General features: G+C 51.6%; 1 protein-coding gene across 1 annotated transcript; it reads left to right on the top strand.

The window, feature by feature from the left end:
* The first annotated feature begins 25,237 nt into the window (after window positions 1-25,237).
* Window positions 25,238-41,499, top strand: ETV3 (ETS variant transcription factor 3). Its single transcript, XM_075906939.1, has 5 exons — window positions 25,238-25,395; window positions 27,908-27,970; window positions 29,606-29,843; window positions 33,382-33,497; window positions 36,670-41,499. Exons 2-5 carry the CDS (start codon window positions 27,925-27,927, stop codon window positions 37,860-37,862), a joined length of 1,593 nt encoding a protein of 530 aa, XP_075763054.1. The 5' UTR covers window positions 25,238-25,395; window positions 27,908-27,924; the 3' UTR covers window positions 37,863-41,499.
* The last annotated feature ends 22,392 nt before the right edge of the window (window positions 41,500-63,891 follow it).

Below are 63,891 nucleotides of genomic sequence, written 5' to 3'. Positions count from 1 at the left end.
TGCACTTGACCCTCCGTAATCCAGCAATTTTGGGCAATCAGCCATGCCAGATTATGGTGGGTTCTGGCCCATGGGGGGTGGGGGTGGTCCTGTAAACTCTTTGATTTGGTGGACTGCATTTTTATTTCTCACATGACATGGACAGCAATACAGACGGGGTCTGGGAGGGAGGGTGCAGGAGTACCCTGGGGCTGGGGGCTGCAGGGGCTGGGAAGGAGGCAGGGCGTGCGCAGTGGGGGTGGGGTGCAGGGCCTAGGAGGGAGGTCGGGAAATTGCAGGCGCGCACTGGGGCTGGGGGGTGCAGGGAGTGGGAGGGAAGCAGGGAGATTGCAGGAGCACGCTGGGGGTGGGGGGTTCAGAGCCTGGGAGGGCAGGGAGATTGCAGGAGCACGCTGGGGGTGGGGGGTTCAGGGCCTGGGAGGGCAGAGAGATTGCAGGAGCATGCTGGGGGTGAGGGGTTCAGAGCCTGGGAGGGCAGGGAGATTGCAGGAGCATGCTGGGGGTGGGGGGTTCAGGGCCTGGGAGGGCAGGGAGATTGCAGGAGCATGCTGGGGGTGGGGGGTTCAGGGCCTGGGAGGGCAGAGAGATAGCAGGAGCATGCTGGGGGTGGGGGGTTCAGGGCCTGGGAGGGCAGGGAGATTTCAGGAGCATGCTGGAAGGTGGGGGGTTCAGAGCCTGGGAGGGCAGAGAGATTGCAGGAGCACGCTGGGGGTGGAGGGTTCAGGGCCTGGGAGGGCAGAGAGATTGCAGGAGCATGCTGGGGGTGGGGGGGTACAGGGCCTGGGAGGGCAGGGAGATTGCAGGAGCATGCTGGAAGGTGGGGGGTTCAGAGCCTGGGAGGGCAGAGAGATTGCAGGAGCACGCTGGGGGTGGGGGGTTCAGGGCCTGGGAGGGCAGAGAGATTGCAGGAGCATGCTGGGGGTGGGGGGTTCAGGGCCTGGGAGGGCAGGGAGATTGCAGGAGCATGCTGGAAGGTGGGGGGTTCAGAGCCTGGGAGGGCAGAGAGATTGCAGGAGCACGCTGGGGGTGGGGGGTTCAGGGCCTGGGAGGGCAGAGAGATTGCAGGAGCATGCTGGGGGTGGGGGGTTCAGGGCCTGGGAGGGCAGGGAGATTGCAGGAGCATGCTGGAAGGTGGGGGGTTCAGAGCCTGGGAGGGCAGAGAGATTGCAGGAGCACGCTGGGGGTGGGGGGTTCAGGGCCTGGGAGGGCAGAGAGATTGCAGGAGCATGCTGGGGGTGGGGGGTTCAGGGCCTGGGAGGGCAGGGAGATTGCAGGAGCATGCTGGAAGGTGGGGGGTTCAGAGCCTGGGAGGGAGATTACAACATCGCAGTAGGGGTGGGGGTGCAGGGTCTGGAAGGGAGATTGCAGGAGCGCACTGGGGTGGAGGGCATGGCAGGGAGGGAGCGTGTGTGAGGAGGATGCAGATGCGGGGTCTGGACACAAGGGGGATGGTGGTGGGGTGCTTACTTGGCACCCCTCTCCAGGGGCACATGTGGCTCTGCTCCCCCCACTGCTCCCAGCACCGCCCCCCACCTCTGGGAGCAGCGGGAAAAGCCTCCGGAGAAGCGCTGCACTACCGCTCCCCCTGCTGGAGGGGAAGGGGAATGGCAGCCGCAGAGCCACTCCCTCCTCCCAGATGAGAGACACCTGGATGAGGGAGGTTCAGGTTTAGGCCCCCAGTTCACCTCCTGTGTGATGGGGAAAGCACCATCCTTCCGGTGCCTTGTCTGCCGGCAGCGAGCTCTATGGGAGAGGAGCTGGGACTCCCCACAGGGAAGAATTTAGGAATATCTGTCCCCTAGTCGCTGCGTGTGTGGACAGCCCTGGGACCGTGTCCCTCTGCAGCCCCCTAACCATTCGCCTGGGACTTGACAGACCCACGTTCACTGCTGCTGACTCCTGAATGACCTCGGCCCAGCTCCCCAAAGATGCTGAGGTGCCTAACTTCCTTTGCTGCTGATGGGTACGGTGCCTCAGTTTCCCTTTGTCATCGAAAAAGGGAGCAAGAGCAACACTCCCCAACCTCACAGAGGTGCCGTGGGGATAACTACATTAAAGATGTGGCAGTGCCCAGCTGTGAGGGAGACCACACAGGAGCCCGAGCTATACAGACCCGTGCATGGGGAATTTAATTGCTTCGTTAGGACAGCCTGGTGCCTGGCCTCCTGGGCAGGACGATCCAGAGCAGAGCAACAGCCCCGCATGTGAGCAGAGCCAGGAGAGGGCTGTTTTCACAACAGGACCCTGGTTTTCTGGGCCTTCTGCAAACAAGGCCCCTGATGGGGATGTGGTCGCAGGTTGGATGTTCTGACGGGCTACACAGCTGGTGCAGGGGCCGGTAGCTTGGCAGGCTGCTTCTTACCGAGCTCAGACTCTCTTGCTGGTGGGCTTAGGACTGTCTCCGACACGGCGGACTGGGCCGCCTTCACCCGGCGATTCGAGACGGAGGCGGCTGGACACAGACCGGCTGCTGCTCTGCAGCCTCCGGCTTGTTCAGCAGAGCCTGGATGATCCTCTGCCCCGCCCCCGCAGACACCCCCCAGGCCCTGTTCTGTATCCCATCTGCCACTGAGCCTTCGCTGGCTCGCCAGACACTACACCAGCCCTGACTGGGGGTGGGACTGGTTAACCAGTGAACCGTAAGTATCCCCCTTAATGGGTGACGCTTACTGGTTAGTTAACCAGTGGGGACTGAGGCAGCAGGGAGCTGCCCCAGTCCCGTGGGGCTTGTTGCAGGCGGTGGAGGGTCCAGCCTGGCCATAGAAGCCCCTGCCTGCCCCCATTTAAATGGTTAATAATTAACTAATTAAAGGGGCTTTTACATCCTCAGCCCAGATGGGAGGCACGTCCCCGCTCAGAGAGGGGCGTGGGGCTGCCGTCGGGCTGCGTGCCGCCCTGCATGGGGAGGCAGAGATGGTTCCATCCTGCCAGCTGGAAGGATCAGGCCCCCGCCCGGCCCAGGCCAGGGCTCCAGCATGAAAGCAGCAGCCGACACGCCCCAGCATCCCTGAGGGCAGCAGGAGCCAAGGGACAAAACTCAACGTCCATCCGTCACGCCCACCCCGGAGCACACTCGGGCCCAGCTGCTTCTCTTGGGGCGTGTCCAGCCCTTGCAAAGTCACAGCGGCACAGCCGGGCGCAGCCTGTCCCAGCCCTCTGGCTGTTGGGCCCCCGTTTCTGGGTAACTCCCCCTGGGAGCACCCAAGGACCCCCCTGTTGCTGTTCCCGATGCCTGGAGACCCGCGTCTGGCTCCCTCCCGAGCGGGGGTTTTCAGGCTGCACAGCTGGGTGGCTCTCACCGATCTCCCCGCTCGGCGGCACTGGCCTGGGGCAGGGCGCTCCCCCCACAAGGGCTGGGAGCAGCACGTCGGCTGCAGGTACAAGCCCCCGCACTGCTCCTGCCTGGCCAGCGCCTTTATTGCCAAGGGGCAGCATCCCAAGGCAGACAGATGTGAGCAGAACAACCCAGGCTCAGGTCAGATGCCTCCCAGCCCAGCCCCGGCCCTTGAAAGTCCACAGCTGGGTGCTCCCCGGGGTGGGCACAAGTTCGTCAGCCTCAGCTCCGGAAGCAGAACAGAGACCAGGCCGAGCTGCGTTGTCCTCCTGCCACGTGGACCCCGATCTCGGGCCCCGGCCACGTGATTGCAGCAGGCAAGGGGCTGCTCCGCAGGGCGCAGCTTCCGACGGCTGGTGGGGGGTTGCAGAACCAGCATGGGGGGAATTCAGAGGAACCGCTCCCTTGGGATGCCCCAGGAAAGCCACTTCCTGTCCCAAAAGGCCCCGAGAGGCTGGCAGAATTTCAGCAGAGCCTAGGGAACGGCAAGATCTCACATCGGCCAGAGCGCTCCCCTGGAGAGTGGCACGGACTCGCAGGCCTCCTGCTCCTCGGCTCCGTACAGCCCCCTTCAGCGTGACAGCCTCCCCGTGGGGCTAGACAGACGATGGCAATTGGTAAGCTCTCGTGTGGGCAGCCAGGGTCCTACAAGAACGAACAAAAACCGTGTTTGTTGTGCTGTTTCTGTTGACTAATTAACACAACTGGAAGTGGCTCTTCATTCCCGGAAGGCCCTTAGGAGCCGTCTGCGTGTCCCTGAGACCACTAGCGAGAGAGATCAATGGGGAGGGAATTCCACAAAGTCCTTTATCCCCTAGCCAGCAACCCAAGAAATAAAACCACTTTTGTCTTCTAGGAACAATGACCTTGTGTCTAAGGGGATCCGTGTGCAATGGGAAATCCCTTCAACCATAGATCTTTCCTCAGAGTTTGCTCAGTCCTCACTCACTCCAACGGCTATTGCAGTCAGAGGGAGTTTTCCCTATGTAAAAATTCTGGAGATTATCCAGAAATTCCAGTTTCGCCCAGCATTGAAATGCAGCCACTTCTGGGGTGGGGCGCGGCATCTGTGTAACACCCCACAGCAACACAAGTCAGAGATCATTTGCTCAGCTCTGAAATGCAGCCACCTCTGGGGTGGGTGGGTGGCAGCTGTGTAACATCACACAGCAACACAATTCAGACACCATTAGCTCAGCTCTGAAATGCAGCCACCTCTGGGGTGGGTGGGTGGCTGCTGTGTAACCTCACACAGCAACACAAGTCAGAGACCATTTACTCACCTCTGAAATGCAGCCACCTCTGGAGTGGGTGAGTGGGTGGCAGCTATGTAACATCACACAGCAACACAATTCAGACACCATTCACTCAGCTCTGAAATGCAGCCACCTCTGGGGTGGGTGGGTGGCAGCTGTGTAACATCACACAGCAACACAATTCAGACACCATTAGCTCAGCTCTGAAATGCAGCCACCTCTGGGGTGGGTGGGTGGCTGCTGTGTAACCTCACACAGCAACACAAGTCAGAGACCATTTACTCACCTCTGAAATGCAGCCACCTCTGGAGTGGGTGAGTGGGTGGCAGCTATGTAACATCACACAGCAACACAATTCAGACACCATTCACTCAGCTCTGAAATGCAGCCACCTCTGGGGTGGGTGGGTGGCAGCTGTGTAACATCACACAGCAACACAATTCAGACACCATTAGCTCAGCTCTGAAATGCAGCCACCTCTGGGGTGGGTGGGTGGCTGCTGTGTAACCTCACACAGCAACACAAGTCAGAGACCATTTACTCACCTCTGAAATGCAGCCACCTCTGGAGTGGGTGAGTGGGTGGCAGCTATGTAACATCACACAGCAACACAATTCAGACACCATTCACTCAGCTCTGAAATGCAGCCACCTCTGGGGTGGGTGGGTGGCAGCTGTGTAACATCACACAGCAACACAATTCAGACACCATTAGCTCAGCTCTGAAATGCAGCCACCTCTGGGGTGGGTGGGTGGCTGCTGTGTAACCTCACACAGCAACACAAGTCAGAGACCATTTACTCACCTCTGAAATGCAGCCACCTCTGGAGTGGGTGAGTGGGTGGCAGCTATGTAACATCACACAGCAACACAATTCAGACACCATTCACTCAGCTCTGAAATGCAGCCACCTCTGGGGTGGGTGGGTGGCAGCTGTTTAACAGCCCTGGAGCAAAACTGCTCAGTAGTTTAGGAGAGGAAGTAAAGAAGAAACCCCTAACTTTGAAATGCCAGGGAGAGTCTGGGCGGCAGAAGGGAGTTACTCAAATACAGCAGCACAGATACAGTAAATAACAGACGGGAGACAGGCAGGAGAACGATTCCCTTCCTGGTGTGCGTCATGGAAGCACATTTAGCACTTGCCGCTGTCTCTGTAGGGAACCAGCAGCTGGCGACTTGGCTATCACCTCGCAGCAGATCAGGACGCTGTTACCGAACCAGTCACTCCCCCGCAAACAAGGCGGATGATGCAGGGTCACAGCCCGTCAGTGCAGTGGCCACGGATGTTTGAAACAAAACTTACAAGCCACGCAAGAAGGCCTGAGAGCCAGCACGGAGCTGCTGCTTGCCCAGGTGACCCTGAGACCAGGAGGATACGTGTCACCCTGAGGTGGCCCGGAGTCAGTGTGACACAAATCCACAACCCGTTCACTGATTAAATCCAGCGTGGATTTTTTCATCAGTGCTTTTCCGGAAATACTATGCTGCTCCCGTTCGGGCAAAAGGGCCAGTGTAGTCAGCACAGTACTGTTTTCCGCAAAAAAGCCCCGATTGCGAAAAAGTGCTTTTGCGGAAAAGCATCCTGCCAATCTAGATGCGCTTTTCCGAAAATGCTTTTAACAGAAAACTTTTCCGTTAAAAGCATTAGCGGAAAATCATGCCAGTCTAGACGTAGCCCTCTATCATATCCCCCTGTGACAGGGCATTTGCTCTGCACTCGCCCTTTAAGAGTAAAACCCCAGCCCTGAGCAAGGGCTGCGAGCAAAGCCCCACCTGAGGCAGGTCTGGCTAATGAGGGCCCAGCTGGGGACTATATAAAGAAGGACTCCTAGCGGGGGAACTGACTGCTGCTCTGGAGAGCGAGCAAGCAAGCAAGCAAGCAAGCAAGCAAGCAAGCAAGCAAGCAAGCAAGCAAGCAAGCAAGCAGTAGTAGGGACCTGCTAGCTAGGGAAGCAGGTGGATTTCTGGAGGTAGAGCAGAGCTGCAGAAGGCAGGCAGAGCTGGGGAAGCTCTGGCCCAGCAGGCTGCAAGGTCTGAGGCTACTAGTGCTGTAAAGAGGCAGCCGTGGTGGGCAGGGGCAGTAGGTCCACACCCCTTTGCTGGAGATGAGTGGCCATAACGGACTGCAGTTTGCCTCCGAGACAGGGGCTAGATGAGACTGGCAGGGGGTCACTGAGGAAAAGTGGGAACAGGGTGCTCTGGAGAAGGGAGGGCCCTGGAGTGCGAGCAGGATAAACACCAATCCCTGGAAGGGGGGCTCAGACACCGGAGTGGGCACTGCCGCAGGGCAGCGTCCTGGAGAGGAGGCCATGGTGAAGGAGAAAGAGGGGGAGCAGTGTTTCTTCAACTTCAATCTTCTAGTTATGTCACATAAAGGGCAAGGCTGGGACAGGCCATAAATCCCTCACCTTTGCTTTGGCAGATGCTCGGCAGGGCGGGAGAGATGCTCTTCTGGTCCGCAGGGTTGCTGGCCGTGCAGGTGAAGTTAGAGTCCGGGGGGTTGGGCTGCAGGGACAGCTGGAGGCTCCTGCCATCAGGGCTGAGCTGGTACCGATCCAGATTGCCCAAGTCTCGCAGGGGGCTCCCTCTGATCCAGGAGACATTAACCCTTTCCTGGCCAGGCACTCCAGGGTGACGTTGCACCCAGCTGCCGTGCTGGAGAGCGAGTGGCTCCTTATCTCCGGCACCGGCACGGGCTGTGGGTTGAAATCACAAAGAAATCCCTTATCCCAGACCCCAGCAAGGCCGGGCGGGAAGAGCCCTTGAGAGGGCGTCTAGTCCAGATGCTGCGCTGAGGCAGGGCCAAGTCAGCCCAGCTGCAAGCCCCACCAGCCCTCCACTGAGACCCCCTCCAGCAGGGGAGGCGGCCTCCAGGCTTCCTCTGCCTGCCCCGTATGGCCCTGCCCCATGCGCTGCCTTGCACGGGTGCTACTGGCCACCCATGAGCCCCACCCTGGAGTGAGTGACAGCCTGCAGCACCGCCCCGCTGCTGCATCCCGCCTACCCCATAGAACGTGTCTGGGGCCTGCTCCAGGCTGGCCTGGCCAACGTCCCCTCCACTGCGGGGACCGGAATCCGCTGCAGATCCAGCTAGAGTTGCCAGATACTTTCACAAAAAATCACGAACATGGTGGGGGGGAAAAAGTTGGTTGAGCAAAAAAAAAAAAGACCAAAATTGTTGAGCAAAAAAAAGTCATTGTGCCTTTAAATCCTCACACTTCCTCCTCCCCCACCAGACGTAGCAGGGGAAGAATGTCCCCACGGCCTTCTTGTCTGATATTTTCTTGTTTTTTTACCAGACTGGTGAAAAAATAACGGCCTGTCCGGGCGAAAACCAAACACCTGGCAACCCTAGATCCAGCTCCCCGTCATTCCAGGGGCAGGAGCCCTGCAGGTTCGCAATGGGCCAAGGGGAGGTGGAGTCTGGCCAGCCCCAAAGCGAGGCTGAGGAGTCAGTGGAGATGGGAGGGGAGCCAGCACTTTGGGGTGTCCCCAACTGAGGCTACATCTACTCTGCAGTGCTATTTCCGGATCCCAAAATGGCTATTCCTTGTCTTCTGAGTGCGCCTGTTATTTCAAAATATAACGGACTCGCTTTTCCAACATCCCTGTAAACGAGGAGTCAGGGACGTTTTGGAATAGCAGGTTATTTTGAAATAAGTACTGTGTAGACAGCACCAAATTTTGAAATCCGCAATTTCGAAATGAACTTGAAATACGCGGTGCAATTTGCGTAGCTCAGGTTGCGTAGCTTGTGTCGAGCTCCGTGTGCAGTGTAGATGCTCTCTTACTGGCCTCATTGTCCCTGTGGGGTGTGGGGAGCCCAGCAAGGGGGCCCCTGAGTGCTGGGGGTTGGGTTAGGACAGAGAGGAAGGGTGATTGTAGCTAAGGCAGCTAATTGAGGTCAGATCCATAACCCAGATCTACCCCCTGCCAAGGCCAGGCCGGGCTGCTCACAGGTCCTGCCCCACAGCACAGGAGAGGCGCAGATGAGCGGGGCATAGCTCAGAGTGGATGGAGGATGAGGGAGGATCACAGAGCAATGACAGATACAGAGAGAGAGATGAAGAGTCCAGCCCACGCGCATGGACACAGAGGATACGTCTAGACTGGCTTGATTTTCCGCAAATGCTTTTAACAGAAAAGTTTTCCGTTAAAAGCATTTGCGGAAAAGAGCGTCTAGATTGGCACGGACGCTTTTCCACAAAAGCACTTTTTGCAGAAAAGCGTCCGTGCCAATCTAGACGCGGTTTTGCGCAAGAAAGCCCCGATCGCTATTTTCGCCATCGGGGCTTTTTTGCGCAAAACAGTTTTGAGCTGTCTACACTGGCCCTCTTGCTCAAAAACATTCCCGGAAAAGGGCTTTTGCCCGAACAATAACGTTGAAGCATTTGCGCAAGAAGCACTGATTTCGGACAGTAGAACGTCAGCGCTTTTGCGCAAAATCAAGCGGCCAGTGTAGACAGCTGGCAAGTTTTTGCGCAAAAGCATCTGCTTTTGCGGAAAAACTTGCCAGTCTAGACACAACCAGGCTGGGTCTAGACTGCATCCCTTTTCTGTAAAAGGGATGCAAATTAGACACATCGCAATTGCAAATGAAGCAGGGATTTAAATCCCCCCCACTTCATTTGCATAAACATGGCATAAGGAATAAGGGATCTTTCGGAAAAGGCTTTATTTTCCGAAAGCTCCCCGTCTAGACTGGCGCTTTTTTCCAGAAAAGCTCCGAGCCGGAAAAAAGCAGCAGCTATGTTTATGCAAATGAAGCAGGGGGGATTTAAATCCCCGCTTCATTTGCAATTGCGATGTGTTTAATTTGCATCCCTTTTACGGAAAAGGGATGCAGTCTAGACACAGCCCCAGAGACTTTAAAGCCAGAAAGGACCACCGTGATTAGCTTGGGAGGGTGTGGGGAGCTCCTGCCCACCTCAGGCCCAAAGCCTCCTCTGCCCACTCCTGTGACAGACCCCTCACCTCTGCATGAGTCACTGAGAGATAAGGAGCCAGATGATAGCTGGGTACCGAGACTTTTCTTTTCTCCTTTTCCTGGCTGCACGAAGGTTTTATGGCCAGTAATTGTCTCACAGCACAATTGCAGCTGATAAACAGGGTTCAATATATTTTATGGATACGGATGAGCTTATTTGCATTAGAAGAACACAGCAAGAGCACGGAGGAATCTGATCCTGGAATCTGAACTCCCCCTAAGCCTGAGAGACTCCACCGGAGACACTGGATTCATCTTTCTCTCGCCGATTTGGGTTCTAGTAGAAAAGGGGCCTGGTTCCCGTCCTGATTCAGATGCAGCAAAAGGCCACAAGGAACAGCCAGTCCCATGCGATTTGGGCCCAAGATAGCTAAAATCTCTCTGAGGGTATGTCTACACCACAGAGCTTTTTCCGAAACCGGCAGTTTTTCCGAAAAAAAACTTCAATTACATCCACATTGCAATCGTGTTCTTTTGAAAAGAATCGTGTTCTTGTGAGCAAGACACGAGAAGTCATTCTTCCGCTCTGCTCTGTGCTGATTAGGCCTCAGTTGGAGTATTGTGTCCAGATCTGGGCACCGCATTTCACGAAAGATGTGGAGAAATTGGAGAGGGTCCAGAGAAGAGCAACAAAAATTATTAAAGGTCTAGAGAACATGAGCTATGAAGGAAGGCTGAAAGAATTTGGTGTGTTTAGTTTAGAAAAGAAGATTGAGGGGGGGCATGATAGCCGTTTTCAGGTATCTAAAAGGGTGTCATAAGGAGGAAGGAGAAAATTTGTTTGTCTTGGCCTCTGAGGATAGAACAAGAAGCAAAGGGATTAAACTGCAGCAAGGGAGGTTTAGGTTGGATATTAGGAAAAAGTTCCTGACTGTCAGGGTGGTCAAACACTGGAATAAATTGCCTAGGGAGGTTGTGGAATCTCTATCTCTGGAGATATTTAAGAGTAGGTTAGATAAATGTCTATCAGGGATGGTCTAGACAGTATTTGGTCCTGCCATGAGGGCAGGGGGCTGGACTCGATGACCTCTCGAGGTCCCTTCCAGTCCTAGTATTCTATGATTCTATGAAAAAAAAAATCAAAAGAACAGAGGGATTTTTCTGAGATTGGTAAACCTCTTTCCATGAGGAAGAAGTTTTTTCCCCGAAAGAGCTCTTTTGCAAAAAGGCATGTGTGGACCGGGAAGAGGGAGTTTTTTGGAAGAAAAGGAAATAGCTCAGGTGCCCTGGTGGCCATTCTGCCCATAGTAATTACAGCTTACATGTGAGAGAGCATCCATTCAGAGTGGACGCTATCTTTTGAAAAAGCAGATTGCTTTTTTGATGCGCTTTGGCAGTGTGGACGCTCTCTTTCGGAAGAAGATTTTTCGGAAGATCTCTTCTGGAAAAGCTTCTTCCGAAAGAAGCCTGCAGTCTAGACCTCGCCTGGGTGTTTTATCTCAGCCCCGCCCTTGCCCCGTCTGCGCTCCTCATCAGCCAAGGCTGAGGCCATAGCGGGAGGCAGCTGCAGAGTCCCAGGAGTAAGGCTGACCGTCGGGGCTCTGTGGCCTGTAGCAGAGCCCCCAGACTCAGTGGCTGGGACCCCAGATAGCAGCTGGGCCCCTGGTGACCAAGACCCCAAGACTGACAACAGAGCCTGCAGGGCCAGCCGCTGGGGACCCCCTGGAGCTGATGGCCAGGGTATCCGGTGGCAGCCGTGCCCCAGGCAAGGGTTGGTGCCTGGAAACTCTGGTGTGGGGTGTAAAATCCTGCTGTCCGGGCCAATGTATCTGGCTAGATTTCCTGCATGTTGCACTGAAATGTGGTGAGACTGGCCCACCAGGGCCCTGCCATGACGCAGCACCTGTGGTGCCGAGAAGACAGGTCTGAGAAGCGAGGGCTACGAAGAGGGGATTGTAGTGCGGCTGCTACACGTGAGAGACTCGGTGGTTACATTCAGCCCTATTACACAGATGCTAGAGGTGCTGGTCCCTCCGCGCTGAGGGGAACTTCCCTAAACGCACAAAACGAGCGTGTCAGCCGCACCCTAGTGTGTCTGGTCATTTGGATACAGCTTCGATTTGTCATCACTTACTATAGACCGTGAGGAGAAGGGCCCGATCTTCCACAATTGCTGGTTCTGTCTTAATCCGGGCCTCATAAACTCCACTGTGGCCCAGCTCCAGGGCCCTGATCCTCGGCAAGGTCTTGTTCTCCATTTCTAGCCTCTGCTGAAATCTGTCGCTGGGACTGAGTCGCACAAATATCCTCCCATTGAATTCAGCCAGCTGAATCTTCTCCCCTTTCTCAGCATGAAAGCTCCATTTGATGCTTTTCAACTTTCTCCTGGGGGATGGGTCCACAGCCAGCAGGACGGATCCTCCCAGAATCCCATTCACCCGGCGGCGGGGAGTCAGTTCTTGGCTAGTTCTGATGCCTAAGAAAATGCAAAAACAAACCACTCAAAACAATCCAAACCAAACAACTCTCTCCTACACAGGCAGTGATACTTGATCAGACCGGCGCTGCCTAGGAACAGCTAGAGCTGCCCCTTGCTTTTGTAAGGCTTCGGACCAAGCGCAGGGCTGATGCGGCGCGTGGAGAACAAGAACGGCGGAGTTAACAGGGTATCACATCCCGTCTCCAGGTATTGGTTATGGAGAAAGCACAGACAGTTAGTGGGCGGTGAGAATGTTTCATTCACACCCACCCACATCATTTCACATGCTGCTTAAATGTAACTTACCCCTCTCTGTGTGTTCCCACCGTGTTTGATAACCAGGAATAGTTTGTTCTCTGCTACAGAACCTGTTTCTTATCCACCAGCACAGGTTTTCTCCATCGCAGCCGTCCCATGAATGGCAGGTAACCAACAAAATACCCACGTTTTTCTCTTGTCATTTCTAGTGTCATTTTGTCTCCCTTGTAATTTGATATCGAGGGTTATTCTATTGCATTAAATTCACCTTATCTTACCCTAGCGTGAATGGCCCCCCTGGTCTCCTTAATTAACTACTGCAGTTCCAATAGGGAACAGGCTCCTTCTTCACTGACTTCCTGCCCTGAACTGCTGTTGCGTTGCTGTGCGCTGTTGATCAGCTGCCCGGCTCCACCTCAGAGGTGGTCGCATTCCAGGGGTGGGTTATTCATCCAGCAGCACCTAGTACCCCAGCTGAGATCAGGGTCCTGTTGCACTAGGTGCTGTATATAGTGGGAGACAATCCCTGCCCTGAAGAATGGAGAGTGGGGGGCCGGAGTCCCCACCACGGCACCTCCTGCTGGTCATTCAGGGTATGTCTACACTCGCTCGTTAATTCGAGCTAAGTAGGCAAATGAGGCGACCGGAGTTGCAATTGAAGCCCAGGATTTAAATATCCCGGGCTTTATTTGCATGTTCCTGTCCGGTCACCATTTTGAAATTTCACTAGCCCAAACTCACTGCCGCGCGGCTACATGAGGACTCATGGAATGAGGAGTAACAGTTCATTCAAACTAAGGACTTAGTTTGAATTAACGTTTCGGGTTAGTGAAATTTCAAAATAGCGACCGGACGGGAACATGCAAATAAAGCCCGGGCTTCATTTGCATCTCCGGTCGCCTCATTTGCCTACCTAGCTCGAAATAACGAGCTAGTGTAGACATGTCCTCAGGTATTAGCCTCACTCAATGCTGGGGTGCCTCCTTCTGGCCACTTTCTCACCTGCTGTTACCTATTACTGGTTCTGCCACTTTGCTAGGATCCACATCCCTCCCAGACTAGGGCATCCTCCCCTCTGGGTACTGCCCTATCTCAGTGCCCTCGCCCTCTGGGAGCCTTTCCTTCAGGGGACACCCAACCCCCTATAGCAGGCCTGGGCAAAAGAGGACAACGTGGGCTGTATCTGGCCCACCAGGCCACCTGATCAGGCCTGTAGATGGAGCAGGGAGTCTCATGCAGCTGCTCTGTTGGCCCCACCCTCTCCAGAACGCCTCTCAGAAACATGGCTGCCCGGCTGTTTGTGGTTCACAACTGTGTGTGTGTGTGTGGGGGGGGGGGTATTCATGCGCTGTCCCCTCCCCAGCACAATCCCATTGGCTGGTTTCTGACCAATGGGAGCTGCCTGTTTGAAGCTCCACTCTCCCCTTCCCCTCTCCCTACTCCTGCTCCCCTACCCCACATAACACAAACCCTCTGCCTCCCTCCTGCACCCATATCCCCTCCCATATCCTGCACCCCAAGCCCCTACCCTAGGTCACAACCCAAACCCCTGCACCCCCTCTTTCACCCCAGTCCCCTGCCCCAAGTCATAACTGCCTCCTTCACCCAAACTCCCTCCCAGACCCCCCACGTCCTCCTGCACCCCAGTCCATTTCTCCAAGCTCCCTTCTGCACCTAATCTCAGTCCCAGGCCCCGCACCTCCTCCATTAATATCATGGAAGAGAGTGGCTCTTCACCACTTTCCACAATCTTGGATTGCCCACCCCCCGCATAAAAATTATTGCCCATTCCTGTTCTACCACTTCTCAAGCTACCCATTTTCCGGCATTCTACATAAAGTTTTTTTTTTGTTTTTTTGTTAAGGGCAGTAGTGGTACAGAATAAAGAATGAATAAAACACTGATATGAACCTCCTGCTTAGTACTGGGTTGCTGCTTACTATAACGTGCATTGTAAATCTCTCTAGATTTACTGTATATACAGCAGCATCCAAAACCATCAAGTACCTAGAGCTTTTGAGTGCATTAATGCAAATAAATAAGCAAACTGAATAAATCCACAGGAACATCCAAATGGGTGACAGACATGAAAAAGCAGCATGATCAACTACCTGCCTTTCCTCCTCACAGCCAGTCAAACAATGAACAATGCACAGAAATCCAGGCAGTCCAAGGGCTTTGCTTACTTCTGTTTGACATCTGTGAGATGGTTGATGGGTAAGATTCCAGTTTCCCTCTGCAATGTTTCACGCCATTTGCCCTGCCTGTTTCCTACATCACTACAACTGAAATGCATTTGGTGGTTAAAGAATTACAAACTATTAGGCACTTTAAAGAGATTTAGTGACTCACCAGCTTTGAGTTACCAGATAGACTGATAATACCCAGCTTGCATTCCCTTTTCCCCCTTAATTCTAAACTATTACCCAGATAGACACTGTGGCTGCTGCAAGCGCCTGCACGTTGGATAATTTGCTAAAGAATCTAGCAGTTCCCTGCAACCATTGGGTTAATCACAAGTCACTTTGCATCTCCAGCACTTTCCTACTGCAGACAAATTCCTGCTTCCCTGCCCACATGTGGGTTACCCCCTATGCTGGCAGGATTTAAGCCAGTGGTTAGTGACTTACCTGCCAAGAAACTGATCAGTGCCAGGAGCACTAAGGGGACCGAGGGGCTGACAAATGTCACCTCCATGGCTTCATCTTTGCCTGCAGCTGGCAGTGCTAAGCATCAAACGCAGAGGGGGGAAGCAGAGATAGCACATAGACATACCCTGCCATTCATCTCCTCGCCTATTAGATAGACACTGGGGGGAAGGAGGAGGGGACATAAAACAGCCAGCAACTAGTTAACCACCAAGTGTGCAGGTGGGACTGCCAGCCACCAAGCAGTGCAGAATGGGACCCCCTCACTCTCCCATTATTGCACCCATTCGCACATAAACCTCTCATCCGTGTGACGGAGATGGGCAGAAACGAGCCCTGGGCTCTTTCAGCATCTCCAGCTGGACATTTCTAGTCAGTATAAATGGCGCCTTAGCAGACTCTATTTTCATCCTTTCTCTTCGGGCCAGGTGAGTCGAACGGGCAGCCTGACTCGTCCTGCTGAGACAATAAAGTGGCCGAAAACGGCCTGGGTTTGTTTTCCACAGAGATGCTGGCAAAATGCTTTTATTGGTGGCACATTTCTGCCAGCGAACACCATTCTCACACAGCCACGGTTCCAATCCCCTGGCCTTAGAATGCTTCCCACATACAGATTAATTATCCCCATCACACGGGGGCCATGATTTCTCCAATGTTCCCTGCAATTTTTTTCATACATGTGCAGAATACATTTTGTTCTGTGCACCAAGGCATGGGCAGATGTGCACCACTCATAGAAACACATGCTGCCGGGGGTGGGCACTGCGTTAATCATCTGGGCAGCATTGGAATCTCTCCTGGGTGGATGCCCAAGTGCTCAACTTTCAGAAAACACCGGTGGTCTCCCTTGTACATGCAACTTGCTTGGCATCAGTGAGGTTTGAACTAAGGATGTGATAGTGTAGTCGATTAACTGATTAACCGATAAGCAAAAGCTTATCGGTTAATGCTATAGACTACATGCGGGCTGCTGCCACACTGTGCTGCTGCCTCTTTATCAGAGGCAGCAGCATGTGGGCAACAGACAGCCTGTCCAGAAGAAGCAGCTGGTTTTTAAACTGGCTCCCCTCGTGGACCAGCTCCTGCCTGGCACCCTGCACTGCTGGCCCTGCCCCTGGGGGACTATAGAATAGTCAACTAACCAATAAGAATTCATGAGGTTCCTCGAGTATTCAATTAACCGATATTTAACATCCCTAGTTTGAACACAAGATCTTCTAGGGCAGGCCCCTGGCTTCATGAGCTCAAGGCCTGCGGGTACCAATACTGATTTCCTTGTAAAATGCTCCGACAGCTACTGATGAGAAGTGCTGGATGAGAGCTGTGTATCTGTAGGTCATCACCGCCAAATGCAGACACACCACCTATGCCACTACCGTGGGCTTGCTGTTTCACAGTACAATTTGAGCAGAGACCAGTTTCTCTAGTTTTTACCCCCATTGTCGCTAGGTGAGGTCAACACTGTTGCCAGCCTGTGACCTCATCTAGGTGTTTGTAGGACAGACTACGGCACGCTGTCTCCATTTGGGTGTCACAGCACTGGGGGAAATATGACACACAATTACACACCGAGCTCAGATGAAGTCCTGGGACTGATCTTCTCAGGCAGGGCTACTCAACTTTGGAAGCCCCGGGAGGCACAATGATACTCATGCCGAGGGCTGAAACTTCAGTGCAGTTGCATATACATGCAACTATATATATGCAAATAGTTTCTTTCACACTGACGGGCATGAATACGGCCACTAGGATGATCCGAGGAATGGAAAACCTGTCTTATGAAAGGAGACTCAAGGAGCTTGGCTTGTTTACTTTAACCAAAAGAAGGCTGAGAGGGGACATGATTGCACTTTTTAAATATATTAGAGGGATAAATACCAGGGAGGGAGGGGAATTATTTAAGCTTAATACCAATGTGGACACAAGAACAAATGGATATAAGCTGGCTAGTAGGAAGTTTAGACTTGAGATTAGACGAAGGTTTCTAACCATTAGAGGAGTGAGGTTCTGGAACGGCCTTCCAAGGGAAGTAGTGGGGGCAAAAGATCTATCTGGTTTCAAGATTAAACTAGATGGGTTTATGAAGGGGATGGTTTGATGAGATAACATGATCTTGGTAACTAATTGTCCATTCATTATCAGTGGTAATAGGTCAATGGAGGGATGATAGGAGTTACTATAGAGAACTTTCTGGGTGTCTGGCTGATGAGTCTTGCCCACATGCTCAGGGTTTAGCTGATCGCCATATTTGGGGTCGGGAAGGAATTTTCCTCCAGGGTAGATTGGCAGAGGCCCTGGAGGTTTTTCGCCTTCCTCTGTAGCATGGGGTCCAGATCACAGCTGGAGGATTCTTTGCATCTTGGGGTCTTCAAAATATTTGAAGGCTTCAATGTCTGAGATATAGGTGAGAGGATTATTCTGGGAGGGGTGGGTGAGATTCTGTGGCCTGCACTGTGCAGGGGGGGTCAGACTAGATGATCATAATGGTCCCTTCTGACCTTAAAGTCTATGAGTCTATGAGTCTATGAGAATACAAAGATTAAGGCAAGACTACACAACACGCAGGCCCCATTTAAGTCACTTCTGCTGATAGTAATAAAATGCAACATTGACCCGATTTCTACCCATAGGACAGCACTTTTAATGGGCAATGACAATCCAGGAATTTAACTACTAAAAGGCATATCAGCAGAAGACCATTATACTGACGACTTTTTTGTTTTGGCTCCCCCTTGCATGCCACGTGTTGAGCCCCGCGTAAATCCAAACCACACGGTGGGTTGCCCTGGTCTAAGGTGACAAAACTCAGATGTCCCACGTTCCAGGCCAATGGCTTAGCCAGGGGACCTTCCTCTTGCAGTCTGGCCTAGATGGAAAGCGCCCCCTAGTGTTTCGAAAGGGCCTTTATAGTCAGCTTGATTTGACTCAATATGGAAAACCAAGAAGGGAGAAACCCAGGGGGTTGAGGAAGGCTGCAATGAATGTGTAGGTCTTGTACTAAACAAACACTCCCTAGTGAGCATCTAAAAACCATGATTTTTGTCCTCGTGGAAAACTTCGATATTCAGTAGAAATTCAAAACAAAACCATAGTGGCCAAATCCCCAAATATTTCAATTTGGAAATGCTGCCACTTTGCCTGATGGGAGCTGTAGTCTGGATGCCTTAAATTCCCATTGCTTCACATAGGCCAGACTCCTAGGTCAGACTACAAATCCCTTGATGCTCCACAAATTCCCTCTTCAGCCTGGGGGGGGGGGTGTCCCTGGCCATGGTGCATTGTGGGAGATGTAGGCAGGTCAGGAAGCCTCCGGATAGAGGGTGGAAACAAGAAGCACACAATCCACAGTTCCCCTGGGGCACCCTGGTAACATTTCCTAATCAAAGAAATTCCATTTTGTGGCACTCAGATTTTTTTTTATGACAAATCAAAGTTTTCTGCACAAACCAGCCACTTTTCCTGAAAATTATGTGGGGCCGCCCACATCAACAATTTCCTTCAACTGGTTCATGAGGAAAAAAAGTCTGAAAATCCCTGATCTAGTCTGTAGAACGCAGGCCGGAGACCTGCCCCCGAACAATTCCTGGCTCCTGGGGAAACAGCCAACCTGTGTTTAAAAACGGTCTGTGATGGTGACTCCACCTCACCCCGGATCCGTTGTCCCAATGGATAATTACTCTTCCTGTTTAAAGCCTGCACTGCTTTTGCTGGGGTGGGGGGTAAAGATCACAAACTGTAGTTGAGAGGGATGTGCAAATACGCTGTGTGTGTGCGCAAATTAATTATCTCATTAAATAACATCCCAGGTGGAGCTGCACAGCTCCCCATACAGCCCCAGGAAGGGGAAAGGGGTCTCTTTCATGGTACTGGCTCGCCACCGTGTGGTGTGAGCGATAACGACAATCACACACCAGGCCTCCAGAAATACACTTGACCCTCTGTAATCCGGCAACCGGCTATACCAGATTATGGAAGGATCAGGCCCATGGGGAGAGGAGGGGTTCTGTATACCCTTTGTTTTGGTGGTGAAAATAAAAACAAGTTAAAAGACTGAATTTTTATTTCTCATATGACATGGATCACAATACAGATGGGGTCTGGGAAGGAGGAGTCAGGAGCGAGCTGGGGTTAGGGATGCAGGACCTGGGAGGGACGGAGGGAGGGCGGGATACTGCAGGAGCGCGCTGGGGGTGGGAGTGTGGGGTCTGGAAGAGAGGGAGATTGCAGGCATGTACTGGGGGTGGGAGTGCAGGGTCTGGGAGGGATGAAAGGAGATTGCAGGAGCATACTGGGATTAGGGGTGAAGGGTCAGGGAGGGAGGGAGATTGCAGGCACGTACTGGGGGTGGGAGTGCGGGGTCCGGGAGAGATGAAGGGAGATTGCAGGAGCGTGCTGGGGGTGGGAATGTGGGGTCTGGGAGGGAGGGAAGGAGACTGCAGGAGTGTGCTGGCGTTAGGGATGCAGGGCGTGGAAGGGAGATTGCAGGAGCACATTGCGGGGGTACAGGGCGTGGGAGGTGCCTGTGTGAGGAGGATGCAGATGCGGGGTCTGGACATGAGGGGGTTGGTGGTGGGGTGCTTACTTGGCACCCTTCTCCAGGGGCACATAGAATCACAGAGCTGGAAGAGACCTCAGGAGGTCATCAAGTCCAGCCCCCTGCCCAAGGCAGGACAAATCCCAACTAAATCAACCCGGCCACGTGTCTCTGGTGCCCCCCCACCCTGCCCTCCGCTGCTCCCAGGCACCGCCTTCCCCTCCCCCACCTCTGGGAGCAGCGGGAAAAGCCTCCGGAGAAGCGCTGCACTACCGCTCCCCCTGCTGGGCGGGAAGGGGAATGGCAGCCGCAGAGCCGCTCCCTCCTCCCAGATGAGAGACACCTGGATGAGGGCGGTTCAGGTTTAGGCCCACAGTTCACCTCCTGTGTGATGGGGAAAGCACCATCCTTTGGGCACCATGTCTGCCGGCAGCGAGCTCTACGGGAGAGGAGCTGGGAGGTAGGGACTCTGGGGACAGGGACTCCCCACAGGGCGTTATTTAGGAATATCTTTCCCCGAATAGCTGCCTGCATCGACAGCCTTGGACTCGTGTCTCTCTGCAGCCCCTCACACCTGGGGGCTCTGATCACAGCGGGGCCTCTAGGCACCAATGTTCCCTCTAATTTTTTCCATCCATGCATGGAATAAATTCTGTTACGTGCACCGAGGCATGTGCAGATGTGCACCACCAATAGAAACACAGGCTGCCGGCTGGGGGTGCTCTGCTAACAACTGGGAAGAACCTGAATCTCTCCTGGGTGGGCGCCCCAGTGCTCATCTTGCAGGGAACACTGCCAGGCACTGCACTAATTACACCTCATGATGATCGGAGCCGGTATTGTAGTGAGGGATGTTAAATATCGGGTAATTAAATAGTTGAAGAACCTCATGAATTCTTATTGGTTAGTGGACTATTCGATAGTCCCCGAGGGCGGGGCAGCAGCCAGTGTATCACAGGTGGAAGGTGGGAGCTGGTCTGCAGCAGCGTGGTTTGGCAGGAGCACCTGTCTAGGGCAGGTCTGAGCTCCCAGACCCAACACGAGCTGGAACTGAGCCAGGCTGCCTGCTTGCCTGGCTCCTAATACACTTTAAATGTGGAGTTGCAGTGGGGATAGATCCTGGACCCGGTGCGAGCCAGGACTGAGCCAGCCTGCTAAAAAACTCACTGGGGGGAGAGGGGCCAAGGGAAATGCGTTTAATCTATAGCATTAACCTATTAGCTTTTGCGTATCAGTTAATCGCTTAATCAACTACACTATTCCATCCCTAATTGTAATAATGCTCTTAGTGCCGAGGAGTGAGCCTGCACCATTCCTTCCCTCCCTGGTGCTCACAGGCTGCCCTGAGAGCTGGGCAGGGGGTGCAGTTTTAACTCAACAAGCCCAATTTCTCAGCCCCCCTCCTCACTGGGGCTGCTTTCCTGGCTGGCAGAGGCCTTGTCCTTTCACTGCTGTGATGCCCATTTATGCCACCTGGAGATCTGGCCCATCGACTCTGATGGGGAGGAGGGGGGACTCTGCTAGTGGCCGATCTGTCCCGGAATGTATCCACGGAGTTAGCTTTGCTCCCAACTGGGAGGCACAGCCCCGGGGCACAGTGTTGGCACTAGGGCACATTCTGCGCTGAGCGTCTGGCCTCCGGCCTGGAGAATTGTTAACTAGAGAGGAGCTCTGTCTCTATGGCCCACTCTGCCCTCAGCCTCTACCGAGGCTGCCAGTGAGGGACAACTGCCGTGGTGATGCCACAAAGAACACGCTGCAGATGTCACGAGCCGGGAGGAGGGTGGCTCCCCTCTCTGTGCAGAAGCAGCCAGAGACCTGGCAGCTCGTGGCACCCAACATCCCCCCACATTCCGACAGCTTTCCGCTTGCCAGTGCCCCTGCCTTGGCTTTGAGCCAGTGACATCGAGGTGAAAGTCCTGCTTCCCCTCCTGGTCTTGTGCATGTACAGGGGTTGCTTCGTAGCGACTTCTTACCGTCGTAGGACACCAGGCATGGCCGGAGCTCTATATAATGTGGCTAGTCGTGCCCTTCTCAGTGCAGATTGGATGGGGAGGAACATGTCCTGGACAGAACCTTAGTTCATCAGCACTGAGGAGTTAGCACCGAGTTCAGCCACTGGGAGGCGCTCAAGCCCCAAAGAGATAGACTGGTGCTGCACCAGCCAAGGCTCCTAAAGGCTTAGAAGAGAGTAAATACACATGCCCTGACCTCTCCTCTCAAGGCAGCTAGAGCAGACCTGTCCACTTGCCGCTCCAGTTTGAACGAGTTGATTCTGCCCACAGGACAGCAGAAAGAGAAGTCAATGTGGGCTGTTCCCCCATCCCCAGGATTTTCCCATCCCAGGGACCGAACTGCACTAAGCAAGGTGGAGTTTAATCAATGCTTGAATGGGAGACTTTCAGAGAAAGACCCATGTGCTGGACATTGTTTGCCGCGTAACAGGTTAAATGTCTCTCGTCCAGAACTCTCTGGTCCAGCAACACCCATGGCCCAGCATGATTTTAGTTAGCCGGGTGTCCACCTTTCATGAGGGTGGCCAAGTTTCTTATAGTTCCATAAAGTTTGTTTATAGTCACCAGTCCTGGCTCTCAGTGTTCTGTGCAGTTATTTAGCTCCACGAAAGCTCATGATACCATCTACATGTTTTATTAGTCTATGAAGTGCTACCGGACCATTTATTGTTTTTTCAGTTTACCCCTAAGGCTACGTCTACACTGGCCCCTTTTCCGGAAGGGGCATGTAAATTTCACCAGTCGTCGTAGGGAAATCCGCGGGGGATTTAAATATCCCCCGCGGCATTTAAATAAAAATGTCCGCCGCTTTTTTCCGGCTTTTAAAAAAGCCGGAAAAGAGCGTCTACACTGGCCCCGATCCTCCGGAAAAAGTGCCCTTTTCCGGAGGGTCTTATTCCTACTTCAAAGTAGGAATAAGACCCTCCGGAAAAGGGCACTTTTTCCGGAGGATCAGGGCTAATCTAGACGCTCTTTTCCGGCTTTTTTAAAAGCCGGAAAAAAGCGGCGGACATTTTTATTTAAATGCCGCGGGGGATATTTAAATCCCCCGCGGATTTCCCTACGACGACTGGTGAAATTTACATGCCCCTTCCGGAAAAGGGGCCAGTGTAGACGTAGCCTAAATGTCTTCTTAGCCCCCAGCAAGCAGTGGAAGTGTTGGTAATACTGCTAGACAATATTGGCTTCCCATGGTCTGGCAAATTCTCTGGTTCAGGTCCCAAGACCACCAGACGAGAGAGGTTCAACCTATACAGTCCTGCCTTGGAACCCCATTGCACAAATCGCAAAGAGAATTCCCAAAGTCGAACATTGCAACAGGTGAATAAACACAGCAGAAAGAAGGTGGCAGTAGCTGATTAGAGTAGCTACATGGGGTATGTGTATCTGTTACACTGCTCCATGATGAAGATCTGTTGGGACATGAAACCGATGGCATGGCTCAGCATGCTGAGTTTCTTCATGGGCCCATTAAAATCCAATTAACTCATAAATGAATGAGCGGATTTACGTGCCACTTCTCAGCGGCTTAGTGCTGCGCTCAGAGAGGGAGGAGTGGAGTCACGCTGCCGTCTCCATACATGGAACCCCGCTGGGGCTTTGATGCCAGGTACTTTCCAAAGCTCTCCTTGCTGGCCCGCTTATTGCAGCCTGGCACGGGCACTGCCCGAGCAAGGGGCCAACACAGTCTGACTCAGTGGCTTGGCACTGATTTTCTGCACAGCTGGATACCAGTCCAGCTCCAAACAGCCCAGGGTGCGCTGATGCCACTTACCATGGGAGACACACACACAGCTCATTCCCTGGCATGCATGCCCTGCAACTAGCTCAGGCTTCCTGGAGTAGCAGAAGCCACCGTGCCTGGTGCCTGTTCTGGCGCTGGGTGTGTTTCATCCACTCCTAGATAGTGAAAGGTCTCCTGGGGATTGTGAGGAGGGTGTATGCTTGAATCCTTCAAAGGAAAGGCTTCTTGAGACCAATGAATGAGGGTCCCCCACCATGATCCCCTAAGAACCCTGCCCCCCACCTACTTGGGAATGCCCAGAAGGACCCCTGTGTGCAGTGCATGGACAGGACACCCCCCAAAAGCAAACAGATGCCCCCATAAAAACAGCATTGTGCATGGAAGGTGACTTAGCAGACAACCATCACTGTGACCAGGAAGTGTGACCCCAGCCTCTCCCTACCTCTGCTCTCCATAACCCTGTTGCTGACATGGGGCTTTTACCCTGTGCAACATCTTTCTAATGCCCTCTCCAGCTGGGCCTTCACGTGTGCCTTCCATTGCTGTTATTTGCGCAGCAGCAGGACTGACAGGGTCCAGCCGAGATCCAAGCCCATAGACGCAAAGCAAGAGCTCTAAAGCGCGCCCAGTCAGCAGCCACAAGACAGGTAATGGGTGGGAGGGACTTGCCGAAGGTCACGCAGCAGGGCTGGGAATAGAACTCCCAGTGCAATTCCCTAGCCCCAAGAGCAGCGATGGGCAAACTAGGTTAGTGAGTGGGCTGCAGGAGTGGCCCTCCTTTGTCTCAATGGGCTGCAAAATTGGCATAACCAAGGCAGTCCTCTGGTATAGGGCAGTTTTGCTCACTGCACCTGCCACCTAGAATCGGAGGGGGGTGCCGACGGAACCGTAGCAGTGCTGTGATTGGCTGCAGAAGGCGCGCACGGCCCTCACAGTCAGCGTTGAGGGCAATCAGCCCGCACCTCCCTGCGCCTGCCCTTGCTTTAGGAGTGTGTCACTTTGGTAACACCAGTAGGAAAAAACGGATGTGGAGAAAACCAGTGGAATTGGGCAGCCCTGCACTTGGGCGAAGGTAAATCAAACGATTCACGGGCCACACATAGAATCCTGATAGGCCGCAGGTTGCTCCCCCCACTGCCTTAGACCATGCTGCCCCCACCGGAGGCAATGAAGAAGTGCTTGCTGCTCTCATGGTCCCAGGGCATTAAAGATCTTCTGCAGAGAGCATTAATGGGGTACTCAGTACCCCTCCATTCCCCAATATCCCCATCCCACAACTCCTCCCCACTTCCCTCACCCAACTCCCTCCCTCCCCATCCTAACGCCCCAAACCCTGATGGCTTCTCCTCTCTCCCCACCCCATCCCTTCCTCTCATCCCTTCCACACCTCAAAAAACCCATTCCCCTGCCCTTCCCCCTTTTTCCTCTCCCCATTTCCCTCTCTGTCCCACTATTCCCCCTCCAACCCTCTTCCATTCCCCTCAATTCCCCTCCCTCCTCTACTCCCCTTATCTCCCCCCATTCCCCTCCCCCTCTAGCCTCCTTACCTCCCCCTCCCTCCTCTATTCCCCTCCCCCTCAATCCCCCTCCCTCCTCTATTCCCCTCCCCCTCTATCCCCCTCCCTCCTCTACTCCCCTTATCTCCCCCCATTCCCCTCCCCCTCTATCCCCCTCCCTCCTCTACTCCCCTTATCTCCCCCCATTCCCCTCCCCCTCCCTCTACTCCCCTTTTCTCCCCCCATTCCCCTCCCCGCTTGTCTCCGCCAATCGCTCCTCTACTCCCCTTATCTACTTTCTCCATCCCCCCATTCTCCATTCTATCCCCCATCTACTCCCCCTCCCCTTCCTCCACGCCTTCGTTTTCTGAGGTAATTTGTCCCCCGCGGGCACTGGTTGGCAGGGTGGGCAGTACGTCCGAACGTGTGCGGCGGGGGCGGTGACGCGCGGTGCGTGTGCGCGGTGACGCCACTGCGGGGCGGAAGCGCGCGCGTGTGTGTGTATATGTGTGTGTGGGCGCTCGCTCCCCCCCCCCCCCCCCTTTTGCCCTCCCCAGTCCCGGAAGCGTGTGGGCGGCGCTGGTTCCGGTTCCGGTGGCTGCGGGGCTGGGTGGCGAGGGGGAGGCAGCAGGCGACGGAGCGAGCGAGCCAGACTCTCGGACGGGCGCAGACTCCGCCGCCCAGAGCCGCCGCCCGGGGACTGAGGTGAGGCCGGGGCGGGCGGGGCCGCGCTTCCCCCCGACTCACGGGCAGCCGCGGAGCCGCCTCCCGTCCCCGGCCCGGGCCGCCCGTCGGGCCTAGGCGGGGGCTGAGGGGACGGAGGTCACAGGAGGGGGAGGGGGCGTCGGGACGGGTGGGGGAGGGGATTTGGGGGGGGCTCTGCGTGTTGGGGGGGCTCAGCGCCAGTGGGGGGGGCGGCTCGTGGGATTGACGGGGGTGGGGCCCTGGAGAAGGGGAGATACGCGGGGCTCGGGGGGGGGAGGGAGGGAGGGAGCAAATGGGTCGGTCGGTGTGGGGGGGGGCTGAGGATCAATGGGGGAGGGGGTTGGGGTTGATGGGAATGGGGTTCCATTGGGAAGGCGAATATGCCGGGATCTTAGGGGAGCCGTCTCTGGGACTAGTGGGGGCGTCTGGGGGTCAGTGGGGGTGCCTGCGGATCGAAGTGGGAGTGGGGTATTCAAGGGAGCGGCAGGGTCTCTGGAGAAATTTAGGGGGTGAGGTTCGATAAGAAAAGATTGGGAGAAATGGGGGCTTGGGGGGGAGCTGAATGTCTAAGGAAGAGGGGGGGCATCTCTGGGGGCTGGAAAAAGGAAACAGCGTGGGCTGTGAAGATCTGTGGGGTCTCATGGGGGTTTGTGTCTGAGGTTGGGGGTGGGGCGGTGGGGTTATTTTGGGGGCTGCTGTGCAAGTCGACTTCAAAGAGGGCCTCTGAAGTGGCCGACTGGGGTATTTTCGAGTGACTCAAGGTTGTGGGGTTTGGCTAGTCACTACAGGGAAGGATGTTGGAAATTCCTAGGGCCTGGTGAAGAAAGATGGTATGGCCCATCCAAGGAGCTTTCCTGGGGGGAGAGGTGTGGTAAGCTTTAGGAAAAGGGTGCTGGGGTCTCAGGGGTATTGTGAGTACTGGGCTGGTTAATCCATTTATTGGCCTTTATCAGCTCCGGCTCTGTGAGGAGAAATTTGCTTACTCTTATCCTCACATTGTTAGGGCTCTTGGTTTTCTCTCATTAATAGATGACTACCAGTAACTTGAGTGTTTAAACATGGGGGGGGGGGAGGAGAAGAGAAGGAAACATACTTTAAATTGTCCTGCCCCACCCATGGCACGAGGAGGCTTCGGTGAATTAATATAAGTTTTGAGCTGCCTTGAGGATGGTGCCATAGAAATTGAGCTTAGTTCCCCAACTGTTGGAATATAGGATACCTTCCCCCCCACCTCTACTCCCACCCTCAAATGTATTGCACCCATACTAACCCTCAGCAGGCAGGATTATGCTCATACATTATTCACCAGAATTTAAATTAACACTGCCAATTCCAATAATTATTTACCCTGCTGTAACTGTAGATGATAGGGAACATTCTTTCTTTCAAACAAAAAACCATATTGTGGAAGAGAGAAAGCTACTGACTTTAAAAAGAGAGGGGAACACTCTGGTCTCACCTACCTCCATTTCCCTACTTTCCTTAGCTTTGTGATTTCAAAACATAGACCTTAACAGGAAATTCATTGAGGAAGTATAAATTTTTAAGTAAATGTTTGGTCATCCCTAAGAAGGGCTGATCATAAGCACCTGCTGACCGGACCCATTTCCCACCTGAAACAAGGTTTAAACTGGATTTAGTTTCCACCGTCTTGGTGGTGTGGATACTGTTCTGAAGGGACTGTGTAGCCAGATTTTGAGTCAGTTCTGGCCTCCCACCTGTCTTTCAACTAGCATAAAAATGAACATTTCCCTTCCTCCACCTGTGCTATTGGGCAGTTGATGTTCTTTTTGAGGCCTGTTTGCTTGAATAACACGAGAGATGGTAAAAGCGGCGAGGAGTCCTGTGGCACCTTATAGACTAACTGAAGTGTAGGAGCATAAGCTTTCATGGGCAAAGACCCACTTCATCAGATGCAACAAGAGATGGTAGGATCTTACATGCTTACTTTCTGTACCTCAGAATATTATTGGGAGCATGATATGCCTGTTTCTTGGCTTCACTCTGTGTGATGAGGCCAAGCACATGCAGGTAGTTCTTAACATAGGGTTAATTGACCTAAATAAATCAAAATCAGATGTGCATTCTTGAGTGGAACTCAGAGGCTTGGATATTCTTTCCCTCTTGCTGGTACATCTGAGTGAGTTCAGCAGCTTGTGTATTTTGGCACTCAGGCCTGACCAGGAACAGAAGGCAAACTGTTTGGCTTGTTTTGTCTGTCTCATGGATCGGTCTTGCAGTCCTGTTTCATTTTTACACTTCAGTGGCATGTCAGGAGGGAAGCAGATATTAAACACTGTGTTTACATGTTGTGGTGTTAAGTCACGTTCCAGTAATTACAGCTGCTAATAGCAATGACATCCTGGGTACCATCACTTGGAGTTGGAAGTATTCTCGATTGGAGTGGCTACTTTGTCTAGAAGAGCTTTCTACAGGATGGAACAAGATTCAAAGTCCTGTGGGTGATGATTGCATATTGATAAGTTGTTGCTTATTTCCTTTTATTTCACAGTCAGCAGGAGGGAGAAAATGAAAGCAGGCTGCAGCATTGTGGATAAGCCAGAAGGAGCAGGAGGTAAGGAAGTGTATACAATATGACATTCGACATGGTGAGAATCCTTAAAAACTTAATTTTCATTTATGCTAAGAATCCTTTACATGATTCTGACATTGTAGAAGCCCCTGTCCCGGAGCTGAGTGTGGATGGGAATCAGACCACCAACGTTAATATCAAGCAGGTCTATAATAACGTGGTAGGGGATGTCCTGTGCGGTTTGGATTTAGAGTCACCTAGAGCAGTTACTGGGTTAAGACTTGAATACATTTTCCTATAGGTACTTTACATGCACGGATCGTGATCTTTGACCTTGATTTGTGTCCTACTATGGCTTGTAGGTGTTTTCAGGCCCAATTATTATCTGATATGGTGGTAACACAGATGTCATCCATCCATGGCATGGTTTGGCCTAGCACAATTCTTACAAACCCCCCAAATTACCCTGTCCACAATAAGCTAGGAAACCCTGCAACAATAGCTATGTTGGAAAACTGTTCTAGCCCAACTAAATTTGCTAGTTATTCATGAGCACCTGTTAGCAGGACTGAAGGTAATGTAGATAGAGATTTTCTTTAAAGACTGGAGAGCTAACTGGATTCATTGAAAATTAGGCCTCATTTAGATATCTGTGGGTTTAGGTGTCTGATTTTAGAATCCCAAGTTAAAATATGTGGCCAAAATGTTTGGTGCGTAATAGGGATGTTAAATTTCAATTATTTCACTAATTGAATAATCGATGCAAATTGCATCGCCTATTCAATTAGTTGAAAAGGATACTTCCGTTACACTGGAAAGGTGCTTCAAAGGTACTTCAAAACAGCAAGGGCTGTTGCTACACTTTAAAAGTGAAAGCATTGCAGGGAGCACTGGGCCAGCAGGGGTCTCAAGCAGTCCCCCACTGGCCCCATGCACCCTGTGGCATTTCAAAGCAGCAGCGCCGCATGGAGCCAGGGGTCAGCTGGGGACTCTGAGTCCCCAGCTGACCCCAGGGCTCCATGCGGCGCTGCTGCTTTGAAACGCCATGGGGAGCCCAGTGTCAGGCTCCACGCGGTGTTTCAGCTTTGACAGCGACACATGCAGCCCGGGCTCCCAATTGGCCCTGGGTTGCATGCGGCATTTCAAAGCATCGGTGCCACATGGAGCCTGGGGTCTGGCCCCAGGCTTCACATGGCACTGCTGCTTGGAAGCAGTCCCTTGTCTCCTTCCCTCCCCCTTGCTGCCTCTTTCTGATAGAGGATAGTCGACTAGTCGTTCACATCCCTATTGCTTATTTGATAATCGACTAGTCATTCGCATCCCTAGTGTGTAAAGGGGCCTCTTTTCTGGGTCTTCTAATGCTTTTTTATCTATAGGCCCTGCTTCTATTTGTATCAGTGTTGATTTTTCTCATTTTTTTCTCAAGGAAGTAGGCAGTATTGCATTGTTATAGCAAGGGAACTGGTGGTCAGGACTCCTGGGTTCTAATCTGCAGTAGCATCTAGGGACCATAACCAAAATCACAGTCCCATTCTGCTAGATACCATTTAGCCACAGTGAAAGGCAGCCACTGCCTCAGAGACCTTACAATTGCACAGCTCTGTTTTTCAAGCTTTGTATTCTTTTGTTTTGATAGCTTTTAATTCTTTCCCTCTGTTGCTTTGGGTTCTTCTCAAGGCTATCACTTCCCGGAATGGGCCTACAAAACTGAATCGAGCCCTGGCTCCCGTCAGATCCAGCTGTGGCACTTCATTCTGGAGCTGCTGCAGAAGGAGGAGTTCCGCCACGTCATCGCCTGGCAGCAGGGCGAATACGGGGAATTTGTGATCAAGGATCCAGATGAAGTGGCCCGTCTGTGGGGCCGGAGGAAATGCAAACCGCAGATGAACTACGACAAGCTGAGCCGGGCCCTCAGGTGAATGAAAGGATACTTGAAAACAATTATTTGCGAGGGTGAAATAGAATAGGGTGGATGGGGAAGGATGACTGGAAGATATGGTTGATTCATGTAAACAGTTGATTGTGGAAATTGACTCAAACTCTTTCCCCCAGCTCAATTGCCTCTCTACTTTGGAGAACTTTGGCTCTGAAGTTGAAGTCCATAGTGTGTGACTGTTTGGTTTATTCAGTTATATTTGGAAAACATGAGGAGGAAATAGCCACGTGGTTGCCAGAGAGTTGTGACATGACAGCAGATTTGTCCTCTAATCAGATGTGGGATGTAACGACAAATTTGCATTTATAATTTGAAACTCGTTGTAATCTGGATTATTTACTTCTCCTGAGCGTTCCTGAGTCTCTCCTCTTCCTCCAGTTCTGAGGCATGCTTGAGCAATACAGGTGTTGCAGGAAAATATTGGCTTATTCCATCAGTGATAACATTTCTGAGAAAGCAACTCCCTTGTTTAAGACCAGTTCCTACTTGTACAGAATTAGAGGGAAGAGACACGGGTTTATGGTTTTTACTTGAACCCATGATCAGGTGTTTTACAACAGTTGTATTTTCCTTATTAGCCTAGCACTTGTATATACAAACATAAGTAACAGCACAGTGAGATCCTGGTCTCTGACTTGGCCCTGTGGGTGCTACAGTAACACAAATAATAAACAACAAGGATTGTCCAACTCCTTAGTGTTTTTCTGTACCTCTTGCAGCAGTAAATTCAGCTGTGCTTCTTTAGGGTTCAGCTCTAACCTGCTAAGAGCTGCTAACATCATAGAAGTGTGCAACAGAGGGTCAGTGTTCCCTGTAATTGGGCACATGGGTCAAATGCTACCCAGCTGATAGAGCAGTGTTTTTCAACCTTTTTTTTTTATAAAATACCCCTTTTAAAAAAAATTGTAAGTACCCCCTGTACCTACAGTTTTCAGACACACACACAATTTTTTTCTACCATTGCAACACATTTGTTTTAACAACTTAATCGTAGCCAGGCAGGTGATGAAATTTTTGGGTGTAAAAAGTACAAAAATAATAGTGCTGTAAAACTTAAAACCAAAATTCAGTTTTCTCTAAATTTCAGTTGTGTTAATGTACCCCCGCAGGCTTCTCTCGAGTACCCCTAAGGGTACTCATACCACTGCTTGAGAAACACTGTGATAGAGCACTCACGGCCAGCAGCATCTGTTTCTACCAGTGGTGCACATCTGCACATGCCTCTGTGCACATAAAATAATTTATTCCACACATGGATGGGAAAAAAAAGTGAGAATGTTACCAAGGATAGAATGTGGCCAGTGGTGTAATTTCGTTTAGTGGTGGTGGGTACAGTGGCAGAGGTTGATCAGTTTTCACTGTGCACTTCTGAATCTGCTAGTAAAGTTCTCAGTTACCTTTTCTCCTTGCTAAAGTAAATCCTAATTCTTGAAATTTTTCCCCATGTAACCTTCACCAGAGCACCAGCCAATTTTATTTACGCCCTTTCAGAGTCTCTGCTATATAGTTTGATGGGGGAAGAAGCTCAAAATAGGCCCAGTCTTGTTGACTAGGGAAGTGTAGCCTGGTTAGATCTGTCGTCATAAAAATGACTCTGGGCTCCATTCTGAGAAGTTGTGGTGTTACCAACCTCACTAATAATATGGGCCTCGCTGTCATGTGCCCTCTGATCCCTTCTGGGCAGGGCAGGCAAAGATAAACAAGGCAGCAAACATAACAGACGCATAATGGAACAGGAAGGAAACAATAAATTGAATAACACCAACGCTGCAATTGGTGTATGGCCCTGGAAAAAGCTCCACCTGTGTGATCTGGCCATGCCTTGGTTCCTCTGTCACGTTCGGAACTTCAGGGAGATTAATCAGCAGTGCAGGTACAAGCAACCACCTCCAGTAGGAAGCCTTTGGCTTCCCACCCCCCTCCCTGTCCTCCAGCTGCTTGATTTCTTGCCATCTGTGCAATCACCAAGTGCTGACAATCCAGGGTTTTAAATGAAAAGGGGTGTGGGTGTGTTTCAATGTACTGGTGATATCTATCTGGTGAGCTAAGGGTGTGATTCCCAGTTTGTGTTGCTATGCACTAGCTGGCTAACAACAGTCGTGTAGCCATGGGAGCGCAGGCAGCAGGTCTGAGTGCAAATCCACTTGGACCCTGTCGGTACATACTTGGCTTGGCTACCCCACACAGACGCTTGTGGGTGCTGCCACGGCAATGCTTCTCTTTAGGGTGCTACCTTGAGATCCAGCACATGTCGACGCACGCTGGGAATCGAACCCCGATCCCAACGAGCAATTTTTGCCCTGGTGCAAGCTGGCATGGCTTGGCTCCCATTGGGATTACAGGGGGGAGGCAGGGCAATAGCAGCTCTGTGTATTTGTAGTCCTCTTCAGCTGTAGCACCCATCAGCATTTTACAAAGGAGGATGTGCATTGCTATTCCTGATACACTGGTGGGGAAATCAGACCGCCGAGGGGAAATCAGTCACAAACAGTTCAGGGGTAGAGCGCAGAATAGAATCCAGGTGTTCTGAATGCCTGTCCAGGGCCTCAGCCTCCCCACCATGTGGTCTTCTATTGTAGCCAAGAAGCTAGAAATGAAAAGGACCCTTGAGGGCATCTCCTCACTGTCTAACTGTACAGTGTCCCTTTCAACAGCAGTTCCACTAAGCCCCTGAAGCTTAGTGGTCCTGTACGCTTTCAGAGTGGGAGCTTTACTTGAATACAGACTCTTACGGTCACATTCCTTCCCGTTCTCGATTGTTCATTGGCCCTGTGGCACCTGCAGCTACTGTGTAGGTGGAATCGTAGCTGTGCAAAATACTATTTGGCTGTGTTTAATGGAATCCAGTGGTTAGAAATGAACAGCCAGTACTGTGTGCCTGGCCACCTCTCTGGGGGGCTGCCAGCGTGTCCTCTGGGAACCACAGTACAGGAATTCCTGTGTTAGAAGACAATGTCACGGTTTGGGAGGCCAGGTGGAGAGGGCACTGTTGATGGTTTTATTCCTAGCTCTGCCACTGGCTTGCTGTATGACCTTGGGCAAGTCACTTTGTTTCCTCATCTGTAAAAGGAGGCTATTGATACCGACCTTCATAGTGTGCTTTGAAATCAGTGGCTGAAAAGAGCTATCCGCTAGGGATGTAAACTCCTGTTTAACTGGACTGGGGCAGGCGGGGGCTGCTCCAGGTGGGCTACTTCTGCACAGGCTCGCAGGCTGGTAGTCAGCAGCCTCATGGTCTTGGGTAATGGTTAACTGTTATCTGGTTACCCATTCACATCCCTATTATAGTCGAGCTAGCAATTATTCTTTGGAAACTTTTTCTGACAACCACCTCAGTTTTCCCATGCTTATTGTTATCCTTGATCTCTGAGTAGTTTTGTTTCTTTGTAGACGGTTGAAACTTGCACATAGCAGAAGGGAGGCCGTCTGTAGCATGGTTTTTAAGCAATAGACATAAGCTGTATTGCTTCCGACTAGCAGAGCGTTTGATAGTTGTTTTTTTTATATATTTTGGCAGATATTACTATAACAAGAGGATTCTTCACAAGACAAAAGGCAAAAGGTTTACCTACAAGTTCAACTTCAACAAGCTGGTGATGCCCAACTATCCGTTTATTAATATCCGGCCCAATGGTAAGCTGGACATAGAGTTCCTGTCAAATCCTAAGGAGTGTGCATGGATGGGCTGTAGCCTGCCTATAATGCAGACAATGGGTAAGGGGAGTGGGCGGGGGCAAGCTAAAATCATACCGAGTGATCTGCACAGATTCGTTCCACAGTCTATTTGCCCAGGCTGGCGTCTTTCAAGAAATCAGTGCTAATATGATGAGAATGCCAGTAGTAGCTGTAAAAAAGTTTTCTGTTCATTCCCTCTGGGGCACCTGGCATTAGCCATGGTGGGAAGACAGGACCTTGGGCTAGGTGAACCTTTGGTCTGACCCAGAATAGCTATGCTGATGCTCTTAAACTAGTGTGCATTTCTCCATTTGCCCCAAGCCTTTTGGTAGCAGCAAGCAGACAAGCTGAAGCCCTTTGGGCAGTTGATTGAAGATGGCTCATTTGGTTGTCTGCATTGGATGTTTGGGGGCAGGGGGGAGTTGCTTTGCTCGTCATTTATTTGGTTGTGGTATCCCTCTGGTAATAGAAGGCATCGAGTATATTGCAGGGACCTTGTCCTACGTGCTTGCTGAGCGCCAATCTGTTTATGGTCCCGTATCAACGTGACCTTTCCTGTTACGATGTCCAGAGGTCTCCAGGACTTGGTGCATGTAAATGTTATCAAAATGTTCACAGCCTAAAGACAGCGATAAAGAGCTCCCTGCACTCCCAAAGAGCAGTTAAACCAGCTCTTAAGCTGACGGCAGCCTTTGATTGCTCTGTTCCTGCCCCTTTTATGTCAAGCTGAACAATTCATGGCTAAATTGCTCTGGCTTTCAGGGGAATTCACTAGTGAATGCAGAACAGAGCAGTTTCCAGTGGTGGGTTTTGACTGGCTTGTGAGCCGTGAACTCCCGAACTCTTGTGATGACCCAAATCCACAGTGGTTTACAGGCTAGCCACAAGGTGCTTAGGCAGGAAGCATCGGTGTTGGCCATTTGGCTATTCAGCTCTTGCCACTGAGTCAATAATTTCTGAGTGTAAATTCCACCCCAGGGTTTGGGCCAAGGCTACAATTATTCGGTCAGAGGGTCCATCCATCTCGAGTTCCATTCTGGTGGGGTTATGTGGTGGAATCTAGGAGCCTGTGACCAGCCTTATATGATTGAAGGTTAGCTCAGGAAAGGTAGAAACCCAGGGAAAGAATAAGTGTGAATGTTGAAGGCGTCTGTGTCTCTAAACAGCTTCCACACTCCTCAGGGAGGATCACGTTGAGCATGACGAGTGAGATGCTGGGGGGAGCTATTCTGTTCAGGTCCGTGACTGCAAAACTCAAAGCTGCAAAGAGTTGAACCCCATGGCTGGCCACATTCAGAGCGGCAGCGACAGGGCTCACCTCCTCACGAAGGCCTGACGAATGGCTGAAGATGAATTTTACAGAAAGGAAAGGGGATCGGTGTTTGTGGGGACTGCTCTGCCCCACTGTTGTATTTTATTCTTAGATGACTGGGGCACTGTAAAATATCTAGATGGATCCTGCCACTGTGCATCTGACTCATCATTTGACTCTGAGGCTGCCCAGTGTTATTTTAATCATGAAAGGCCAGAATTGTGGTTTCAAAGAGCCTGTCCTTTAAGAAAACCTCCACCCAAGGGTTAGGAGACAGCAGAGGAGTAGAAATCTCCGGTGAAGTTGGGTGATTTTCCCCCCCATGGGAGAAATGTTGCGTGGAGGGGGAAAACGTATTTTCCAGGACCCCTGAAAAGCATGAGGGATATAAAATCTAGTGTGAAGCTGCACTGCAGCTCTATAATTACTGCAGCAACAAGTCTGAGCAGTTCTGCCTCAATATTGCTCACTACTGCTCCTTTTCCCTGTTTGCCGCCACTCCCTCCTGTCCCTGGGGCATGCATTTAAAAAAAAAAAAAGGTTTGGAGAATTGGAATGCATCTGTCTAATTACAACCTGTTTTCTTTCCTCCTGGCTGGGAGTGGGGGTGGGGAATATTAAACCTGTTTGGGGCTCTGGGATCTGATTTCCCCCCCCCCCCCCCTCTCTGTGGTGTGGACTTTCCGGGGTCGAGGTGCTTAAGTCTCTGAGACGAGAGCGGGGTCAAGGCCGCATGAATCAGGGTTCTGGTAGCTGTAGTAAATCCTGAGTGCTCGTGTGGTCTTGAGCACTCAGATGGGGCTTGTCTGAAACACTGGGCAAAAGGAAGCTACCTGAGGAGTTGTATTACTGGGGAGAACATCTGAGATCGAACCTCTTCTGTTCTAGGGATGTAAAAATCCCATTTAATCAGTTAACCAATTAAGCATTACATTTAACTGGTTAACTGCTTAAATAGGGGCGGGTGGAGGGCTGGTGTGACTCCCACAGGGTGGCACAGCGAGGCCCACCAAGCTGGGGCAACCCCCTGCCCACAGTGAGCCGGCCAGATGGAAGCCACTCCAGCTGGGCTGGTGCACCCCCGGTGGTGCGGTGAGCCTGGCTGGGCTAGAGCGCGCCCCCCCACAGCACAGGTGGGGAGCTGCTCTGGCCAGGCCAAGCCCGCCATACTGTGGGCAGGCGGCAGGCTGCCTGGGCCCTGCCAGGCCAGCAGATAACCAACAGGCATCACCTGGTAACCACTGACATCCCTATTCCATTTTAGAAAGGCACAAACGGGTGGGTTTTGAAGTTCCTATGAGAATTGGAGCTTTATCCGTGTAGTGTGAGTAGCTTCAGTAAAACTATTGCAGGACGTGTGTCCTGCACTCTGCCTCCTCAGAAAGCCTCTCTGTTAAACGGGAGAGACAGAAAGGGCAGGGGAAACGTTTGGCTCTGAAAATCAGCGATTAGTGGACCGTGCTGAACACCCTGAAGAAGAGCTTTGTGTAAGCTTGAAAATGTCACCCACAGAAGTTGGTCCAGTAAATGGGTGAGGAGTATTACCTCACCCAGCTTGTTTCTCTCAAAGGAGACGATTCAGCTCCAAAAGTGATGAGATTTTGAGGCAGGCAGCGGTGATTGAGGATTTGGAGGTGTGGGGGAGGGAAATAGAGAGCCAGCTTGTTTCTGACCGATCACCTGTTGCACTGCGGAGCGTGTATGGTAATTGCACGTTCTGTTTTTAAGCACAGAAAGGTGCAGCTCTCACTTGTGACACTTTCCTCCTTGGTCCTGTGGGTTCCTAACGCTCCTTTCTCGTTCTCTCCTTTGTCTCAGGTGGTGTCCCACAGAGCGCCCCGCCTGTCCCCACTTCCTCCCGCTTCCATTTCCCACCCTTGGACAGCCACTCTCCCACCGAGGATGCCCAGCCCAGCCGGTTCTCCAGCGGATCTCTGCTGCCTTCCAGCCAGGAGCCTCTGAACGACAGCGGGGACAGGAAGCCCGACATGCCAGAGCTGGAGGACGTCTCGTCTGACTGGCGACGTGGGGTGGATCTCATGGCTGCTCGGAACGCGGTGGGCGCCAGCAGCATCAATAATCAGAAACGCAAGCCGGAGGTCATGCTGCCTCTCTTCACAAGGCCTGGGCTCTACCCGGATCCACACAGCCCTTTCGCCGTGTCTCCTCTTCCAGGGCGTGGTGGGGTCTTAAATGTCCCCATCTCACCGGCGCTGTCCCTGACTCCAACCCTCTTCTCCTACAGCCCCTCGCCCGGTCTCAGCCCCTTCACAGGGAGCAGCTGCTTCTCTTTCAACCCTGAGGAAATGAAACACTACCTGCATTCACAAGCCTGCTCGGTCTTCAACTACCACCTGAGCCCGCGGACTTTCCCCCGCTATCCGGGGCTCATGGTTCCACCACTACAGTGCCAGATGCATCCCGAAGAGCAGCCCCAGTTCCCGATCAAGCTGCAGCCCCCTCCGGTGGGGCGTAAGAACAGAGAGAGACTGGAAAGCACTGGAGAGGCGGCTGCCCCTCAGCTAGCTCCTGCTTCCCCCCGAGTGAAGGTTGAGCCCATGGTGGAGAAGGAGCCTGAGAGTGAAGAGCCACCAGCCAAAGGGAAGGACAAAAGTGAGAAAGAGGAAGGGCCTGGCATGGAAATGCCAAACACCAGCCTGGAAGGGGGGCGAGGAGCTATATTTGCCAGGCCAGCTGCCCCGTCCTGGCCCTCAGCACCACCAGCACCGACCCCAATGAACCTCCCCCCTGAAGAATCCCAGGGGCAAGTGGAAGGAGGTGGAGAAAAGCCATCCAGAGAGCCAGCGGGAGACCCCGGGGCGCAGGAAAAGAGAGAGGATGCCCTGATGCCGCCGAAACTGCGTCTCAAACGTCGTTGGAACGGTGACCGGCAGGCAGACGCCCCGGAGGAGCACCAGAATGGGAAGCTCCACTGGAACGGCATGCTGGGGGCCCCGCACCTCATCCCTGCGCCCAAGGCAGTGACAGCCACGGCTGCGTCGGACACCTAGGAACGAACTGGAAAGCGCTACAGTCCCTATGTACCAGAATCCATGTATTTATGTAGCAAGGTTGCGGGGTGGGGGAGGGGGCGGGGAGGGAGACTACAATGGTTTGATAATTCTAGAAACTAGGATTTGGGGGAGGGGGGGTGTCGGGTCATTTTAATTGGTTTACTCGCAGGTGAGACTCCGCTTGTCCTAGCTAGGAGAGAGGTGCTAACTCTTCTGTGCATGAGGTGGAGACCTTGCATAAACTTCAGACAGACCAAGCCACCCTCTCCAGCGAGGCTTTTATGAACTCCTAATCGACTTTATGTTCTCTAGTATTTATAGAAGCAGGAATCTGAATAGAGTTCCTTTTTATGGAGTCAGGTGCAGCGACGGAAAAAGATCTAACAGTTCCGTCTGAGGTGCGACTCTCGCGCGGCATCATGAGCCGCCGCTCTTTCCAGCGGCTTTGGCAGCCGGGAATGTTGCACTGTCTTTCAATTGAAACCGAGCTTGCAGAAAGACAAACACACAGAAACAACACAGCTTGGCACCCGGAGGAGGAAGCTGCTGAAAACTCAGCAGTCGGTAGTTTTTGAGTCAAGCTGTACTTCTGACAAACAACTCATTAGGACTTGAAGACGCAATGGTCGTTCTTTCAGCCTTCTTGAAATATTGAAAAAGCCATGAGCAATTGTCAAACCTTTCAGGGAAGGAAGGTCGTGGGGTGGGGGAAAATAACCTAATGCCTTTAATAGAATGCATTAAGATGTACCCTAGTTTTTTTTTTTTTCCCTAATAGTATGGGTGGGGTGGGGATGTGATTGGAAGATTAACCCTCTAATTTGATTGTGGTGAGTTCATAGAAAAGGAATGAGGAGAGCTTTGTTCAATCTACTCCTTGTATTGTTTGGTTCCCCTATCACTTTGAGTCATGCCTTAACTATATAGATACACTTTATGTGATCAGGGCCTGTTGACAGAAGAAGCTTGTATCTCGACTGAGGCTGGGTTTCCATTTGGTGTTGGGGGCTGTCTTGCTTCCGATGCCATGGGGAGGAAAATGGTTGGATGGATTGCGATGGGTGTGGATATAAAGGATTGTGGGGAGGGACGAGAGTAGCTCAGGGAGGCACTGAAGACGGTGTTCTGGTGGGTGCGAGAGAAGTTCTGGGGTGAGTTTGAGAGGCGAGCAGGTGCTGGAAAGCATGGCCGTGCTCTGAGTCATGATGGTGGCGACTCAGACCTGGCTTTGTAAATCTTGCCACAGTATTTGCGATCAGCCTGCCGGTCCCCTGGATAGCTGTGTGTCTCATTAGATTAATTGGCCTGGGCTTCAGATTACACTGAGGAACGTGATTCTTTCCTGTTGCTTTGGGACTAATTTCTAATGATTCCTTGAAAGGAACTGAACGATTGATCTCTGCAGGGATGAAGTTGTATCTCTAGTATTGTCATGTATTCCTGCAAGTCTAGCAGGCAGTCTCCTTTAATAGAGAGCTTCGCAACGCTAAGGCAGGGGCAGTGTGTGAATGAGTAGAGTATTACTTGTGTATGCTATCAGGCAACTCTAACCCTGGACTGCATGGTTAAGAGAGCAGCTAGCCTGCTAAGCGTGTGGCCAGTAAGTTGTTAACCTGACCGGCGTGAGGTAAAATAGTGTACATCGTTCCAGGAGCAGTCTTAGAAGTGCTGCTTTGTATGGTAACTGCTGCCTGAGAGCTGGTGGCAGGATCGTGTCACCCCTGGGGTGCAGAAGGGGTGGTCTGCTTACTGGGGGTAGCTCCGCTTAGTTGCAGCATCTGTGCCTTGGTGCCATTCCTGCTTCGTTCCCAGCTGCGCGCTGCGGCTTAGAACCATGGACTTCCTTGCTCCCAGGTCTTGGCCGTAACCATTACCCCACAGGGTTGCCGCCTTAGCATCTAGGTTTACCTCCAGATTTGGAATGGAGCACAGGGGAGAAAGGAAAGGCATTCCCAGCATGCGGAAACAGCCCTTTCCCAAAGAGAGGGCCAGCAGATGTCGGTATGAACTCAGGAATAGAAACATGAGGCCTTTTGAATTAGTAATGCATATCTTCAGCCCCATCATACCCAAGTGCCAGAATGAATGGATGCTGCTCCCGTTCGGAACGGGGGGGAAGGGGAGGGCGGGAAATCAAATCACTTGTTTTGTGCTTTTTCAAAACGAAAGTTAAAACTACATTTAAAATGTCCTTTGGCTTTAAAAGTTTGTAATCGCTCTGGGTGGGGAGCGGGGAGGGTCGATTGTCGTTGCACTGCAAACTGGGATCTACAAGTTCAGGGAAAAAGGACTCAGGTTCTCAGGACAATGGACCAGTGAACGCTGGGCACATCGGAGTTGGGGGGATGTATTCAGCTTTGGACAAGGGGAGGGCAAAGCCCGTTCGGCAGCATGACCCTGTTCCCCAGCTGGCTCAGGAAGTCGCATTTCTGCAGAGGTGTTCCTCCTGACCAGACATCACCTTGCCTAGCAGCAACTTTAAAGGAGGAAGCTTATAAATACATTTTAAATAATATATATATATATATATTCCAGTGTGCCAAATATTTAAACTTTTAAAGTTTAAATGGTTGAAAATCTCAGCGTCCACCTGTATTAACTAATCAAGAGCATGTTAATGTTTAAAACCATTTTTGCTTTGTTTAGCCATAGAGAATCTGTAGGAAAGGAACTTTAATGAGACAACCAGCTGTTACCTGAGGTCTTGGAGAAAGAGTTGTCAGTGCAAACCACAGAGTTGGGAGTGTTAGCCAAGCGTCTCCCCTCAGTGTTGCAAAATTGTCACGCCCTGAGGCTCAGTCTGCTCAATAATGAAAATTATTCCTCACATCCCCCGGGGGAGGGCAAGTTGGATTTTGCAAGGCTAGACTAGCTGGGGATGGTATTTGGCTAATACTGCCCTATTCCACACGGGGAATTGATCTGTATGGGTGAAGAGAAAGGAATGGCCTCCTTTAGAAGCATTAAACCCTAGCGGCAGGTCCCGATCTTCCCCTGTGTGACAGGTTAAACCCATTGCTTGGTTGTCGTCTTTTTAATTTATTCTATAATTATGTTTTTACTTTTTAAAGTAACTTTTTTCTTTTTTTCTCTCTTCTGGATCCTGGTGGGTTTTAAAAAGGATTTTTTTTCTTTGGTTTGAAATATTTTTAATCAGATTGTTTGTTCTTAAAAAGCTGTTAAATTTTAGAGTGGTTTTTAAGGAGAAAAAGTATTTACTGATAGAAAGTTTTCAAAAAGTTCACTTTTCGTGAGGCATGTTTTTGACTTTATTAGAGTTGATTCAGCAGGGATTAGTATGGATGCATACACATCTGACTCTGTTAGCTTGAGCTATCTGTCCACTGAAAGCAGAATTAAAAGTGTGTGTATATGTACATAAAAATGTAAAGTAGTCTTTAAATACTCCATTGTGCAGTGCCTTTAGCTGTTCCATTTTCTATAAAGTCTTCAAAAAAGTTTGCATATATATATATATTATATATATATGATGTAATGTTATAGAAATATATGTATAATATACATATTTTTTCCAGGGGTATCTGATAGCTCTGTATTTTGTTATGGAAGTTGAAAGAAAAAAAAAGTATTTTACCTCAAATTAAAACGTTAAATAAACCTTTTAAATAAGTCAGCATGGTTTTTTTTTTAGTTTGTGCATTGTCAGATTGTCCGTCCATTGTGGTGCCTGTTAGCATGCCTCCCACATGCTAATTAGGGATGTAATAGTGTAGTCAATTAACCGATAAGCCAAATGCTTATAGGTTAATGCTATAGACTACACACATTCCTTCCTGCTCCTGCCCGCAAATTATTTAGCAGGCTGGCCAGCAGCCCGGCTCAGTCCTGGCTCGCGCTGGGTCCAGGACCTACCCCTGCTGCGGCTCTGCATTTAAAGTGTACTAGGAGCCAGGCAGGTAGGCAGCCCGGCTCAGTTCCAGCTTGTGCCTGGTCCAGGAGCGTAGCCCCCACTCTGGACAGGAGCTGCTGCCACCCTGCACTGCTGCCTCTGTATCAGAGGCAGCAGAGGGGGGCGACAGGCAGCTGGTCCGCGAGGGGAGCAGGTTTTTAAACTGACTCCCCTTGTGGACCAGTTCCCGCCTGGCAGCAGTGTGGAGTGGCAGGGGGGCTCCTCAGGAGTGAGGCCAGAACGCACTGGCTGCTGGCCCCACCCCTGAGGACTATAGAATAGTCGAGTAACCGATAAGAATTCATGAGGTTATTCTGCTATTGAGTTAACCGATATTTAACATCCCACATGCTAATGCAAGGTGTGGTATGGGGAAGAATTATCCCCATTTTACAGTTGGGGAACCCAATCGAGTAAGTGATTCAACAACGGTGTTGCAAAAAATTCCAGCAGAACTGGAAGCTGAATCCCAATCTTCCAAGTCAATTGCTTGAACCACAAGACGACTCTGCAGTCTGATACCAAACCCTTAGAGCACTTGGGGACCTGCAGAGGAGACAGGATGGTTATCGGCACTTTAGCGGTGGTGAAACAGGCACAAACGGGGAAGTGACGGAGCCAGGAGTAATACCCAGCGTCCGGACTCCCAGGCCTGTGCTTTTACAGGCTACGGAAGTGCAATTTGCATTCAGAATCTCGTGTCTCACGTTTCTCGACAAACAGTGCGTCGTTAGAAGCCATGTCCTTGCTCCCTTGACTATGCCCATCTTGGTTGCTGTAACTGCTCCCTCCCTGGTACATGTGCAGCTTTCCAATCTGGCTGCTCCGCGCTCTGCTTCCTGTGGTTCCTCTTGTTTGCCCTCTATGGCGTCCTGGTCCTCCCAGCTGACGTGAGAACGCTGTATATTTTTCCCAGCTAATTCTTAATATTCCTTTGCGTTGTTTTCCAAGGAGAGGCACCGTGTGTTCTGGCTATTCATATTGATGCTGCTTCTCGTGTCCTCCAGGAGGAGGTGCTGACAAATGTTAGCCCTTCTCCATCTCGCTAGAGAACTCAAGTATGTGACCTCAGTGGTGTGTGTTGCTCCCCATCTCTCCTAGCTAGCGAGCAAAGTCTAACCTCAAACCTGAATTTCCAGTGGTTGGCGACGGCCCAAACATTACAGGTGGAGGCTCCTCTCGGAATGTGTGTGTGTGAGGAGGGAGGTAAGTTTTGACACCATTTGTCTGCGGTAGCGCCTCTGACTTCAGGATTGTGCCGTTCAGAGCCAGTGTCCCAAATTCACCTGCCTCTCTGAGAGGCGAACGAGGTGCCAAAGCAGCTGGCGGCCTCACAGGAATCCGTCTTGACTGCAGTCTTCCCAGTGTGCCGGCATAATTAAGTGCTCTCGTGCCCATCTCTAGCAGCTTTGACCAAGCTGCCACTTAGAGAGGATATTTTTGATTTGCTGTTGTAACCCTGCCCTGTGAATGCCGCTAACCAACATAGAGCTGGGATCGATACAGCTGTTGAAGACCTACCGAAGAACTAGACCTAGTGGAAGTTGTGGGGTATCCTCCAGATTACACCTGGCCCAAGAGCTACATTGTTGATGTGGTAATAATGTGGTCGGATGGTTTTTTCCCCTCCTTTCTAGAACTGCAGAAGGGACTCTTACCTAGAGACAATTCTGAACGGTTTCATGTGGCTCCCTGAAATTTTGCATGGTGAGGTTTCCTGCCCTGGATCCATTGAGTTACGTGCAATAGGCTGCACCCACCTCCCTGGGAACCTGATGAAGGATGATCCAGAGCAGGGACCCCTTCCGCCCTGCATATAAGGCCAGGTGGTATTCCTAGGGCAGATGTTGGCCATGGGTGCAGAAGGCTGTGACGTGCAGACACGTAGCCGAGCAAGCTTTCCCCAAGAGGGGTGATGCGGCAATGATAACAAAAATTTCTGGTGCAAACAGTTCACCATAGAGCCAGGCTGCAATGCTTAATATCTCCATGAGCACGGACTCGCTTTCTGTTCCATCCCACGCCCGTCATTTGAAGGGTTATTTTCATTTAGCTTGAAGAAGTTCCTAATAGACTTGAAACTCCAATAAAACCAGTCGAAACCTAAACACGTGTCCACAAAGCAAGCCGGCTTTTTGTAGTGCAGGGGCGCCTGGGAACCTCCCCTGTGCACCAGGACCCTATTGTGTTAGGCTCTGTGCACACAAGGAATGGAAAGGGTTAACCCGTTACTGGGATGCTGACTTGGTAACCCGTTAACCAGACTGCCAGTCGCATGGAGCGGGCTGGCAGGAACCTGAGGTGGTCAGGGCAGCAGGTGGGCGGGCAGGCGGGACCCACCCGTGCTGCAGCGGGCCCCCGTTCCCAGTCACACTGTGGCCCTGAACCCCGACATGCCTCCTGCCCTCAGCAACAGTAAGGTGCGCACACATGCACCCTGACCTGGCTGCCCTGCCCCCACCGAAAGTTAACCAGTTAAATGATAAAATTGTATCATTTAACGGGTTAATTCTTTTGCTTAATCTTTCCATCCCTAGCACATACGCAAAGAGAAGGATCATCTCGGTCCCTAAGGTTGTGCAACCTGCGTGTCAGACGGCTGCTTGCTACAGAGGGAGCCCAAGGAAACAATGAAACAAGATAGGTAGGTACCATGTGGGGCTCGTCAGCTGCCTAAGGGCTGACAAGCTTGTTGAAATTCACTTTACGCTGGCTTAAAAACCTTGGCTTTAAAGCGTTACTCACAGAAAGAGGCCTTGGGGTGGGGGGAGACGCAGGGCCAGTCTGATGTAAAAGTGCCTTAGCCCAGTGACTTGTTCATGGTCAGAGGAAATCTATCAGAAGGGGGTTAGGCATTGGGAACTCCCGGCCTTGTGCTTACACCCCAAAACCGTGCCCCTCTGTGATCACATTCCTCTGCCCCTTTCTAAGGGTGTGTCTAGACTACAGGGTTTTGTCCACAAAAGTGGACTTTTGTTGAAAAAACTATACCTGTGTCTACACTGCCGCTGAGTTCTGTCGACATAACGTTGACAGAACTCAGCAGCTTTGTCGACGGCTGTAAACCTCATTCTACGAGGAATAACGCCTTTTGTCGACAGAGTTCTGTCAACAGAAGGCGTTATTGCATCTACACTGTCTTTTTCGTCTACGCTGTCATGTCGACAAAGCGGCTTGCTTGGTCGACAGAACTGGGTGTAGTCTAGATGCTCTTTGTCGACAGAAGCTTTGTTGACAGTATTTGTCGACAGAACTTCTGTCGACAAAAGCCTGTAGTCTACACATAACTGTCTTGAGTACGACTAGAACAGTAACACTGCATTTCAGGTCCTTCACATCTAACCCTTCCCAGCGGCTCCCCCCCCCCACATGCGAAACTTTCTCTTAAGAAGCAAAACAATTCTTTGCATGCACAGACCACAGGAAGGGCTTGACATTCAGTTTCTTAAATGTATAATTAATAAGCATTGAATGTTAAAAGACCCATTAATGACAGGGACATGTGTATTCGGGCTGGATGGCACCGTGAGCAGCCCCCATCTGTGTTCTGGCTAATCCTCAATGACTTGTACTAATCAATTCGTTTTTGTAACCCTAATAGCTTTTGCCGCCTGTCAAGTACAAACAGAATGCATATTGGAGACACTCGCCAGTGTTTGCAGTCATAGCATTGTGCTGGGGATGAAGCCGTGTTTGTTAGGACCAAAAGGCAACAAAATAAGACCAGAGATTTCCATGGCTCACAAGAAGAGCAGAGGCCCTGATCTTTTTTAAACCAAGACTGCGCTAGTGGTGTAAAGAGGCCTCCTGTGAGTGTCACTGATTTGCACTCGAAGGCTCCTTTCCACGGACAGCCTGCCGAAAAGAGCATTAATGTGACAGCGTGTCTACGTGGGGAAATTGCCCAGCAGAGCAGTAGCAGCGTAATGATTACCCTACTGGAGCTTGACTAGTCAATTTCCTAATGTGGACACGCCCTAATTCAGTGTTCCTTAAGCAGTGGTAGGAGTACCCTCAGGGGTACTTGAGAGAAGTCTGGGGGGGGGGAATATGTCAACACAGCTGAAATTTGGAGAGAACTGGATTTTTGTTTTAAGCTTTACTGCACTTTATTATTTGTGTACTTTTTACATCCAAAAATTTCATCTCCCACCCGGCTACGATTAAGTTGTTTAAACAAATGTGGTGCAATGGTAGAAAAAAAGTGTGTGTGTGTGTGTGTGTGTCTGAAAACTGTAGGTACTGGGGGTACTTACGAATTTTTCTTTTGAAAAAGGGGGTACTTTATTTTTTTTTAAAAAAGTTGAGGAACACTGCCGTAATTGACAATTGAAACCACAGGTAGGGTGAACTCTTGTGTAGAGTTAGATCCACGGGTTTTAGTGCTAGTGAAAGTCGTGAACTTGGGACAGTCTGCTTAAAATGTGTGGGGTCAAACCGGTCCTGTGCAAAACTCCACTTTCCTGCTGTTTCTCTTCAACGGGTTGGCAAAGGCAGCTATAACCCTGCATCCAAACTGCCCTGAACAGTTATCTAGAAATCTGCATCTAGCACTCAAGGTTTGTACCCTAAACCTCTCTGCTTTACCTGTGGGGCTAACGTACCTATATGGCCTCCATTTTCATAGTGTCTGTGCACCTCATCATCTTAACCACCCTCTCTCCCCCATCCTAAGCTTCAGGGGGGTAGCCGAGTTAGATTGTAGCTGGAAAAACTTAAACAACCAATAGTTTAGCTGCATCATCAGGCGGGGGGTGGTGCTATCCCAATATCTTTCAAAATCTTTTATGAAATTAGAGCTGGCGGAAACTTTTCCAGCATCGTTGTGTTTTGACGGCAAATGACAAACTTTTGCTTTTGACTAAATCTCCCTTTTTTTTTTCAATGAAAAGCATTTAAAAAACAACCCCAAAACTGAAATGCATAAAACAAAACCTGCGTGTGGACGTGATTTGGGCCCTTTTTTTGGTGAAAAGGGGACACTTTGACGAAAACAAAATAATAAATTGTCTTTAAAATGTCTGGCAGTGGTGGGAGGGGGAGGAGGGAACAGAAGGCCTTTTACAGGCCTATCAGCCATTCTTCCCAGCCTCAAGGTGCCTACTCTGCTCGTTTACAAGCCTCTTTCCCTTCACGGAGCTCAGCCGAGGATTTTCCAGCCCTGTGCTCATCCCTCCTTTCCAAATATTAGCACAGCGAAGAACCAGGAATTCAGACCTAGGGCATTAAGTAGCTTGCTTGCTCAAGCAGTACTCCAGGGGGTTAGGAGAAAAATGCACCCTCTTTGGCTTTGCATGGTGGTCTGAAAGTTGCCAGGGTATGAGGCAGGGCAGAAGATGGCATCTGGAGGTTGGAAGGAGATGGGGGGGGGGGGGGCGGAGATGAGGGCTCCTGTGTTCTTAGACCCACCACCCCTGCTTGGAGCTAAGAGGCAGAGGAAGGCAACACCTTCCCAAAGTGCCAATCCTGCTCTGCCCCCAGCCTCCACCCCATTCAACACGGGTCCTCTAGGCTGTCTGGGCGTTAGCCCCACCGAGGCTGGGGGCATGCTGACAGCTCTCCCAGAGCTGCGGATGGCCACTGCCCATCCTCTGGGACCAGTGGGGCTGCTTGCTACATGCTCTCCAGGGCCCATACACCCTCCTGGTCAAACGCCCTCCTTCCCCATGCACCAGGGACATCTGGGGCTGCAAGCAAGCCACCCGCCCTGCCCTGCTGTACTCTGGACACGGCTGGGGAAGACTGGGGCCTGGCCCCCCTCACCACACATGCCGTGGCTGGAGAAGGTTGGGGTTCATGCCACCTGCCCTGTTGGGGGGGTGTTAGAAGGCTGGGGCTACATGCTGCCCAGTGTGGGGACAGGTAGGCTGCCCTTATAGTGTAGGGAGGGACGTTTGACTCCCCCTGTGCCCTGGGGGCAGAAGCAGCCGAGCTGGTGGCCTAGGTTCACCCACCGCCCATGGCTCCAAGAGGGAGGGTTGTTTGGTTGTGACTGGCTCCTTGCGTTCTGTTCCCTGCTGTGGGGGGGAGAGAGAGGGGAGTGCCAGCTAGTGGTGAGAGCACAGGGCTAGACAAGGCACCTGCGTTCTGCGCCACCGCGTCCCCCTCCGCGCAACGATGAGCGATGCAGAAACCACGGGCAGCTTTTTTCTCTACGTGTTATGGGTTGTGATTTGGGTCCATTGACTAAACCCCCTTCCACCTGCGCCCTCCCCCCTCGTGCTGTCAAAGCCAGAGTGTCATTGCCGCACAGCACGCAAGCAGTTAGCACCCTCTGAGTGGCAAGGGAGGGCGGGGGGGGGGGGAGGAGAGGGGAAGAGCGGATGGTGTTATTGATCTGTTAGATTACTCAATTTCACCCGTATTGATCAGGTAATTGCTTTATCTCAGTTCTCATTTGGACACTGCCTTGCCGCCTTTCTCCCCTCCCCACAACGCGCTCGCTCTGTTTTTTAACTCTCGTCTGTCATGGACCTCCGGGCGCAGATGGAAGAAAGAGAGGGAGGAGGGGAGGAGGACGTCTTGATGGCCTTCACTGGCATTCATTTCCCGGGGCTGAAAGATGGCGCTTGGCGAGTCGAGACCAACCCTCCTGAAATACACCGAGAGTTCTGCATCGGGCAGCTCTTGGGTCTCCGATGGTGAGAGCTAGTGGTCGTTCCAGTCCGAGAGCACCCTAAGAAATACAGTGGTTCCCAGGCATCCTCGCTTAGCTCTTGGAACACCTCCAGGCGTGGAGTGTCACTGCCCTGGTGTAAATCTGGAGTAAGTCCTTGGAAACCCCTGTCTGGGCCTATCAAGGAAGCTGTTGAGAGAAAAATCAGCCAAAATGTTTCTGGCACAACCAGGACTCTGCCCGTCCCACTGCACAGCCCCCAGCGGCTCTAACCCAGAAGAAATTCCAGGCCCAGCTGTGTTGGGTGCTGCACAGACCGAGGGGGAAACAAGAAACATCGCCTGCCCCAAAGCACGGCAAGGTAGACAAATAGGCCAGGTAGACAAAGGAAGGCTGGTGACCCTCGTTTTATAGATGTAAAACAGCACAGAGAAGGGCCGTGACTTGCCCCGGGTCTTACAGCAGAGCCAATAAAAGAACCCAGGTGTTTTGAATCCTCGGACGGGACCTGGGAAATTATTTTCCTGTTAGAAATAGCAGGGATATCTCATTTCCCCTGCTTGGCTCTCTTTGAGGTCTCCGCGGAGGACTAGAGAGCTGGTATTGGCTTTTCCCCTCCTTTCCCACAAGGGAGGGCTTCTGATTTCTGTAGGTACCAACAAAAAACCCTACCTGGGGTGGGATTCTTTATGACCTGGTGCCGTCAAAGCCAGGCGGTGTCGCACTGGGCTGCAAAGGACACAAGGGGATGGGGAACTGGGGGCAGTTTCTAAAATGTGGGGCCATGACGGTCTTGCAGGTGGGCCGCAGGCTCGGACCTCCCCTTAGCCCCCGCAGCTGGGTACCTGTGTGGTTGCTCCAGCCCTGTGCCCCCCTGTGAGGACGGAGCACCAATGCCGGGGGGGGGGGGGGGCTGGGAGGCAAGGCTCTCAGGCCAGATCCAGATCTTCCTCCCCCCAGCTGGGGAAATGGCAGCGCAGGAAACCCGTCTCCTGGAGATGTTTCCCATTGCTTCAATTGGCCGGCAGGAGGCACAGAGCCAGGTAAGCCCCGTCCCACATGTCCAGGCCCTGCATCCCCACCCTGCTCCTGCTCCCTCCCACCCAGACCCTCTCCCCCCTCAGCCCGCTCCTGCACCCACCGTCCTGGCCAGACCCCTAGTCTCACCTCCTCTTGCATTGAGGGGAATGGGCCAAGGGCTAAAAAGTTTAAGAAAACACCTTTTCCCCCCCTCAGTCATTCCTTCTACTATGTGGGTAGTTTTGCAGCCATGTTTCGAGATGTTTGCTCCAGGGTAGTTATATTGATGTAATTCCACTAGTGCTGAAGTCTCACCCTAGGGGTCTCACCTTAGGGCAGAGCATCAGCAGTGTGGACTGTTTGAAATCCCAAGCTCTCACTTCCTCTGCGTGCGTGCGTGCGTTCCCCGGATACGTTTGCAGGACAGCGGGTGCTGTAGCAAAGCCCAATATCAAAGTGAGTCTGTGGAGAACCAGCCTAGAGCCAGGTGAAGTGAATTTTGCCTATTTGCCTTTGGTCACGTCTTCACTTGCTGTGCCAGAGATCGAGCTTCTGGTGTTTGATTTAGCAGGTCTAGTTAAGACCTACTAAATCGAACGCTGAGGGTGACTCCGATCAGCGCCAGTACTCCTCTCAGTCGTGAGGAGTAAGAGAAGCTGATGGGAGCATTTGCTACCATTGGCCTCCCTCTGAGAAGATGGCGCCACACTCGGCTTAAGGGAAGCCGACTCCAGCACCCTATTTTATGTAGCTGGAATTGCGTCCCTTAACCCGACCTTCCAGGTCTAGTCGGGCCTTAGGAAGTAGCCTGTTTTCTCTCTTTCTGTTTTTGGGTTCTTGTGTGTAGCCATTCTGACTTCAAAGAAATCAAGGTGTTATGTTACAACCTTCCAGCCAAGAGTATTTAGGTTGTTCTCTACCTTCTCTGTCAACTTAACAGAGATTTATTAGAGTAACTACTGGTACATAGGTGCAGTAACTTAAGCCAGGTCTACACTAGAACTGGAAGGTTGGGTTTAGGTACGCAACTCCAGCTTTGCGGAATACATAGCTAAAGTTGCTGTACCTTAAGCTAACCGTGGCGCTGTCTTCACAGAGGGAGGCCGAGGAAAGCAAACACTCCCCATCGGCTTCCCTTACTCCTTGTGCCTGCCAGGAGACCGGTGCCACCCTTGGCATTTGATTTAGTAGGTCTTAACTAGACCCGCTAAATCGAATGCCAGAAGATTGATCTCTGGTACGGCAAGTGGAGATGTGGCCTTAGTAAAACCAAGGCTAATTTTTCCAGTCTTTTTAGGGAAATGGAGATAAGACCTGGATTTCTGACATTAAAAGCCCTCTATTTTACTTCACTCGCTTGACATCTTTTTGGGTCTGTATAAACAAGCATTTGTTTGTTTGCTTCCTGGAGCCGATTGCTTTTAAACAAGTGATCTGACTTTAGGCCACAATTTGGGACCAGAAGTACAGAGTGTATGTTTGTCGGGGAACAGGGCTGGGTCTGTATCTACCCGCCTTTCGCAAGCGGACCCAGCCGCCAGAGAAGCTGAGGGAAATTTTCTGCAGGCCCTGGATCAGTCCCATTGTGTTCAGCCCACGACCTTTGTGCCTTTTTCAAAGAGAATTCCTTAGCCTGAAAATTCCTCCGGCCTCAAAGGACGGCTGAAGTGCAGCCCTGTGGAAGAAAGAGCTGGAAGGAAGGTCCCTTACTCAGGGAGTTAAGAGCCTAGAAAATGCCCACTCTAGAAACGCCCGGAGACATTTCCAACTGGAAGACAAGACGGCCCCATCCTTCAGAAAGGCGCAGGCAGCCCCGTGTGATTCATGCAAATGTTTCCTTGGCCAGAGCAGCCGGATTGTTCTCAATAGTCTTCCCTCAAAATCAAGAAGCTGTTTGGCCAGGAGCCTGGCGGCGGGTTTGTGGGCAGCAAACGGGAAGAAGGTTGGAAATGGGTGCCCGGCTTGTGCTGCTTTTGTGCACCCCTTGCTAACTTCAATATAACAGTGGCCAGGCTGAGTCAGACCAAAGGTCCATCTAGCCCAGAGTCCTGTCTGCCGACAGTGGCCAAGGCCAGGTGCCCCAGAGGGAATGAACGGAACAGGGGACCATCAAGTGATCCCTCCCCTGTCACCCCTTCCCAACCTCTGACAAAGACTATTGACACCATTCCTGCCCATCCTGGCTAATCGCCATTGATGGACCTAACCAGAGCTGGTCTTAGGGGCAAGTGAGCCAGGCGATCACCAGGGCCGGGGCGGTATTCTAACCTGACCTTCTGAACCCTCTCCCAGGTAACTCCCTGACTTTTTTTTTCTTCTTTTTTTTTTGTGTGCTTGACAAATTTCTGTCCGGTATTTTTTTTTGGAAACCACCTGGCAACCCTACAGGCGAGCCCGGTGGTCATCTGGGGCCCCAATTGGTTAGGACCGGCCCTGGGCCTAACCTCCGTGAATTGACCTAGTTCTTTTCGAGGAGAACTTACGATGCAGGAACAGAATGCAGGTCGCTGGTCTGACTCAAGATTTGATCCGACAAGACTTCAGTCCCTGGCAGCGATCCGTCGACAGAGAAACAGCCTAAAGCAAGGAAGGGTGAGTTACGAACCTCTGCGGCAGGAAGCAGACCGCTTTGCCCCTCTCTCGGGTTTGGTTCCTGGGTGTTACGCAGCAGCCTTCTCTGAAGAGATTAAAACCACAAAATTCTCACTGTAGGTTGCATGCCAGGATCCTGGCCGTAACACTCACGCATCCAGCAGGGGAAGGAGGCTCCAGGGAGGTGTTAATAAAACTCCAGACCCAGCTGCAAAATGCAAGAGGCCAATGGCTCCCCAACGGAGCATTTCCCGGGAAAGGGAGCATTGGTGCATGATTGCCTGGCGCATGTATCTGTCTACTGGTACCCCTGCGTGGCACCTGTCACTCAGCACAGAGCGAGCAGCTGCAGTTGCTCTCTGAAGTCACGCGGCTCAGGCAGCCTCCCTTTTACAAACGCCTTATGTCATCCGAGAGTTATTGTTGCCATCAGCCTTCGTGTTTACCGGGGAATTCTCTTCCCCCGGCGGCCTCGTTAATCTGATGTTAAAAGAGGAACAGCGCAAGGGACTGGGTGACTCAGGGGACTCGTGATGGGACGTGGAGATTTTTCAGCTCTCGGGCGACAGCCAGGGGTTTTGTGCCTTCCCTTGGCATAGCTTGTGGCAGGATATTGGGCTGAAATGGCTGCTTCCAGTGGAAGCTCTTTGGGAAGTGAGCTGTTTTCTTTCGGTACCGCACTTAGCCCCCCATCCCGTCCCGTGTGTGGTGTCCCCGCCATGCAGTTAATGGCAATCCCGTATTGCCACCCTGATTGTTTTGACACCGTCTCCTTTGAGCTGAAGCAAAATGCAGGACAATGTAGCACTTTAAAGACTCACAAGATGGTTTATTAGATGATGAGCTTTCGTGGGCCAGACCCACTTCCTCAGTGGCTGTGGCATCTTTGCAGGCAGGTGGAATTCTACAGCTACACGGGGGTTGGGTCTGAGCCGGTCCTACCGGGGGAAGAATTTATTTATTGGATTCACTTTTGCCATTTTTTTCCCCAAATAAATGCTTGGGTGGAGCTTTGCTCTCCATATGGACTGGCTCAGTCTGCAGAGTGGGGGCGGGGGTGGAATGATTCCCAAATATATACCATGGCTGCAGGGCCTCGGAATGAGTCAAGGGATTTTCTCCCCTCTCCCAAATCCCTTAGGAAGGGGGAAGCAGGCTGGGACCTGACTGGGTGAGTGAACGCTGATTGGGATTCCTGCCCCATCTCCCAGACCCGTGGTGAAGTCTCAATGGGTTTCATTCTTGTTGTCCTTTTTGCTTGGGAATTTTTTGGAGCTGTCCTTGAAAAATGATTATTTGCAGGGACAGTTGAAAACCACGCGGATGGGCAGAAAACTGTGGCAAGTTTGGAGGGGGAGGGAGGGGGTTCTCCCTGCAGAAACCTACAAAGAAAGGGGAAACCGTTTCCCTGGAAATTGGTTTAATCATAAGAGCCATTTTCTTTAGGGAATAGGTAGGGATGGAAAACTTTTAACTAATCTACTGCTAATTCCTCTCTGGCACGGCTTGGCTGGGGTGATTATCAGTCTGGTCTTATCTGCCCCCTCCATCAGCAATAGTCTCTAAGCCCTGCCTGCTCTCTGATATATTTATCCTCGCAGTCCCCTTGGGAGGCAGGGCAGTGCTATCATCCCAGTCACATAAATGGGAAACTGAGGCACATACTGCCTGAGTCACTCCCAAAGCGTGGGGTGGAGCAGGGAATAGAACTCCCGGCTTAGTGCCCTGAGTGCTCGGAATTGTCCCCGTGTCTGTAGGTAATTTAGGTCTTATCTGCCCCCTCTAGCCTTCCCACGCACCCTGGGGCTAGAGGAGATGAGCTCAAGGCCTGTGATTTGTCTCTGCCTGCTAGATGGGGCTGACCCCTGTGCCAGCAAAGAGCCCCTCGTCCCTGCAGGCCTCCTGTTCCAAGGGGCGGGGAGATGCTAGGAACGGTGAAGGCAGGACTCCGGAGTGCGAGAAGAGAGCGAAAGCTGGCCTGGTACTCCCCCTCCCCAGCCAACCGCAGATCGATGCTGCCCGGCGAGGGTGAAAAGCCAGCATCCGTGCTATTAATTTAGAGATTTCCCCCGAGAGGGGAAACTTTACCCGCCTTTCATTAGCCTGCCCAAACACACTGGCCTCCCGGCACCCCCTTCCCGAGCAGCAGGCAGGGGAAGACTGGCGAGGGAGCTAGCAGGAAAGCTGCCCTGTGGTCGTGCCTGTCCCACGGGGGTTATAAGGTTCTAACCACTATGCCCTGCTTCCCCAAAGCTGGCCTTGGGCAGCTCACTCAGCCTCAGAGAGAGAGGTGGGAACCTCACAGCGGGGTTGGTGGCTTTACAGCAGGGTAACATTGGAGCAGGCAAAACGTGTCTGAAAATGTCAGCCCTCCCCAGCACCCTGATGCCAGCATGTGTGCTGTGCGGAGACCAAGGCTAGCGAAACTCGGTCGCCAGACGTCTGTGGTCAATGATGCAATCGGGAGGGGTGGCAAGTGCTTTGGAGGTTAGAGTCGTAATTCAAAATGATCTGGGGACACGGAAGAAATGATCCGAGGGAAACAAGATGAAGTTCAACAAGGACAAATGCAAAGTGCTCCACTTACGGAGGAACAATCTGTGTCTCTCAGACAGAATGGGAAGTGACTGTCTAGGAAGGAGTCCGCCAGAAAGGGATCTAGGGTCAGAGTGGACCACAAGCTAAACATGAGTCAACAGTGTGACGCTGTTGCAAAAAAAGCAAACATGATTCTGGGATGTCTCTTGCTCACAACACTGCTGTTAATACGAGAAGTCATTCTTCTGCTCTACTCTGCGCTAATTAGGGCTCAACTGGGGTATTGTGTCCAGATCTGGGCACCACATTGCAGGAAAGATGTGAAGAAATTGGAGAAGGTCCAGAGAAGAGCAACAAGAATAATGAAAGGTCTAGAAGACATGACCGATGAGGGAAGACTGAAAAAATTGTTTGTTTAGTTTGGAAAAGAGAAGACTGAGAGGGGACATGAGAGCAGTTTTCAAGTACCTAAAAGAGTGTTGTTACAAGGTGGAGGGGGAAAAAATTGTTCTCCTTGAGTTATGAGGACAGGACAAGAAGCAAGGGGCTTAAATTGCAGCAAGGGAGGTTTAGGTTGGACATTAGGAAAAACTTCCTCATTGTCAGGGTGGTGAAACACTGGAATACGTTGCCTGGGGAGGTTGTGGAATCTCCATCTCAGGAGATATTTAAGAGCAGGTTAGACAGACAGCTGTCAGGGATGATCTATGGTGTTTGATTCTACCGTGCGGATATGACTTGATGCCCTCTCAAGGTCCCTTCCAGTTCTAGGGTTCTATGATTTTACTCTGGGAGTGTCCAATTACAGCCACGCCCTCTTTAAGGCTCCTTCACCATGCCAGTGACGGGCACACCCGCTGTCATGTAAATGAGAATCAGGCCCAGTGTTCATTTCCGATTTTGTCGTCCTGCCTGTGTCTGTGTTTTCAATCCCTCATTCCGAGTGACAGAATCCGTCCGTCCTACCACGGGCAGCGTTAGTCGACGTCCATGGATGAGCCCCCCAGAAATTCGATCCAGATTCTCGTGTGAATGGGCCCTGTCCCAGGAGTGGTCTGCCCACCCTTCCATCGCAACAGCGGCGCAGCTGGGCCCAATCCTCAGTGGAGTGGGGAGCCTGGCCCAACCCCATGGTGCAGGAGTCACTGCGGGTGTGTGTGTGTGTGTGTGTGTGTGTGTGTGTGTGTGTTGTTCTCCAGTAGTTGTCAGCCTCCAGTGTCCCCCTCCCCCCCCCCAGCTGGGCTGTGATGGGGGCTGTGCTGTCAGGGCATGATGAGCTTGCCCTAGGCTGTACAGTGCCGCCAGTGAATTTGGACGCTTGTCCTCCTGTGGGATGTCTCGCTAGCTCCCATTCCATCCAGAGCCTCTCCTTATCTACCCTCCCAACGACAGACACTTATCTCGCTATCCTCCCATCTCGACCTGCCCGATCACCTCTCAGCCTGCTACCCCCATCACCCCTCGGGCTGGGCCACGGTGAGTAACAGCGAGATCTGTCCAGCTGGAGCAGGGCTCTGTCCTGCTTTGGGGTGTAGGTGTCACGCCTGATGTGGCGAGAAGGCTGACAGCTCTGGGACAGTGGGAACGCAGCCACACGGACTTTCAAGCAGCCCTATTTTACAGGTACCTTCCCTCCCCCCCCATACAACCCCTTTCATCCGATCAAAGCCTCTTATATCAGCTAGTCTTACACAAGGTAATTAAGAACCCCTCCCGCCCAATTCCTAGCTCAGGTACCATAATCCTTGAATGCCCCCGGAGTCTAAGGTGCAGGCCATGCGACTGTTTCTTCCAGCTCCGTGAAGAAAGGGGACCAGCTTTTCTTTTCTGGGCTCAAGCTTTCGCACCGTCGGGGGGCTGAGTCATAGGTCTGGGTGGGCTATCAACACGGTGCAGCAGCCTGACGAGGCCAGGGCCACATTATGACTTTCGTGGGCCCTAGGCACTTTTGCCTCTTCCTCCATAAAAAAAATATTAAAAATTATTTTTGCTATAACTTTAAATACTTCAACATTTTATTTTTTTTCTGTTTTAGGCAAAAGGTAATAGATTTTCGCGGGCCCTAAAAGTTTCATTTTTTTCTGGTGTGAGAATTTTTGTAAAACATTTTCTTCAACCCTAAACATTCATTTTTTTTCTTCTGATTTTAAAAGAAATTAAAACATTTTCGTAAGCCCCTAACAGTATCATGGGCCCTAGGCACTGTGCCTAATGGATAAGTCGGCCCTGGAGGAGGCCTTAAGGCAAGGGTAGCCAACCCATGGCTTGTGAGCCACATGCGGCTCTTCACCCCGAAAGCTGCCCCCGCCCCCAGCTCCCTGTATTCACTGGTTGCAGGGGAGCTGTCTGGCGTGGCAAAACGGTGTCGGCAAGATGGCGTTGGCCGACAGGAACCTGATGTGGCCAAAAAGCCTAACCTGCCATTTTTAAAGGGGCAGCATCTTTTTTTTTTTTTTTTTTGACTCAACAATTCTGGTGCGGCTCTTCGCATTTTTTCCGCTGCTGTTTCGGCTCTCTTTGTTTAATGCGTTGGCCACCCCTGCCCTAGAGCAAGTGTCACTGTAAATGACTCCACAACAGCAATGTCCTGGAATCAGTAAAACTGAGGCGCTGAGAAAAAAGGGTTCTATTCTCACTGACACGGAAGATGCTGCTGTGAGGTTTACACCTGCTTCACAGCCCTGGATGCTTCCAGAGCAGCGGTACATGGCCTTTGTATTGCCCTGTCCGGGGCACAAGGCGTAGAAAATTCCACCCGAGGTCTTGTTCTCATGTTTAGGAAAGCTGCCTTGTACTGCCCGGGCGGCAAATTTCATTTGTGCTCCCTGATTTTGTGTAAGGATGTTGATCCTGACTGGGAGGAGAGTTGTCTGCATGTCACAGGTAAACTGAGGCAGAGAACAAAGTGGTTTACCCAAGGACCTCTGCAGATGCAGGGGCAGAGTAAGGCATCGCACTCTGATCTCCCCAGCCTTAGGCGAGGACCTAAATCCCGGCCCCATCCTTCCTCACGGACGCAACAGCCCGCCCCTAACCCAGTGGCACAAAATGGCTGCCTGTCTCTATGGACAGCAGCCTCCTTGGCGCAGAAACCGTGCAGGAGAGGGCTGAGAATAGCTGCTCCGGGGCACATCCGCCCTGGATGTGAGGGGAGAGGGAAGGAGTGTTGCTCCGGTTAGGGGGAGGCCCCTAGAAGGGCAGGGGACCCTCCCAGAGAGGGGAAGGGAAGGAAGGGCTGGGAGGGGAGTGTTTGAAACACCCATGAAGGGGCTGGCTTGGAGGGTCAGGCAGAGAGGGGCCCGTGAACAGTGGGGCAAAGAAGGGTCCATGTGGGGGGAGGGGAGGGAAGGGCCGGCTGGAGCTGACCGTGAGGGTCGGTGTGGGGAGAGGGGCCGGAATGTGGAACGCAGGGTACCGACGGGAGGCCCGGGGCTGACCCCATGGGGCTGGGGCGGGGGGGGGGGAGGTAAAGAGGAAGGCCAGTGTGTTTGGGGTTGGGGGGAGCTGACTCAGGGGGCTGACGGAGCAGAAGGAAGTCGGGGTGGACCCCTGAGCGCTGAGGGTCCGGGTGTGGGCAGGAAGGCTGGAGGCGACAGCGATGCGGCAAGAGGAGCAGCGGGCACCTCTTGGGGGGGGCTGGGCATGGCCTGTGCGGAGGCAGAGCTGCTGAGCTGGGGGTCAGGGACGAGGGGGGGGGCGTAGAGATGTGAGTGAAATGGGTTTATTACTCGGAGTCTGTTTGCCACGATTGGTATCGACCCGCAGCTGTCACCTTTCATTGCCGCTAATGGGACATGAGGAGGCTTCTGTAACCAGAGTGGGCGGCGCTGCCCTTCCCTCCCGCTCGCTCCTTTCTGGCCCCCGTTTCCTCCCCCCCACCCTCGATGTTTGATTCCTTTCCCAGTCCCCTTTCCCTCCTCCGCCTGTGACTCCATCCCTTGCTCTTTCTCACTCCCCTCCTTTCCTCTCCATAGTCTGGCCTTTTCATTCCCTCCTGTCTTTTCTCCTCGTCTTTTGTCCAGCACGTTGTTTATTTTGTCCCGCTTGTTGCTTATTGCTCCTCCTTTCCTTCCCCCTTTTCTTTTCTCGTTCCCCCTCTTTCTCATATCGCTCTCGTCTTCACATCCGTTTATTTCCTCTTCTCTGTCCCCAGCCCCGCCCCACTTTCCTGCTCCCACCTCTGAGCCTCCCCATCTCTGGGTACCTGCCATAAAACTCAGATCTTTCCTATGCTCCCCTGGGGATGAGCTTTGAATTTGGTAGGGAATTTTCTTACTCGTCCTCTGTCAGCGCTGCTCTTCCCACACAACCCACTCGCTGGAGCTGGGGCCGCGACGAAGCCTCCTGTTTCTTCTACTTTCCTCCCCGGCCTTATCTTATTATTATTTTAATTGGCGATCTCACCCGCCGGGAGAAACGTAACCGACGAGAAATGGCATATTGATCCCCAGAGCCGCTGCGGGGATGGTGATGTCCCCCGAGCCACTCCGGTTTACTGAAAGCGGCGAGGATCTGCTTATTCGCTCCGTTCACATCCCCCTGGCTGGGCGGGCTGGGAAGGGGTGATATCTTAGTATGCACCAGATGCAGATGCCGTCCAAGGCTCCGGCTGCCGTCCGGTTATTTGCAATTACCCCCAAAGACATGCATGGGCACATCCTTGTTTGTCTGCAACTCCGGGTCCAAACGTCGGCTGCCCTAGTCAGGGCACAAACTCCGGCCCCCGGCTTCAGCACAGTCATGCAGCAGGGTGAGGGCACCTAAGTGACAGGCCAGCACGCTGGCAGTTGAGTGGACACTGGGGCAACAGGGACCAGTGTCCGGGGCATCAGGTTGGGTCCTCCTGGAGTGCATCATGAAGGAGAGGCACCTCACTGGAGGTGTTTATAAGCTCTCTGAATGACGGCCCCACCCTTTTTTTGGATCCTGGGTCAGCTGGAGTAAAAGACAGGAAACAAAGGGTAGGAATAAATGGTCAGTTTTCAGGCTGGAGAGAGGTAACTAGCAATGTCCCACAGGGGTCCTTACTGGGACTGATCCTATTCAACCAATTTATAAACGAGCTGGAGAAAGGGGTAAACAGCGAGGTGGCAAAATGTGCAGATGATCCAAAACTGCTCAAGAGAGTTTAGTCCAAAGCAGACTGTGAAGAGCTTCAAAAGGATCTCATCAAACTAGGTGACCGGGCAGCAAAATGGCAAATGAATTTTAATGTTGATAAATGCAAAGTAATGCACATTGGAAAATATCATCCCAACTATACGTATAGAATGATGGGGACTAAAATAGCTGTTACCACTCGAGAGAGATCGTGCCGTCTGTGGCTAGTTCTCTGAAAACATCCCATCCATGTGCAGCGGCAGTCAAAAAAGCAAACCATGTTAGGAATCGTTAAGAAAGGGATGGAGAATAAGACAGAGAGGCTACGTCTAGACTGGCATGATTTTCCGCAAATGCTTTTAATGGAAAAGTTTTCCCTTAAAAGCATTTGCGGAAAAGAGCATGCAGATTGGCACGGACGCTTTTCCGCAAAAGCACTTTTTGCGGAAAAGCGTGGGTGCCAATCTAGACGCGCTTTTGCGCAAAAAAGCCCCGATCGCCATTTTCACGATCGGGGCTTTTTTGCGCAAAACAAATCTGAGCTGTCTACACTGGCCCTTTTGTGCAAAAGCTTTTGCGCAAAAGGACTTTTGCCCGAACGGGAGCAGCATAGTATTTCCGCAGGAAGCACTGATTTCTTACGTGAGATCATCAGTGTTCTTGCAGAAATTCAAGTGGCCAGTGTAGACAGCTGGCAAGTTTTTCCGCAAAAGCAGCTGACTTGCCAGTCTAGACACAGCCAGATTGTCTTATTGCCTCTATATAAATCCATCCACATCTTGAATATTGCATGCAGTTGTGGTCATCTTATCTCAAAAAATATCTTGGCACTGGAAAAAGTTCAGAAAAGGTATACAAAAATAATTAGGGGTTTGGAACGACTGCCATATGAGGAGCGATTAATATGACTGGGACTTTTTGGATTGGAAAAGAGACGACTAAGGGGGATATGATAGAGATCTATAAAATCATGACTGGAGTGGAGAAAGTGAAGAAGGAAGTTATTTACTTGTTCCCATAACATAAGAACTTGGGGTCAACCAAATGAAATTAATAGGGAGCAGGTTTAAAACAAAGAAAAGGCAGTCAACCTGTGGAACTCCCTGCCAGAGGATATTGTGAAGGCCAGGGCTTTACAGGGCTCAAAAAAAGAACTAGATACATTGATGGAGGATAGGTCCATTGATGGCTGTGGAGCAGGATGGGTAGGTATGGTATCCCTGCCTCTGTTTGTCAGCACATGGGAATGGGCGACAGGGGGAGGGATCATTTGATGGTTGCCTGTTCTGCTCACTCCCTCTGGGGCAGCTGGCATTGGCCACTGTCGGAAGACAGGCCACTGGCTGGATGGACCCAGTGTGGCTGTTCTTATGTTCTCCCTGCTGGAGTTGCAAAGGCTCCCTGGCCTACGTGGCACTGGGCGTCGCGAACCCTGGGTCCCCTCGACTTGCTCTGTGATCTCAGCTGAGTGCCTTCCCCTTTCTCTTGGCAGGGGGAGGACGACGCTCCTGAGCTTGCTAAGGTGCTTGGGGATCCCTAGCTGAGAACCGCAAGCTGAGAATTCGCATTGCTGTTAGACAAGGCAGCTGCAGCCAGTTCCCATGTTCTCCAGGGAGATTCGAGTCTGGACAAATACCCGGGTGGATTATTTTCAGTTTTTTGTGGAACAGGCAAAGCCGGCACAGGCCTGGGGCTCTTGGCATGGTGCCGGCATGGTTCAGGGTTTTGCAATGAGTGGGCACCGCTGGATTGGAGCTACACCCTGTCGGCCACCCAGACAGGCTCCAAGATGGTAAATAAATGACGCCAGACTACATCCAGCACTCTGCACTGCAGGGGCATGTGTGTAGGCTGCATTTATTAAGGGCTACGTGTTTGTGTGTGCGTGTCAGCATGTTAATAGGCAGCAGGTTTAAAACAAACAAAAGGAAGATTTTCTTCACTCAGCACGCAGTCAACCTGTGGAACTCCTTGCCAGGGGATGTGGTAAAGACTAGGACTTTAACAGGGTTCAAAAAAGAGCTAGATAGCCATTGATGGACCTAACCTCCTTGAATCTATTAGCCAGGATGGGTAGGAATGGTGTCCCTGGCCTCTGTTTGTCTGGAAATGAGCGACAGGAGAGGGATCACGTGAGGTTTACCTATTGTGTTCCCTCCCTCTGGGGCATTTGGTATTGGCCACTGTCAGCAGACAGGATACTGGGCTAGAAGGACCGTTGGTCTGACCCAGTCTGGCCGTTCTTATGACTATGAAATTTGCCTCTGTGTGGCTTAGCCCTCGTGTGCGAGTGCACCTATGAATTTGTGTGGCCATGGATCTGAATTTGTAGCTGGGAGGGTGGCTGCCTATTTGCCTGCCAGGGGTGTGGCTGTGAGCGTATCTGTGTCTTTGTGAGTTTCACTATGACTTTGTGCGCACACGCGTGTGTGATGGTAAATGAGGTGCTGCTGCCTTTGGATGTGATTGTGAGCATGTCCCTGTTAGGGTGTGAATGAATTTGATCTGAGGAAGTGGGTCTGGCCCACGAAAGCTAATAAACCATCTTGTTAGTCTTTAAAGTGCTGCATAGTCCTGTCTTTTGTATACCTGTGTGTGTCGGTGCAGGGAGATGACAAATATTATTTACGCTAGTGAATTCCAACACCTCGCCCTCTACTGCTCCCACTTGGAGTCTCATCTCAGCCCCACCCCTGTAATATTTTGGATGAATTTAGGGGGAGAAATGCAGGAAGATTATGTCATGTTGGCAGGAGGGATCACACATCCCTTTGCCTAATTAACCTTCAGAGTGTTGGTGTCTGGGCCTGACGAAGGGCAGAAAGAACGCGGTGGATGAAGCTTAGCGTCTGAATGCTAACACGAGGCCTGTGGTGCGTGCATATGAGAGACTTTCACCGCAGGCTGAGCAACTTACAATTTCTTTCTGTCCTATCACAACCTGGGTCCTTGCCAGCTCTTTAAATTGCTCCCTGCTGACTTTTGCTGCAGCTCAGCCAGCTCTTACTGGAACTGTGCACCTGGGCGCACCTGCTTCCTTTCACCTCTGTGCTCAGCCTTTCTGGAACGTGCAAGTTTTTGAGACAAATTGGTATTGGAAATTGAATTCTCAACCAACCCCCCTGCCCTGTTTCTTTTATACCCAACTTAGTTAAAAAATGTCCAATTTTTGGACTGTGAAGAGAGCTCGGATAAATGTTCCCACCGTTAAAAAGTTTAACGTTTCAAAATTAAGAACATAAGAACGGCCAGACAGCATCAGACCAAAGGTCCATCTAACGCAGTGTCCTGTCTTCCAATAGTGGCCAATGACAGTTGCCCCAGAGGGAGTGAACAGAACAGGGAATCATCAAGTGACCCCACCCCTTTCATCCATTTCCAGCCTCTGACAAACATAGACTAGGGACACCATCCCTACCCATCCTAGCTAATAGTTATTGATGGACCTAACCTCCATGCATTTACCTAGCTCTTTTTTGAGCCCTGTTAAAGACCTGGTCTTCACAATATCCTCTGGCGAGGAGTTCCACAGGTAGACTGTGCGCTGCGTGAAGAAAAACTTCATTTTGTTTATTTTAAACCTGCTACTTACTAATTTCAGTTGGTGACCCCTAGTTCTTATGGTATGGGAAAATTAGACCTTTTTTTGAAATTCTGAAAAATGGGAGTGGAAAAACTGAACCCTCCCCCCCCCAATATTTTTGTGGTTTTATGAGTTTCTCTAGTCTCTCTCATTACTCTCTGTTCCTTCCTACCAACCCAGCTCATCTTTCCACCTGCCTGCTGGCCTGCACAGAGGGAGCCAGAGAGGGATTAGGGCTCTGCTATCGGCCAGGTCTTTGGTTGGCTTTTGTGTATATCTCTTGCTTTCACCGCTCTGCCTCACTTTGGTCCGTGTCTTACACTTCCTCTTGAACAAGCCAGACACGACTGAATAGCTTGTGCTTACACGCATGTACACCACACTAATTGTGACATTCCAGTCATGCTACACACAGTTTATCTTTTTGGTCTTGTCTAGACGAGGCATTTGGCAGTTCAGGGAATGTTCTGGAATAGCAATTCTGGAGTAACGCCGTGTGTGGAAACACGCATTCTGAGGTGAATGCCAGATTAAGCTAAGCAGGACCAAGACACTCTTGTTGCAGTGAGAATATGTGGAGTGTCACCTGAACAGCTAGGGCATTTTAAATTCACACTCTACCTCTAATCTGAATTAACTTTTAAATGTAGACAAACCCTTGGATTTG

Source organism: Pelodiscus sinensis, chromosome 24, assembly GCF_049634645.1.
Source record: "Pelodiscus sinensis isolate JC-2024 chromosome 24, ASM4963464v1, whole genome shotgun sequence".
Taxonomy (NCBI): Eukaryota; Metazoa; Chordata; order Testudines; family Trionychidae; genus Pelodiscus; species Pelodiscus sinensis.
The sequence above is the reverse complement of the archived record's forward strand: the minus strand, read 5'-3'. Positions and strand labels throughout refer to the sequence as shown.

Coding starts and splice junctions, on each gene's coding strand:
- ETV3 (XM_075906939.1), top strand. CDS start 27,925: ATGAAAGCAGGCTGCAGCATTGTGGATAAGCCAGAAGGAGCAGGAG. Junction 29,844..33,381: donor AAGCTGAGCCGGGCCCTCAG/GTGAATGAAAGG, acceptor ATATTTTGGCAG/ATATTACTATAACAAGAGGA. Junction 33,498..36,669: donor TATTAATATCCGGCCCAATG/GTAAGCTGGACA, acceptor CCTTTGTCTCAG/GTGGTGTCCCACAGAGCGCC.